General features: G+C 43.5%; 2 protein-coding genes across 2 annotated transcripts; one reads left to right on the forward strand and one right to left on the reverse strand.

Annotated features, from left to right (window-relative positions):
• The first annotated feature begins 12,978 nt into the window (after positions 1-12,978).
• Positions 12,979-23,076, forward strand: LOC148095918 (sterile alpha motif domain-containing protein 3-like). The gene is made up of 10 exons (XM_087837037.1): positions 12,979-13,050; positions 13,337-13,346; positions 14,573-14,687; positions 15,025-15,213; positions 15,298-15,385; positions 16,305-16,469; positions 16,577-16,786; positions 17,258-17,423; positions 22,452-22,531; positions 22,679-23,076. The coding sequence occupies exons 1-10, from the start codon at positions 12,979-12,981 to the stop codon at positions 22,979-22,981; spliced, it is 1,398 nt and encodes a 465-aa protein (XP_087693163.1). The 3' UTR covers positions 22,982-23,076.
• Positions 23,077-28,634: 5,558 nt separating this feature from the next.
• LOC148095919 (uncharacterized) lies at positions 28,635-49,676 on the reverse strand. The gene is made up of 10 exons (XM_087837036.1): positions 47,780-49,676; positions 47,521-47,683; positions 47,153-47,345; positions 46,976-47,047; positions 46,100-46,171; positions 40,802-41,300; positions 33,791-33,871; positions 32,146-32,193; positions 32,015-32,047; positions 28,635-28,981 (listed from the first exon to the last, which is right to left on the reverse strand). Exons 1-10 carry the CDS (start codon positions 47,886-47,888, stop codon positions 28,731-28,733), a joined length of 1,521 nt encoding a protein of 506 aa, XP_087693162.1. The 5' UTR covers positions 47,889-49,676; the 3' UTR covers positions 28,635-28,730.
• Positions 49,677-72,089: the final 22,413 nt, after the last annotated feature.

The raw sequence follows: 72,089 nt of genomic DNA on the forward strand, positions 1-72,089 counted from the left end.
CAAAAGCACCAAGTTAATACTTGAAAAAACTGCAGCAATACACCAAAATAGAATCAATATTCTGTTTACTTGGTGACAACGCTGCTTTTAGCCTTCAATCAGAAAGCTTGAGTTGGCTAGTTAAGCATCGGGCTAACGTTTAAAGCTTTCACTTTGGGGAAGTAACTCGCATTACTGCTACTGCTGTGTAATCTTGGTTAAATTCACAGCATATTCCAGAAATTACCCTGCAATAACTAACTGTTAGAATAGCGGCACCGTATTGCATCACACTGAGTGCATTTCAATCATTTATCCCGCGAGTTTGCTAGCTAGCAAAATAATAAAAACGATTTTAAAAATTAGCATGTGTAACGTCCACACTGGAGAAAATGATTTACTAGGACTTACGCAAACTCCTCCACAGTGAAAACGTACAAATCCTTCTTGCAGACTCCTTCTTGTATTTTTCGTTTTCCAGCAAACACTCATTAAAACGGCCTCCAGGCACGTTAGTGCGCTCACCCCCGACTGTTCGGGGAGTGGGTGGGTGGTCACCCATTGAAACAGACTGACGTGCAGAGGTACAAGGCAGCCCAGGCAGAGAAATGTTGCTTTTAGACTTTGCCATTTTATTTCTCTATCTGATAAGAAAACTATTCAATCAGATAGTTATTTGTGGTGAATGAAATACAGTTTCAAGACGTTTTAAGCACCAAATCCGAAATAGAAGCACTACAATATATCCAAGATTTTTCAAGGATTTCAAGCACCCGTACGAAACCTGCATATGCAGTTGATGATTGTTAAAATAAAATAGAACATTTTCATCAATTTCTTGTTTGCTTCGGAATCTACGACATGGCTATATACAGAAAAGCTCGACGTGTTATGCAAAAGAAAAAAAAATACACGAACAAAAATTCTCGTAATTGTCATTTTCGTAATTTCAAAATTCTCCAAAACTAACATTTTCTTTGATTGACTCATATTAAATTGCCTACGGTCAAATTTAGTGTGAACAATATTACACAAACAAACATGTGTGTGCGCGCCTGCGCATACATTAGAATCACTTTGATCCCTTGTGACGCGGTAGCTTTGCTTCGATCCTTCATGACGTGGTAGCTTTGCTTTGATCCCAAAACCCATAATACGAGCGCTCACCCATTATACTTTATGGCATAACGGACGTTGACCTGACACCAACCCAAACCCTTTCCAGATGTTTTCAGAGCATTTTACAAAAGAAACCAAAACAAGTTCAGTTTTGTTTCTAACCAATTCACAGAGCAAACAGACAGATCGTGGCTATTAAAGTCAACAAGAGCGACCCTGAAATTCTGCAACAGGCAAAACTGACCAAAGAACAATTTCAATACGAGACAGATTATCAATCCAAGGAAACTGGATATATAAAACCTAAGCGTTTCAATGACCTCGAACAACTACTGAAGGTTAGGCGAGCACCTGAAAATGGTCAACCATTATTTGTTAGTCTAATCAAACAGATGTTGGCCATGTTTCTGAGGTCGGTTTTCTCCTTTTTTATGTTGTTCTTTCAGTTTTTCTCCTGAGATGAGGTATGAAGTGTCTGTGGTGCAGCTGATCTGGTCTGTCTCGAGACAGTCCAGGCTGCACTCACCTGCAACAGGTGGAGACTCACCAGAACATTCAGACCTCACAAATTGTGTCTTTCTCAACTCTTCTATAAAGGGTTTCTCTCAGGAGGGGAAGGCAGTGAGGCCTGGAGGAGGTCCACCCCATCACGAGGGCTGGCTAGACTTTCTCAGCCTGTGTGAGTGTATGTGTCTGCACGACCGTGTTTATTGTTTTATATATTTCAAAAAGACGCATGTCCTCACATCTGCAGTTTCTTTGGTGGATCTGGTCTCGTCTGTCTTGAGACAGTCCAGGTTGCATCCACCTGTAACAGGTGGAGACTCACCAGTGCGTTATGAACTCTGAATGTGTGTGCAGTGTGCGCAAAAGTTTCCATGTTCGGATTTCTTTGGGGGAGTTTATCTCTGGATGTGTGTAAATGTATGTGCATTCATATGTGCCTGCATGGAGATCTGAGGTTGGCTGGTAGGATGGACCTCTGCGCATAATCACATGTGTGTGCAAGCATTTCCGTGTTTGGATTTCTTTGGGGCGGTCCATTAATGTAAAGAGCGGTGAGGCGGCCCGCTCCCGGTTTTTCCTGCTTTCTTTCCCGCACCTGGAGGGCGTCACAACCTCCTCATGAGGGCTGGCTAGTTTTTGGGAGTGTGTGTGTGTCTGTACAACTGTGCTTATTGTTTTGTGTATTCCAAACTAACAGGATTATGACATCACATATATTTAGAATCTTACCACCAATTTGATCCTTTGATCCTTGAATCCATAAATAGGGGTGAGAAGCGATGAGTTTTAGTCCATTAATCACAGCATTTATGTTCGCAGAATTGAAACGTTCGCCAGAGAAGTATTTTGAAACATCTGGATCCTTTTCGGAGTAACTGTTTACAGATTCCAACATGTCTCAGAGAAAACAACCCTACAGATTTTTAAGGTAAGTTTTCTTTCTTTTTTCTTTTTTTCTGTTGTTCACTAAAAGAAAACGGACTCACACAGGCTCACCTCTACATGGCTGCCGTCTCCTCTAACCCTGCATGTTTCTAAGGCAAGTTTTCTCCTTGTTTATGTTGTTCTTTTAGTTTTTGTCCTGAGATGAGGTTTGAAGTGTTTGTGGTGCACCTGGTCTGGTCTGTCTTGAGACAGTCCAGGCAGCACCCACCTGTAACAGGTGGAGACTCACCAGGACATTCAGATCTCACAAGTTTTGTGTTTCTCAACTCTTCTGTTGAGGGTTTCTCTGAGAAGAGCAGTGCAGTGAGGCCTGGTGGAGGTCCACCGATATAAAGGGTGGCCATGTGTGTGTATCTGTTAATGTCTGGATGTGTGCAGACTTATGTGCCTTAGTTTGTGTATGCGTGGAGATCTGAGGTTGGCTGGTAGGGTGGACCTCTGCACATAATGACAACTGTGTGCAAACATTTCCGTTATTGGATTTCTAGGAATTTGGTTTCTTTGGGGGACAACTGCTTAGTGCGTGTCAGAGTATGTCAACTGCTCAGTGCGTTTGAGAGTATGTCAACTGCTCAATGCATGTCAGAGTATGTCAACTGCTCAATGCGTGTCAGAGTATGTCAAATGCTCAGCGCGTGTGAGAGTATGACAACTTCTCAGTGCATGTGAGAGTATGACAACTGCTCAGTGCATGTGAGAGTATGACAACTGCTTAATGCGTGTCAGAGTTTGTCAACTGCTCAGTGCGTTTGAGAGTATGTCAACTGCTCAGTGCGTGTGAGAGTATGACAACTGCTTAGTGCGTGTCAGAGTATGTCAACTGCTCAGTGCGTTTGAGAGTATGACAACTGCTCAGTGCGTTTGAGAGTATGACAACTGCTCAGTGCGTGTCAGAGTATGACAACTGCTCAGTGCGTTTGAGAGTATGACAACTGCTCAGTGCGTTTGAGAGTATGACAACTGCTCAGTGCGTGTCAGAGTATGACAACTGCTCAGTGCGTTTGAGAGTATGACAACTGCTCAGTGCGTGTCAGAGTATGTCAACTGCTCAGTGCGTTTGAGAGTATGTCAACTGCTCAGTGCGTGTCAGAGTATGACAACTGCTCAGTGCGTGTCAGAGTATGACAACTGCTCAGTGCGTTTGAGAGTATGACAACTGCTCAGTGCGTGTCAGAGTATGACAACTGCTCAGTGCGTTTGAGAGTATGACAACTGCTCAGTGCGTTTGAGAGTATGACAACTGCTCAGTGCGTTTGAGAGTATGTCAACTGCTCAGTGCGTATCAGAGTATGACAACTACTCAGTGCGTTTGAGAGTATGACAACTGCTCAGTGCGTTTGAGAGTATGACAACTGCTCAGTGCGTGTCAGAGTATGACAACTGCTCAGTGCGTTTGAGAGTATGACAACTGCTCAGTGCGTGTCAGAGTATGACAACTGCTCAGTGCGTTTGAGAGTATGACAACTGCTCAGTGCGTTTGAGAGTATGTCAACTGCTCAGTGCGTGTCAGAGTATGACAACTACTCAGTGCGTTTGAGAGTATGACAACTGCTCAGTGCGTTTGAGAGTATGACAACTGCTCAGTGCGTGTCAGAGTATGACAACTGCTCAGTGCGTTTGAGAGTATGACAACTGCTCAGTGCGTTTGAGAGTATGACAACTGCTCAGTGCGTGTCAGAGTATGACAACTGCTCAGTGCGTTTGAGAGTATGACAACTGCTTAATGCGTGTCAGAGTATGTCAACTGCTCAGCGCATGTGAGAGTATGACAACTGCTCAGTGCGTGTCAGAGTATGACAACTGCTCAGTGCGTTTGAGAGTATGACAACTGCTCAGTGCGTTTGAGAGTATGTCAACTGCTCAGTGCGTGTCAGAGTATGACAACTACTCAGTGCGTTTGAGAGTATGACAACTGCTCAGTGCGTTTGAGAGTATGACAACTGCTCAGTGCGTGTCAGAGTATGACAACTGCTCAGTGCGTTTGAGAGTATGACAACTGCTCAGTGCGTTTGAGAGTATGACAACTTCTCAGTGCATGTGAGAGTATGACAACTGCTCAGTGCGTGTCAGAGTATGACAACTGCTCAGTGCGTTTGAGAGTATGACAACTGCTCAGTGCGTTTGAGAGTATGACAACTGCTCAGTGCATGTCAGAGTATGACAACTGCTCAGTGCGTTTGAGAGTATGACAACTGCTCAGTGCGTTTGAGAGTATGACAACTGCTCAGTGCATGTCAGAGTATGACAACTGCTCAGTGCGTTTGAGAGTATGACAACTGCTCAGTGCGTTTGAGAGTATGACAACTGCTCAGCGCGTGTGAGAGTATGACAACTGCTCAGTGCGTTTGAGAGTATGACAACTGCTCAGTGCGTTTGAGAGTATGACAACTGCTCAGCGCGTGTGAGAGTATGACAACTGCTCAGTGCGTGTCAGAGTATGTCAACTGCTCAGTGCATGTGAGAGTATGACAACTGCTCAGTGCGTGTCAGAGTATGTCAACTGCTCAGTGCGTGTGAGAGTATGACAACTGCTCAGTGCGTGTGAGAGTATGACAACTGCTCAGAGCATGTGAGAGTATGACAACTGCTTAGTGCGTGTCAGAGTATGTCAACTGCTCAGCGCGTGTGAGAGTATGACAATTGCTTAATGCGTGTCAGAGTATGACAACTGCTCAGTGCATGTGAGAGTATGACAACTGCTCAGTGCGTGTCAGAGTATGACAACTGCTCAGTGCCTGTGAGAGTATGACAATTGCTTAATGCGTGTCAGAGTATGTCAACTGCTCAGTGCGTGTGAGAGTATGACAATTGCTTAATGCGTGTCAGAGTATGTCAACTGCTCAGTGCGTGTGAGAGTATGACAACTGCTTAGTGCGTGTCAGAGTATGTCAACTGCTCAGCGCGTGTGAGAGTATGACAACTGCTTAGTGCGTGTCAGAGTATGACAACTGCTCAGTGCATGTGAGAGTATGACAATTGCTTAATGCGTGTCAGAGTATGTCAACTGCTCAGTGCGTGTGAGAGTATGACAATTGCTTAATGCGTGTCAGAGTATGTCAACTGCTCAGTGCATGTGAGAGTATGACAACTGCTCAGTGCGTGTCAGAGTATGTCAACTGCTCAGTGCATGTGAGAGTATGACAACTGCTTAGTGCGTGTCAGAGTATGTCAACTGCTCAGCGCGTGTGAGAGTATGACAACTGCTTAGTGCGTGTCAGAGTATGACAACTGCTCAGTGCATGTGAGAGTATGACAATTGCTTAATGCGTGTCAGAGTATGTCAACTGCTCAGTGCGTGTGAGAGTATGACAATTGCTTAATGCGTGTCAGAGTATGACAACTGTTCAGTGCGTGTCAGAGTATGTCAACTGCTCAGTGCATGTGAGAGTATGACAACTGCTTAATGCGTGTCAGAGTATGACAACTGTTCAGTGCGTGTCCGAGTATGTCAACTGCTCAGTGCATGTGAGAGTATGTCAACTGCTCAGTGCATGTGAGAGTATGACAACTGTTCAGTGCATGTGAGAGTATGTCAACTGCTCAGTGCATGTGAGAGTATGTCAACTGCTCAGTGCATGTGAGAGTATGACAACTGTTCAGTGCGTGTCCGAGTATGTCAACTGCTTAGTGCTTGTGAGAGTATGTAAACTTGTCGCGGGGTCCTCTCCGAAACTTCTCCCGAACAAATGCAGGCGTAGTCAGGAAGCATTCAGTGTGGATAGTTTATTCTGCCGGCCTCCCAGGTGCACAAAAGATTTTTTACAAAAAAAATAGAAAACTGACTTAAGTCAACACAAAACAAACATCTATATAAAAAACACAGTCTGCATGTTACCCTCTCTGTAACATCTCACCGAAAAAACCCAGGTAGGCCCTGACAGCCTTCTTTTATACCCCATGGCCCCTCCCACTAGGCATAATCGTCATCTCTTTATTATTTCTTCTCCTCAGCTTATTTCCAGCTGTATTCCTACAATACATATATAAGTAAAAACAGACATTTATGGCCAATTCCAGGCAGCCTACAGTGTTTCACAATAACCAAAAAAACAAACAAAAATAATGCAGTTCACGTGACCTTTCAAGCGCGCCCGAACCCACTATTTGAACCCCGGAACACCATACCATCGGCTTGCATAACCACTCGTACAATCGGCGATCACAGCGAGTCTACGCGACCGACTTTATTAAAGGTAAGTGGGAAAAATATGTTGGCCACCCTCTGCGCCGCTCAAAATATACCTCTCACCCCTTTTTGTTTATCTGCCCGGTCGATGAAAAGACACGCAGCCACCGTAATTGTAGAAACTAATGGTGGTGGTGCGTGTATGCGCCCAGATCAGCTGTCTGTGGCCCGGGACGGTGTAACTCCGTTACATCATCCCCTTCCACCTGAAGGTTGGCGTTGTGCGGCAACCTGGAGAGATAATCTGCCACTACAGTGAGCTTGCCTGGTCTTTGACGGATGGTGAATCTGAACGGCTGCAGTGAAAGGTACCAGCGTGTCAGTCGGCTGTTATGGTCCTTCATGGAATGGATCCAGGTGAGCGCTCGGTGATCAGTTTCCAACTCAAACTCCCTTCCAAGTAAATAATTCCTGAGTTTCTCCAGTGCCCACTTAATGGCCAAGGCCTCCTTCTCCACAGTTGAGTAGTTGGTCTCTCGTGGCAGCAGCTTTTGGCTTAGGTATAGGACCGGAAGCTTTTCTCCAGGGTCCCCTTGGGCCAGCACTGCTCCCAGGCCGCTTTTGGAGGCATCCACCTGGACCAGAAATTTCTTCCTGAAGTCTGGGCTCCTGAGAACTGGGGTCGTACACAGGCAGGTTTTCAGCCTTTTGAAAGCTTGTTCACATTCCGCTGTCCATGTGACAGGATTCCGTTGGTCCTTGCTGGTCATAGCAGTAAGAGGGGCCGCAATAGTTGCAAACTGGGGCACAAATCTTTGGTACCAGCCAACCAGCCCCAGGAAGGGGCTGGTGCGAGGCCGAGGGCAGTTCTGGATAAAATCCACTTTATCCATCTGCGGGCGCACCACACCTCTGCCCACTTGGTAGCCAAGGTAGCGGGTCTCCTGCCGTGCCCACTCACATTTAGAGGGGTTGAGGGTCAACCCTGCCTTATGGATTCTTCCCAGGACTTCGGACAGGTGCTGCTGATGCTCTTCCCAGGTGTTGCTGAAGATCACTACATCATCCAGGTAGGCGGCACTATAGGGGTCACACCCCTGTAGTAATTTGTCCATCAGCCTTTGGAAGGTGGCCGGAGCCCCATGTAGCCCAAATGGCATCACCGTGAACTGGAACAGGCCGGCAGGTGTCCTGAAGGCGTTGTACGGTCGAGAAGACTCCTCCAGTGGCACTTGCCAGTAACCTTTGCACAGATCCAGGGTGGTGATGTACCTGGCCGCTCCAATCTTCTCCAGCAAACCCTCGATTCGAGGCATGGGGTAGGCATCAAACTCTGAAATGGAATTAAGCTTCCGGAAATCAATGCAGATGCGTAGGGAGCCATCTTTCTTGAAGATGATGACCACCGGGCTACACCACTCTGAGCAGGACGGCTCTATCACCCCAAGACCAGCATCTTCTCCTGTCACAATTTATCCACTAAGTGTTGTGGAACCTGGTATGGACGTTGGGATGTCCATCCTTTAGGCATATCACATGTTCGACAAGGGTGGTCCTGCCGGGGTTAACTGAACACAGAGATGGAGTCTACCGAAGGATTTGGAGTAGCTCAGCAGCCTGCTGTGGGGTAAGATGAGTCAGCACCGGAGACATTGGATCGGCTCCCTGCTCGGGTTCTGTCTTCCCTTCTCTTGGCACTTCTCTTGCCATCAGAGCTTTCGCAGTGGCCTGGTGGGCACGCTCTTCCCATTCTTTCAGGAGATTCACATGGTAAGTCTGCTTCGGTTTCCTCTTTTCAGGAAGATGAATCTCATAGGTCACTGGCCCCATTCTGCGAAGAACCTTGTATGGCCCTTGCCATTTCGCCAGAAGTTTACTGTTGGCTGAGGGGAGAAGTAACAACACCTTTTGACCAGATTGAAATTCACGTTGCCGGGCCTATTGGTCATACCAGGTCTTCTGGCTTCGTTGAGCGTCTCGCAGGTTGACCTCGGCCTCTTCATGGTATCTCCCCAACCGATCTCTCATTTCCAGCACAAATTGCACCACTCCTTTATCATTTGGAGCAGAAGCAGGAGACTCCCGACCCTTCCGGAGGAGATCCAACGGCCCCTGCACATCCCAACCATAGAGTAGCTCGAATGGTGAGAAACCAGTGGAAGCCTGGGGAACTTCTCTGTACGCAAACAGCAGGAAGGGTAGCCACTGGTCCCAGTCTTTCCCAGTGTCTGACACAAACTTCTGCAGCATCCTCTTCAGAGTTTGGTTGAACCTCTCCACCAACCCATCTGTCTGTGGATGGTAGGGTGACGTCCTGATGGCAGAGATGCCTAGCTGGTTGTGGAAGAGCTGCATCAACCTAGAGGTAAAGTTAGTCCCTTGGTCGGTCAAAATCTCATCTGGTATCCCCACCCGGGAGAACAGCTGTACCAGTGCACGCAGAACATTGGGTGCCGTGAGCGCACGCAGAGGGAAAGCTTCTGGGAAACGAGTCGCATAATCACACACCACCAAAATGTACTGATGACCCCGACTATTTTTTACCAGACGACCCACAATGTCCATAGCTATCTTACGGAAGGGGGTGGAGATGACCGGAAGTGGCTGTAGCAGGGCCCTGTCAGACTTGCGAGCTGGACAGGTTTTCTGGCAGGTAGGGCATGTACGGCAATATTTTTGTATGTCTGTGTACATTGACGGCCAAAAGAAACGTGAGCTAACTCGCATATAGGTTTTTTGGCGACCCAGATGACTTGCCCAGGGGAGGGTATGTGCTAGGTGCATAATGAGGGGTCTACAACTAGAAGGTATCACAAGCTGTTGGTGGTCACCGTCAACAGCATACAACACATTTTTGTCAACAATGAACTTCTCTTTCCCTCCCCATTTTCCAGTTTCCCCTTCAGTCACATTAGCAAACAAAACTTTCAACGTTTCATCCTCCCTTTGCAACAAAGGGATATTTTCTGGTACATCGCATTTCATGCTCTTTGTGTCCGGCCCCTTTGACCATAGCTGCTTCTCAAAGCGGCGTTGGCAGCGGGATTTTCTTGGCCCATTAGTGCCACCCTCACACAGACTACTGTCAAAGTCTGGCAAGGGTTGGCATCCAGCCTTCGCCTGGGCTCTAGTGACCACTGGGCCAGACACATTTAATTTAGCATTCCCCTTATCCCCCACATCAGTCTCTGTCCACTGTTCTTCTTTTTCTTGCAGCAAGTCTATGAGTACAGGCAAGTCCATCCCCAGAATAACCTCTACAGGCAAGTTCTTTACCACCCCAACTGACAACAGGTAGGGCTGTTCATTAATAGTCACTGTTACCTCCACTTTTGGGTATGGATGTTTATCACCATGCGCACATAAAACTTCTTCCTGTCTGCTATAGTCCACACTGTTCACTGGTACCAAACTATGCTTAATTAAAGACATAAAACTACCAGTGTCCAGCAAAGCAGTAGCCTGCTGACCATTGACCTTTACTTTTTTATAGCGTTGCACATCCACTGGCTGGACCCTTGTGGGCTCCATCTCCAGCCGGGGTGCATAGCAGGCACCAGTGACTTTAGCCTTCCGGATAGGGCATACCGAGGCTTTATGACCTGGCTGCTGGCAATAATAACAAAGACAGTCCTTACCCGCTGCTCGTAAGTTTGATGCCTTGGGGTTTTCTGGTGGCTTTGGGTTGCTCTCCCTCTTCAGAAGACCCGATGATGGGAGTGGTGGTCGCTGTGGCGTCCCAGATGAGCATGCAGGTGGTGCTCCTTTACGCGCATTGAAGTACTGTGACACCAGCTTAGCAGCAGTCAGTCCATCTGCTGGCTCATGCTCCCTCACCCTGGTCCTCACCTCCCCTGGAAGTACCCGGATTAACTGCTCCAAGATGATAGCTTCTCCCATCTCTTCTTTAATATGCTGCTCTGGTCGGATCCAGCGCCGATAGAGGCCCTTCAGGCGATAATAGGTCTCAGTGGGGCTCTCACCAGGTGGAACTGTATTGGACCTTAACTTCTGCCGATACGTCTCAGAGGAAATGTCAAATTTGGTTAGCAACGCAGCTTTTAAATCTTCATAACGATTGGCTCTTTCTTCATCCATTGCAGTGTAGGCCTCCAACGCCTTCCCCGATAGCAGTGGAACCAGATGACCGGCTCATTCACTCTCTGGCCATTTCCAGGTTTTGGCAACTCGCTCAAAACTCCACAAATAGTTCTCAATGTCTTCCCCCATCTGAAAGGGTGGAATTTTCGGCCCAGCAGATCGCATCCACTTTGAGACTGACTGGATGAGGTTGTTGGTCACTGCTTTTGACTGAAGAGAGGGAACCTCCTCTGGGGGATCCCGGTATCCTCTTTGGTGTGCAGGTGTAGGCAGTACCATTCTGGGGCTGCTTGCTGTTGCGGTGCTTGGCGTGGCCGTTGCTGCTGTGGTGCTTGCTCCGGCTGGTGCTTGGGCTGGGCTTTCCTGACCAGCAAAATCTGAATGCAGCTGAGCGTTGGGAGGGGAAACAGTCCTCAGCCCCCTGAGTTCTGCCAACAAAACCTCCTCTCTCCTTTGCTGTCCCGCCAGGAAGTCCCTCATCATCGCATTTCAGCTCTCCGTTTGGGTCACGTGCTGAGGTTGAAGCTGTAGGCAATGCTGGACCAATCCTGCCAGAAACCTCCTCCTCCTCCTCTGCTGAAGAAGACGACGCCGGTACTGTGTCCCATGCCAGGTCCTCTGCTGTCTTCTCCACTGGAAGCTCATGCTGCTGGGACCGCAGCCCTGTGCGCTTAACTGGGAGGCGCGTTTTCCTCTTCCGACTAGCCATCCCACTCCTGACACCATATGTCGCGGGGTCCTCTCTGAAACTTCTCCCGAACAAATGCAGGCGTAGTCAGGAAGCATTCAGTGTGGATAGTTTATTCTGCCGGCCTCCCAGGTGCACAAAAGATTATTTACAAAGAAAATAGAAAACTAACTTAAGTCAACACAAAACAAACATCTATATACAAAACACAGTCTGCATGTTACCCTCTCTGTAACATCTCACCGAAAAACAGCCTTCTTTTTTACCCCATGGCCCCTCCCACTAGGCATAATCGTCATCTCTTTATTATTTCTTTTACCAAACACTCTTTTCTCCTCAGCTTATTTCCAGCTGTATTCCTACAATACATATATATGTAAATACAGACATTTATGGCCAATTCCAGGCAGCCTACAGTGTTTCACAATAACAAAAAAAAACAAACAAAAATAATGCAGTTCTCGTGACCTTTCAAGCGTGCCCGAACCCACTATTTGAACCCCGGAACACCATACCATCGGCTTGCATAACCACTCGTACAATCGGTGATCACAGCGAGTCTACGCGACCGACTTTATTAAAGGTAAGTGGGAAAAATATGTTGGCCACCCTCTGCGCCGCTCAAAATATACCTCTCACCCCTTTTTGTTTATCTGCCTGGTCGACGAAAAGACACGCAGCCACCGTAATTGTAGAAACTAATGGTGGTGGTGTGTGTATGCGCCCAGATCAGCTGTCTGTGGCCCGGGACGGTGTAACTCCGTCACTTACGCTTAGTGTGTGTGAGAGTATGACAACTGCTTAGTGCGTGTCAGAGTATGACAACTGCTTACTGCGTTTGAGAGTTTGACAACTGCTTAGTGCGTGTGAGAGGCAAAGAAGCCCCCCAGCCAGGCTGAGAGGACCCCCAGAGCCCCAGCAGCCACGGTCGATTACAGCGCCGGTGCAGAGAGCGCCCGCCGAGGAAACACTGGAGATATGACACAATAGGATATATACAGGGTAAAAAGATAAAATAAATAAGAAGGGATACAATATAAATGTAAATAGAGTAAGAAGATAAAAAATGAATAAGAATAAAATCGATAAATATTAGGTAAAACCTAAATTAATAAATAGAATAACAGGATAGAATAAATAAGCATAAAATAAATAAACGTCAAGTAAAAGCTAAATTAAAAAGTTGGATCTTGAGCCTGTTCTTAAAAACATGTACGTTCTCTGCGGCCCTGAGCTCCTCCGGCAGGCTGTTCCACAGATGAGGACCATACCACTGAAACGCTGCCTCTCCGTGAGTATGTGTCCTGACTTTGGGAACAGTCAAAAGGCCATGGACTGGCAGCCTGTCCAGGGTCTACCCCGCCTAAAAAAACAGCTGGGATAGGCTCCTGCACCCCTCCGATCCTTATGATGATAAAGTGGCTTGGAAAATGATTGAACAAAAAATAAATAAATAAGTTTTTGATGTCACAGAATAACAATGTAATGGCATTTTGTTTTGTTTTAACAGATCATGGCTCAGCAGTGGACTGTTGGAGAAGTATCTCTTTGGCTTGGGGAAAATGAATTGGCAGATTATCAACAGGTAAATGGACTGGTTCTTATATAGCGCTTTTCTACTCTGTCCGAGCACTCAAAGCGCTTTATACAGCTAATTCATTCACCCAATCACACAAGCACTTCTAAGCTTTAGTGCTAAGTATCTAACATTCATACACATTCACACTCCGATGGATGCATCGGAGAGCAACATGGGGTTAGTATCTTGCCCAAGGATATTTGGCATGCAGACTTGAGCAGCCTGGGATTGAGCCACCGACCTTCTGGTTAGTGGCTGATCCGCTCTGCCACCTGAGCTACAGCCACCCCAGGTCTTTGTAGGTGAGCATTTCTATGGATGTGCCATATCAGTGTCCACGGTGCTCCACAAGAAAACCAACATATGAAAAACTGCTGAAACATCAACAGATATACCATGAAAGTAAATGAGGATTCTTCATTGTCTGCAGACTAGAAGACTGTCCCAGAAAGTTTTTGTCTGTGAAATCTTTGAAAAATCACATAAGGAAGAAACATAAATATCAGAAACAAGGATTAGAGTCTGCCCCAGACTGTGACCCTGTCATCCAGGAAACTGTTGAATTTCCCCAATCATCTGAACGAGCTCTGAGTGAACTTATAGAGAACTTTACATGGGCCAGTTACACCATACACTGGTGTGTTTATACCCAAGCTGCATTTTCTGCTACATTATCCTCGGCTCATCCTTGATTATGGGTCACTCCGCTCTCATTGGTGCATGAGGTTTGAAGCCAGACATCAATTTTTCAAGACAGTAGCAAGAATCACCAATAACTATATTAATATTTGTCAGACTTTGGCAAAGAGGAATCAGCTTCGTCAATGCTGGGAGTGGCAGCCTGAATGGATCATCAGGAGCGATCATACACAAGCAGCAGTTAATAACTTATCACTTCAAGAACTTCCAGTGAACTTGCAGATTTGTTTGCAGAACTTGGAGACAGCCGTTACTGTGGATGAGAAACTCTGGACGAGTAAATGCATCATTTTAAACTCTGTAAAATATGCAGTTGGAGATTTCTTCATTTTGGAACTTGTGCATGCAGAGCAAATTCCACTGTTTGTAAAAAAAATAGTCCTGATTGTGTATATCAGGGCAAAATGGTTTCTTGTTGGAAGACTTTTTACAACACTGGAGTTTATAAGACACCTTCAATCATACCACATCAGAGAGACTGATGATCTGTTGATATTCAAGCCTGGGGATGAGGTAGACTTTCATGCTTTGGACGCATACAGATGTGATGGTCAAGACTTCATTACACTGATCCACCGACCTTTTAAGGCAGTTCATACCAAAGTTAGGTAAGATACATCCTAAACCATGACTTTTTAGTTAGGAATTGTCAACCACTGTTAAAATGATTTTAACCACTTTTTGGCTATTCCACATGTCTGTCATCATCTACAGTCACTAATGAACGCATAGCTGTCTTTTTAGTAATGTTTTATGATATTTTTATTCTTTATCTTCGAACATGCTCATTTCTGTTTTGATCGTGTCTTATTGTTTTTCTGTGACACAGACAATGAAATCGATGGATCGACTCTTCTGCAGATGACTGAAAGAATGAGTGAGCGTCTTTTTCCAAAAGTGAAAGACCAAGTGAAATTTTTGTCTGCTGTAGAGAAGCTGAAAGAGTGAGTCTTAAGTTGACTGGACATGATTCACTGAATTGTACATTCATACAATTCAGTGTTTCCCCTCCCCTAGGTTTACGGTGTTGGAGGGTGGGGGGCAAGGGGTTGACGCAAGCCCTGTACTGTTTCTCCAGCGTTGATGTGCATCACACACCCATTTACTTTCAAAATTGAAATGTCACAGCCACTCTTACTCTCTGTTATGATTCTGTTTCTGTAGTTCAGCAGCTGTTATTGTACGTTTTAAATATGCGGATATTCCTGATGCAGGATACAAGGACACGCATATTCATGTCTTGTAACAAACTCTAAACATACTTCTTACTTCTTCTTGCAGTGGAAGGCAACACAAAGAAAAGCATACTGTGTCAGCACTCCAACCTATGTTTAACTGCAAAGTGCAGTTTCCTCCAGCTGTGCTCACTGCGTTGACCAATAAAGATGCAGCACTAAAGTCACCCACCAAGAACAGACTCAAAAACATGCTTGTTCAAGCTCTGTTTGACCACTTGAGTAATGAGACAATGTAAGTCTATATATAATTAAGATTTGATTCATTTAAAATACAGTATGTACATCAGAATTTAAGTTCATCATTCAAAATTTGCAGGTATCCCTCTCATGTGCAGTATGTAGAGCTTCTGAGGACTGTCCTTCTGAGTTTTCCTTTCTTGAAGGAGAGTTATGGCTCTGGATATGTAAGTATTCCTGAAAAGCAAACATTGATAAAATTGTCCAACAAATTGTCTTTGAATTGCCTAATTATTGGCTAACGAGTGTAACATGCTAACATTTTCATTGTTACATATTCAGAGGTTATCTGTTCCCTTGTGGCCACTACAATACAAGTATTAGTATTGTGATTTTTGAGGCAGATCTCGTCCAGTATGGTCAAACAATAAATAAAATATCAATTGCTCTTTTAAATTAATTAATGTTTCATTTCTCTGTGAATTCTCAAGTGAATGGTGTGAAATTCAGCATTATATTAGCTCTGTTTGCCTTTGTATCAGGATAGTGTAGTTTTTGTATTTAAAAAATTAAATTTGAAAATAGGGCAGGGATAGCTCAGTAGGTAGTGTGGTTGCCCCATGATCGGAAGGTCAGGGGTTTGAATCAACTGAACGGCTACCCTGAGGTACCCTTGAGCAAGGTACTGTCCCTACACACTGCTCCCCGGGCGCCTGATTAGTGGCTGCCCACTGCTTCACTGAGTGAATGGGTTAAATGCAAAGAGAGAAATTTCCCTGTGGGGATCAATAAAGTATACATTATTATTTTTATTATTAAAAGGTAGAGGTATTAACATATAGACTGAAAGATCATGATGAGTATGCTTGTAGGACATAATGCCATTGATACTTTATCTAATCTTTATCTACCTTTTATAGTGTATGTAGCCAATCTAAGGTGCTCCAAACCTTTATATCATGTGTTCGATCAACTCCTAAGAGTTAAAGAAGAGATCTGTAAATAGGAACTAATTAGGTTATGACATGATTACAGCAAACCTACCAGCTTTATGTCACTCAAAGTTTTCTGGTAAATGTCTTGTATAAAGGGAGGACCTAGTTGCACCTATTTATGAATAATTAGTTACATTTTTATCGTTTGTAGGATGTTCTGCATGAGTCTCTCAGGAACAAGTTTAAAAAGGAAAGAAGACCACTAGTAGACGTAGAGGAAATTGAAAAAATGAGACAGAAATACTCAGTTCCAAATTCAGGAAGAAAAAGATCATCAGATATCCAGCCCTGTATCCTTTTGAAAAAACCAAGGCAAGTTAAATATGCTCAATGTTTGTTTGCCATTTTAAATTGTACATAAAAGTTAAAAGTATTGTTTTGGGTTTTTTTCTCTCAATATTTGCTAAACTTTTTAATAACCAGGATATCAATCCTCTTGACGATGGGGAGGATGAAAGTAGCACCGACCAACATGTATCAGTGATTAAGCAAGAGTGCCAAAAAACTAGGCCAAATGTGGATGTCATTCGAACGCACCTCAGGAAAATACAGAAGTACAGAACACACTACGTTCTTCAGCATACTACTGAAGAGGTTCTACGAGAATTCCCATGTCTCACTATCCCTGTTGTGGTGAGTGTTTTATCAAAAACTGCAGCAAAAAACAACAATAACAATAGTGCACGGCAAAAACACGAATATGTACTGATGTGCTGCACATTTATATAGACTTCTAATAATCACGTACCTACAGGACAGGCAAAGTGACTGAATCAGCAGATTTATTTCATGAGTAATAAAAGTACACTAACAGAACACTAACAGAAATTGCAACATTGACTATGTCTTTCTCTTTGGTTTTATTTTCATGCTACAGGATAATTTTGGACCAATCTGATGCCAATGATAGTTTTTTGGGAAGAATAGTCTAAACATCCCTTTTGCACAGCAATGTGTACTTGAGAATTAAAGTAAACAAATGCAAAATTATAATTTGTTCTCTAATGATAATTGATGTGTGAAATAATGATTGTTCTGGTTTGCTATATAATGGTATATATTATGGTACAAAGCTAATATGTATATGTTTATCCTTTATTTTAGCTTCTTGAAGAGGCTTCCATGTTACTTAAAACTGATGTGGACAAAAAAGTAATCCGAGGATTCAGTAAGTTGGCAGCGAAGCTTGTGTCAATAGCCCCAAACAGCAACCTTAAAAGCCTCTGCTTAAAATCTGTTGATGAGAGCCAGACAGACACTGAAAGAAAAGGTGAGGGCACTTGGCAATAATGGGCAAAAACATTTTTAACTCCTATCTCAGATACCACTTTTTAAGGTTTCACATACAGCACATTAGTAAACACAGTGTCCCTTACAATATCCACGGACGGACGGAAGGACGGACGGACTGAGTGGCTGGCTGGCTGGCTGGCTGGCGGAAACGACAACATAACATCAATGACACGACAAAGAACTGGTGAAACCGAGGAACTTAAATACACAGGTTGAATGATGACAATGATTGGAAACAGGTGAGTACAGGGCTGAACATAATCTGACTAATGACACAAGCTGACACGGTGAACAAACAGGAAGTGAAACAGGCAGTGGCAAAATAAACTGAACATGAACAAAACTGAAAGCACTGGGTCGATGACCCAGGAACCCTGACAGTACCCCCCCCCCCCAAAGGCCGGCACCCGACGGCCAAAAGAAAGAAAAACCAGAACAGGGCGGGTGGAGGGGGCCCAGGACGGAGGGACGGAGTCCAAAACAGAAACAGTTCAGGTGGGCGGCCACGTGGCCGGCGGCCGAGACGAGACGGTTCAGGAAGACGGCGGCGGCCGCTGAGCTGGTCCGGTGGGCGGCCGCGAGGAAGGCGGCGGCGGCCGCGAGGAAGGCGGCGGCGGCCGCTGAGCAGGTCCGGTGGGCGGCCGCGAGGAAGGCGGCGGCGGCCGCTGAGCAGGTCCGGTGGGCGGCCGCGCCGGCGATGACGTCCAGAACGTGGCTGGGGCGACGGCGCGGCAGCCGCAGGACCAGGCAAAGCAGAGGCTGACGCCGAGGCTGAGGCTGGCCCAGGCGAAGTGGAAGCTGAGGCTGGACCAGGGGAAGCAGAAGCTGAAGCTGAGGCTGAGTCTGGACCAGGCGAAGCAGAAGCTAAAGCTGAGGCTGGCCCAGGCGAAGCAGAAGCTGAGGCTGAGTCTGAGGCTGGCCCAGGCGAAGCAGAAGCTGAGGCTGAGTCTGAGTCTGGACCAGGCGACGGCACGGGAGCCGGGGGTGACAGAGCCACAGCTTTAGGGCCAGCGGGCGCGGAAGCCCCTGGCTGGAGACAGGCAGGGCCAGCGGGCGCGGAAGCCCCTGGCTGGAGAGCGGCCGGGCCAGCGGGCGCGGAGGCCCCTGGCTGGAGAGCAGGAGGGCTCACAGCTGGCTCTGGGTGCTGTGGCTGCAGGTCCGGGAACTGAACAGGGTGGTGGATGAGTGACTGAACTGATTGGACTGACTGGACGGGAGGCGACTGGACTGACTGGACGGGAGGCGACTGGAGAACAGGACACTGAGCTACAGGGGACGACTGGACTGACTGGACTACAGACTGGACAGACTGGAGGACGGGAGGAGACTGGAGGACAGGGAACTGGAGGACAGGAGGAGACTGGACTACAGGGGACAGGAGGACAGGAGGAGACTGGACGACAGGGGACAGGAGGGAAGGCTGAACAGCAGGTGAGGGAACTGACTGGAGTGAAAGCTGAACAGCAGGTGAGGGAACTGACTGGAGTGGGGAAGCTAAGGGATGAACAGAGGTTGGCGATGCTAATGGCTGAGCTAACGACAGAGTTACCGAGGGGGATAAAACTGCAGCCTGGGCTAATAAGGCTGGTGCCTGAGCAGGGGACACCTCAGCTAGCCTAACCAGTGATAGTGCCAGGGCGTGGAAAGCTGAGTGAGGAGGTGGAGGAAGTGGTGAAGTAGCAGGTGGACTGGTTAGCTCTTTCAAGCCTCTAGGGAGGTCAGGCTGGGTTGAGGCTGCCCTCAGCCTGGGCGCTGGGACAGGCACGGGAGGTGGCTGGACACCAGTTACCCCCCACCCGGGAAACAAGAGCGGATGTGGAGGTAGACTGCGTCGCAGCTGCCTTCTTCCTAGGAGCTGGCACAGGTGTGGGTGTAGGCTGGGCCCTAGCCATCTGAGGTGGTGAAACGGCTGAAGGGGAAGGCCGAATCTGGGCCGCCGTGCTGGTGGGAAATGGCTGAGTAATGGGTGTGAAAATAGTGACTGGGTGTGTGATACAGGCAGGTTTATCTGGGATTGTTCTGGTCCTTCTGCCACCACCATTTATAGTCTTTGGAGGAGCAGAGCAGAAAAACTCTTCCCAGTCTACAGAATCCTCCAGGAGGGAAACATCCCATGAATCAGAGATGAGTCTATTAGTTAATCTGGGTGAAGAGTCAAATGAGGAGGGTGGAAAACAGTTACCGGAACTCACCACCGGGAGTTGCTGAAAATAGTCCGTGTTATGGCGGCGTGTGCCCCGCTTTCTCCGGGAAGAGGAAGCGGGCGGGGTACACAGCCGAGCCTCTGGCGCGGGAGCCTCTGTTGAGCCGAGGTGGGAGGCATAGCCGCTGTGCCGTGGCGAAGTGGAGGATCCGGCAAATGAGGCAGGTGACGTGTGAGCGAGGAGCGGATCCGCGAGAGGGGGAGCCGCCGAAGCGCGGCGCGAAACGCCCACTCTCCGCGGCAGATGCTCCGGTGCATGGGAGGTAGCAGGTGGGTGAACGCGGCGTCTCCGAGGCCCGCCCAGAGCCAAGCGAGTGCCCTCGAAGACGTGCTCTCGCTCCGCGAAGAGCCGCTGTCTCTCCTTGAGCTTTTCCGCCCACAAGGAGAGCGCTGCCTCCTGCCGCTCAAAAAGGTCCGAGTCCGCTGGGTTCCAGTCGTGTCTTCGTGGCACGGGTCGTGTCATTCTGTCAGGCGTGGTGTGGAGGCGAGGAAGAAGGAACCCAAAAGCAGGACTCACAGGTAGGTGAAGACTGGTGTTTATTGTGATGGCGTGAGCAAACAGAACAGAGGTAGGAAATGGCTGGCTGGCTGGACGACTGACTGAATGAATGAATGAATGAAGGAAGGACGGACGGACGAACGGACGGACTGAGTGGCTGGCTGGCTGGCTGGCGGAAACGACAACATAACATCAATGACACGACAAAGAACTGGTGAAACCGAGGAACTTAAATACACAGGTTGAATGATGACAATGATTGGAAACAGGTGAGTACAGGGCTGAACATAATCTGACTAATGACACAAGCTGACACGGGGAACAAACAGGAAGTGAAACAGGCAGTGGCAAAATAAACTGAACATGAACAAAACTGAAAGCACTGGGTCGATGACCCAGGAACCCTGACAGACATTTCTCCTTTCTCGTCTCTGCACTGATGTACTTTAAGATTTAACTGATACACCCTCGATGCTACACAGCAAATCCAGCATGTCCAAATTAACACTGTCAGATTTGATTTCAACACTTTTAAAGTGTCTATATGGGTCCACACCAGAGAGTGTTAATTTAACTCTTTTTGGAGAGTTGGTATGTTAACTCTGATTTAGTGTTAAACACCAAATCTCTCTGGAGTTGATAATTTAACACTTGGTGTTAAGAGTTTATATATTAACTCTCAAAGAGTATTTTAGTTTAACTACGTAAGAGTTATCTTCTAATTAATTCTAAAAAGCGGGAATTTTACTGTTCTGAACTTCTAGAAATTTCTTTTGGAAATAAACATTTACTAAAAAGACGCAATGGTTTTTGAAAAACATTTATTCTGAACTGTGCACCACAATTTCAAAACATTTTCTGAAAGATGTAACAGTGTACATGTTCTCACTTTCATTAGAATTTCGTTTATCAAAAGGTCTGACATAGGTGAGCTGGTAAATGCAAATAACAGCATTCTCATCACTTATTTCAATAAATACAAAATACAATATGCATGTCCTTCATTCATCACTTTGTGGAACTTCAACGCACTTCTGCTCTCCCCCATATTCCATCTTCACAAGCATATCCTATGTGGAGATTGAATAAAAATTAGTTGACACTAATTAATGGCACAAATCAATTGCAGCACAGTAAAAAAAAAGGAATCCTCTTTGAGCCATTACTTGTGTAAAGTATTTTCCCAAAAGACAAGGACACAGGCAACAGGTAATACTGAACTAAATGTAAAACAACAACCTTTTTTATTTTTACCTAAACCGTGTGCAGAAAACTCTGGAGGAATCTAAGTGCTAACGTAGAACTCAGTCGGGACATCTGCTACTGCTGTTTGCTCGTTTTTTATGAGAGATCGTTTTCAGGCTTCAAGTAGCACCATTATATCAACATTTCACATTCTAGACATTGTTTTAAGTGTATTTGACCAAGAAATTTGACTGAAAATTCACATGCAAGCTTTTTTTCAAGGCTGTGGTATTTGCCCGCAAACAATACCTTTCAGCTAGCTAAAACAGAATATTATGCTATCAGCGAGCAACATGGCTAATGCCTTTCACACAGCTTTGTCTCAACTCCAAAGAGCCACAGAAGTAAAAGCTAATAACAATAATTGAAACAATCTTTGAAAACATGACTTACCAAGCATGGCAAACAACTCAAATATGTAGAGCAAAATGTTCTGAAACGGCTTCACTTCAGCTTCGATTGGAGCCGTGCTGGGGGCGGAGTCTGTGAATTTACTCTATTGGTGTCATAGCCCCTGTAGGAGTTCAGAGTTAAGAGGTCAAGAGTTAATGTTTCCATTGTAACACCTCCAGATTTGAAATAGAAACACTCATTTCTAACACTCGATTTTAACTACTATCATTTTACACCTCAGAGTTACATTAAAAGAATGTGACTCTACTTAGAGTAAAATTAACTCTAAGACTACTAACACCAAAACATTTAACACTTTTGAATTTGCTGTGTATATATATCTCTATGAGGATTTTCAGTCATTCACACAATGTTTATCCCAAAAAATGTTCAGTGGCAGCTAGACTTGCTCTGCAAGTTCTTTAGGACTCAAATTATTTAAAGCTAGCAACTTACAGAACTGAACAACATTTTGGGGGTTTTGTATAAATGCTTAACATTTACACTGAATTACACTGAAAAGTTAATTAGGTATACATTTACTGCACTAATGCTTATGTTCTGCAAGACATTCAACTCCTGATGAAGGTACTCATATGGCCTTTACTGCTTTGTATTAACAAAATTGGCCAGAAAATATTTACATATTTCTCTTTATTTTCCAGGTCAGATAGTAAACACAGCTGTTCTTCTCCTGCCATCTATTTTCAAAGAAAATGCCGCTCATCTCTCCGTCATAAATAAGGTAAATTTAGATTTTTTTTGGTATGGTGAGGGGGGGTCTAAAACTAATCCAGTATTTTACAGGAGTTTCATACTTTCATTGGGACACCTGTTGTTTATGCTTATTTAAACTATACTCCTCATTTCAAGAATTTAATTTCTGTTTCAGGATCCACACAGCCCAATACCTACAATCGTACTCAGCAGCAGTGACGGCAAGCCCTTGAGTGATTCAACTGAGGGCAATGTCCAGATGGATGGACAAAAAATGATTCTGGACAGTGGGGAAATTGACATTTCATTGGCGATGGGTATTGTCTTCTCCCTGTACCATAACTACAATGTTGCCTATCCAAGTGAACTAAAAAAGACATTTTGCTTTTTGGAGGCATTTGTTCTCAACTTGGGAACTCTGACTACACCTGTACCAGTAGCTGTGCAAAGAGTGGCAAATGCATTAAATATCTCCTAGATTGCCAGCATAGTGCAGGTGAGAGACTGAAATTGTCCCAATGTGGACTAACAAAGGACCATGAGTCCCACATTAAACTTAACTTACATAACTTAAGGCTGCAGTTCATTGATAATTTAAATAAAAAGATTGTTCTTGAAATAGTTTTACTGAAAATGCAAACATGCTGATGAAAATGTGTTGTTTAATTGTCTGTTATGAAAGTATTGCTATTTCTAATGTAATGATTGTTGTTTTATCTATAGTATAATATTTATATGTATTTATTTATAGTATAGTAAAGATATTCAATTATTACTGTTTAAATGACTTATATGCTATTATTAGTAGTGGTGTTGTGCTTAGCGTTAAAATGCCTTTTTGTCTTTTTCTGTAATACAAAGTGCCAATAAACCATTAATATATGTCTATGTGCTTGTATTTATTTTACCCTACTCTAGTTAATTCAATTTAAGATGCATTTTATTTTGAAAGATTTAAAATGGTTCTTTAAAGAACCACTCAGAAAATAGTTCTTCAAAGAACCATTAAAAAAAAAGGTTTTTTGAAAAACCTTTAAAGGTTCTTTAAAGGGGATTTTTTCAAGTTTTTGTAATGCGACAGGTTAAAGAATTAACATTCAGCTTACCCTCTGAAATGTCAGTGTGCATCTCAGATGTGTTGTTGTCATCAAGGATGATGTGACGTACCAGCCAATCCATCACCGCACCCAGCTGCAAAACTGTGACTCAATCTGCTGTGGTGGCATTAAAGTCCTGCCAGTTTACAGCGGCTGATTTGGTCCCTAAAATCCAGAGAGTAATTATTCATGGTAAGGAATTCATGTGGACACTAAGCGTGTGGGCAGGCAAGGACATTTAAACAGTGAGGCTGATGACCTACCATTTCTTCGTGTGACTGCTTCTGGTCTAAAAGGGACTCCAATACCAAAATCGATGAATTTGACACATAGAAATGCTGGATGATCAGGCGATGTGTCAAACACAATGTTTTCTGGCTTAATGTCTCGATGGTAGACACCCTTGGATTGCATTTCAGTGGCTGCATGTACCAGCTGTCTCATTATGACCAGACAGACAAATGAAAAATACGTTCAAATAATCAGATTTACATTGTCCATTAAAGTTTGCCATATATGTTATCTTGCCACTCGCTGACCTTAACCTCCCTCTCGTGCACAAAGGTTCTTCTGTTTGCCAGGTAGACTTCCAAGTCTATGTTTTTTTGGCCTTTCAAAGACCATGATGAGTTCGTCTTCCAAGTCATACCAGTCGTTTTAAGCGGGCGTCACATTGCTGCTCGTAGCCTCTGGTCCTGCCCCCACTATTATTAGCAATGCCACCTCCTTGGGAATCTCGGTCATTTTACCATTAAGAAGCTTGAGAAACAGAACATCGAGGTCAGTGTTCAAACATTAGGCTGTTTGAGGAACACGTTGGGGGAAAACAACAGAAAAAGACAAACATTTCTTACCACTGGTAAGTAGCTGACTAAAAACTGAGCAACATGCTTAATCACCACCTGCATTACAGAGAAAATGTGTTTTAGAAAAAGAGAACAGGAGGAACTAGAAGAATTGTAAAGTGCACACATAAGAAGCCATACTGGGAAATTGTCTTCTCTGCGTTTTCCAAAGAAGACAGTCCCAAAGCCTCCTTCACCCAGCTTATCCTTCTCTTCGTATTTTTCTTCAAAGTCCTCTACAGAGAGACAAAACAAATTGAATTTAACAGGTAAAGGAGACTTTACTCACCTAGATATTTACGCACACCCACAGCACGTGGTGTGGTAAAGGTCGGCCAAGATTTTGACCACATGTCAGAAACTGGATCAAAATTGGACTAAACTCACTTGAACTCTGACTTTGTCTGCACTTAGAACTATCACAAGACATTAAAACAAAACATCGGGCATTGATGACATCACAGGAATCTAACATTCTAATCTATGCAAACTGTCTCCATGGCTACATAATATCAAATTAAATCATAGCAAAGGAGTAAAAAGCAGGATCAGTCTTAGGGTGTATGTTACATGTTTGCCAGTTTGGATGAGTGAGTGCAATACTTCATCGGCCTGTGTTGTAGCAACCTGTTGAACCTGCTGAGAAACTTTTCTTTGTCCACTCTGCCCCAAACTTCACATGCTCCATAAAAGTCGAGGCCCAGAGACCTCTGCATAGTTATTAGCATTAGGTTATCAGTATCATCTGATATATATGACATTTACAGTACAGTACTCACACATGACATAGGAGGAATAAATATGAACTTTTTGACATAAATTTGATCATATGAAATTGGATTTTTTTTAAATATGAAACTTTTTCCTTCCGTCATACTTCAGAAATATAATATATTAAGTTTTGAACATTTTAAAACATTTAGGTTTGCTCGTTGCATTTATAAGATCCTACATGGACGTGCTCCACAATCATTGGTCAGTCATGTTATCAGTGGAAAACAAACCTGATCCTCTACTAGAGGCGATTGTGCAATACCTTTTAGACATAACACTCAGCAAACAGTTATTATCAGTTAAAGTCAGTGAGATTTGGAGTGATACATGACACATGACGGAATAAGACACGCAGACTTAGCATGACGAACCGACGAGGAACACGTACACTGTGAATACATACAGAGGGAAAAAAGGACTAGAGATGAGACATGGACGTAACTAAACACAAACAGAACATGATGGCTGGAGGGGAAAACACACGTGACAGAAGGAATGGGTCACAAGGGCAAAACATGTAAACGAGAGGAGGAGACGGGAGAAAAAGACATTACTGAAATACATGAAGGGCCAGGGCTGGGGCAGCCAACCAGTCACAGACAAACAGCCACATTTTTTACTGTGTCACCGCAAAGAGCCACATCATACACCTGGGCACACATGAACATCACCCATCCCTTCCTCTGTCCTGCGTTCAGTTTAGGGTATCAAGCTCAGGACCCTAACCCCATCAGGCCGGGGTCTTTGTGTGGAGTCTGCATGTTCTCTCCAGCTTCCTCCCACAGTCTAAAGACATGCAGTCAGTGGGGATTGGTGTGAATGGTTGTCTGTGTGTTAGCCCTGCCACGGGCTGGCGACCTGTCCAGGGTTGACCCCGCCTCTCGCACTATGACAGCTGTGATAGGCTCCAGCCCCCCACGACCCTGATAAGTGGAAGAAGGTGGACGGACTTTGATGACCTCACTGGACGCCAGGCAACTTCTGAATGGATTGTTAACACTGGGCCACTCTACATGCCTGTTTCCAGTTATCGTGTTTACAGACACAGTGACACCAACGCTACCAAACACAGAAGCTGCTTGGCAGAAGTTATGTCACATTATTGTAACTGAGAAACGTCACAGCATTGCTCACAATGTGAGGGCGGGGCTGCAATAACCCTGCTGTGCTTTCTAATGTTTCATATTAAGACTAATCTGTGTTGACCTTTCTCTGATTATTGTTTCATAATGAAGAAAGGTCAGATATTACCAAACACATATGAAAAACTCATCTAAACAACATGTAGTGTAAAAATAAATGTCTTGGAGACAGCAGCTAATCAGATATTTCAATTGTCGGGTTTGGATTCAGCACATTAAAATAATAAGAAACAGCACTTTATATGTGAAACAGTCGACTTCTGAAAAGTCCAGCAGAGTAAGACAAGCAGGTGAACAGCAGCAGTATATCATGAAGCCTTTTATGGGCATGTTGGATGACAACAGCCATTTTTATGTTTCCTGTTCTTGTATAATTTACCAAGAAACAGTTGCACAAATGAACCAGAGAAACCCACACAGTGTTTTGAAATTGAGCTGCAAACATGTTTTCTTTTATTAGCACGTCAAGCTTCACCCTGAAGACGAGCACGAGCTGCGTCTGCTCACAGAGACTCGGAGATGTGATTGAAAGCAGCTGAAGGATGGTTTTGGTTTATTTTTTTACAAATGAGATGTTTTTCTAATTCCCCATGTAACTTTGCACTGTCCACCGCTGTAACAAAACAAATTTCCCACGTGTGGGACTAATAAAGGTTTTCTTATCTTATGTAATTTGACATATTTTGTTGTTTTGTGTGTGTGTTTGTCTGTGTGAAGTTTTGATGTGTATCTGAAAAACACAATTTTGAAAACACTGGAAAACCTCAAGACATTTTTTCCTTGACTTTCTATGCAAACAAAAATTCCCACCAAGGCTTTTCAGTGTGAAATTTAGTGTGTATAGAAAATACCTGTGCCAGGTTGTCACCATCTAGTGGTGAACATGGCCTTACCACTACATCAGGTGAGTTTTTCACTGTGCACAGTGACACAAAACTCATTTAACAACACAAACTATTTAAAAATGCATTTTAAAATGACGTAGGCAGATCAAGGCAATGTTACAGTTTCAGTAAGAACTGAAGTTTATTGTAATCCTTCAATTATGCAGGGCGTCACACTAACACAGTTGTTTATGTTCAGTATAGCTCTGTTATTATCAATTGGATTCAAAACGCGACCAGTTTGATGTCTTAAACTAAACTGGCATTAAAGTTTCAATGAACTAAAGTGGTCCCCCTGAGTCAGCACCAGTGGCGGTCCTAGCCTGTTTGGCACCCCGGGCGAACACTCCCTCTGGCGCCCTCCACACACACACACACACACACCTATACGGGTTTCTATGTATTGCAAGGACACTTTTTCCAAACCAGCCCAGGTGGTGGACTATGGGGACACCACTTTCCGCTTGCCCCTGAGAGATGCTGAATACGTCAAAAAATCTGTTTTGAGCCACAGAGCACAGATCTCACTTCAAAGTTCCTATACACGCAACACAACTAGAGATATAAGAACCTGTTTTTTTGCAACCTTATCAGGACATAGATAATTAGGTGAGAAGCCCCGCCTATGAAAATATTAGACATTTTAACACCCAGCAGGATTTGTAAGGACACTGGCTATACAACACACATACCTGTCACCAAAGTATATTATAGGGCCAAAAATGAATAAGTGGGACATGGCTAAACTCAAACACTACTACTGCATATTAAAATTAATAGTTAACAAAACGTGGTCTTATGACAAAAATCGAACATCACAAAACACAAAGACCTGAATTTGAGAACTAGCTCAATGCAATTTGCAAAGACAAACCTTATTCTTAGATTTGTATTGGAGCCATCACATATTTATAATGTGAATTCCCTATAGTCTTTATGAAATGTCTAATGCTCAAGTCAAAGCAATACAGGGATAAGAGTTCCAAAGGTAACTTTTCAACCATGAATTTACAGGTCTTCTCTGTTAAAGGCTAGCAATTAAAGGTTAGATTTCCTAGTTGGTATATTATGCATTTACATTAAGCACATATCTTCCTTAATTTGAGTTATACAACTGCTGATGAGAATTTGCTTTTAGGAACTTTTCCCCTCAGTATAAGAAAGCCTCACTGAAAGACAAATATTCAGTTCCAAAAGAAAAGGTTCCAGGGTTGTGTATCTTCAGAGTTCTTGAATTGGTAATAAGATACATGCTCAAGCACAGAAAAGGTGCTTTTCACATATCATGTTCCCTTTAAGTACGGTCTTTAGAGACAAAAAAAAATTATATATATATATATATATATATATATATATATATATATATAATAATAGCCAATCTGATGGTGAATACTCAAGTTTATTTCAACAAGAACACGTGCTTTTTGCAAACATGACATATATGTCAAACATCTGTGTATATATTTTTGTAACTTGATTAATCGTTTAGCGGCTGTTCCTTTTTTTTAGAGTTATGCCGCGGTTCCTGACGAAGTCTCTCACATTTTGAACAGAGCGACTGTCTAATACAGGACGTTCAGCATTTTTACACTGTTTGATTTCTGTCACAGTGGCTAGTTTCCCATTTGCAATGTGCCCACGGAAATGTCTCATGACTGCTGCAATCTCTTTGGGAGACCATGGACATTTTTGTCTCCTTCGAGGATTTTCCCCTTCTGCGCCATTTCCAGGGAATGCTACAAGGGGGAGAGAAAATAAGATCAGCTTACTTTTGATTTGTTAATTATTAAGTTATTATAAAGTTACTCTTCAAGAACAATATGGATGTAAACATCAAATCCATTTCATGGTACACATATCAAAAAGAAGTCCAGGCATTAACCACAGCATTTTTTCACTTGGTTTAAATAGCTGTGGGGCTTTAGATTTACACGGGGGTTTGGCTTTTTGCCATGTTAGATAAATACAGTGTCTTAAAAGCTATATTCTGATTAGAAGATCTAGCTCGTTCTTTCCCGCAAAAACATTAACTCAAAGAAAACTATTAAAGATAGAACTTCTAACTATGTGAATGCCACGGGACACCCAATTACAAAGTGACATTAGTTCCCATCCAGTTTCATCATGTCCTCCTTTATTGTCCTCTACTTCCAATCATGCAGAATCCAGGTTCAACCCATTACTTCAGCTTTGTCCTCTGATCTTTTCACTTAGTTTGTCAAGCAAATTATTCCTCATTTCCACCACTCTTATTCTCATGTGATTTTGTACTGTAACAGTAGCCCAGTTCAGACCTGGCATTATGACAAGTTCTGGGTGATCAGATACAACCAGCATTAATGAAAACTCTAAAGATATCCAGGATACTTTGAGGACTCATTCAAGATCCAGTGATGTAAGGCACACATTTGTTTCCATTCCTCTGAAAGTCAAAACAATCTGTTCCGAAGACAATGTAGGACAGTCTACTCTGATGTCATACTCAGCAAAACAAGATGACTCACATGAAACCTCTTTCTCATTTGATAAAAACCGTGAAACATGGGAGATTAAAAAACATTTGAGTCAGAAATAACTCGTGCAAAAAAATATTAGTTTAAAGATGTACACATTTACAGAATCACCAACACTGACAATAAACTCTCATATTGTCTCTTAAAATAAAAATAAAAAGATTTCAATCAAAAGGTGATCTAACATGCCAATGTAGTTTTCATATATGGTTTAAAAAGCAAGATAAGCAGTTTCCCATCTTTGTTTTCGAATAGTTATGAACATTTGAACTGTTAATCAGGCTTTTGAAGATGATTAATGGTAAGTATTAATATGCAATATTAGTATTTAAGCTGAGTTTACTGGAGCTTTAAGTGAGCCAACTTTCAAGTCGATGTGTACTGTAAACCTATGCAGACAGATCAGTATTTAAGGCTTTACTCTCACCATCCACTGGAGCACAACTTGGGCGTCATCAAGATATTACAAAATAGAGCAAAGACACAGCGGCCAGGGAAGCACAAGAACATGACATCAAGAAGGCCCCGAGTAAATGAGGTTATCCCAGCTGGACTTTTGTCAAACCTGGGAAGGCACCTAAAGAACGCTCCAGCCAATCCAGGAGCGAAGAAGGACAAGAACAGCTGATACGGATTTTCTTAAAAGATAACGTCTCTGTGGCTTTCAAATCCCAAAACTGAAATAAGAACCAAAATAAGAAAAGTATTCTAATGTTGAACCTGAGAAGAAAATTCCTCATGCCAACTTTAAGGTCATACTGGATATTAGTCATGAACTATGCAATGTTTGTAAAATTCTGGCATGTCATATTGACCAAACTTTCATATCAGATCTTGTCAAACACTGTTACAGAGATAACCATTTGCTAGTCTGTTGTTCAAAGAATCTGTTCAAAGGTGTCTTGATATTTTAAAATATTTTATTCTTGTGGTACCTCGTGATGTGCCTTCTCCAGCCGAGTCCACATCTGTAAATAGAAAAGTAAAACAAAAATATCACAAACAACATGAGTGGCTTGGTAATCATGGAAGAGCCATCAATATGCAGGGTGGTGGATAGTTATACCGTTTGAGGTGTTTGGAGGTTCCTCTACAGGTGGCATAGTACTCCTCCCTATAGTACAAGGAGTATTTTAGCTCAATATAGCAGTCACATTTTCTGTTCCTGTTTAGACTTTCCTTTAACACGAAAATAATTTTCACTAACAAGGAGAGAGGCACCCATAAATACAAGTAATCCTCAGGTCCATAGCTCAGTCCTAAAATGACTGAAGAAGTTTAAAGTTACATTGACCATTTCTTCAGCTGGCATATCAGTGAATTGTCATGATATATCTGCAGTACCAGTTAAAACTTTGGACACACCTGTTTATTCATTCTGAATTTGAATAAGCATTGTGTCTTTTCAAAGTAATCTTAACTGCATTTCCCAAAACTAGAAAGCATTTTACTAGAAATAAAACATAAAAGCCATCCACACAGATGAAAGACATCAAAAAGCTTGTCAAACACTGTTACAGAGATAACCATTTGCTAGTCTGTTGTTCAAATAATCTGTTCAAAGGTGTCTTGATATTTTAAAATATTTTATTCTTGTGGTACCTCGTGATGTGCCTTCTCCAGCCGAGTCCACATCTGTAAATAGAAAAGTAAAACAAAAATATCACAAACAACATGAGTGGCTTGGTAATCATGGAAGAGCCATCAATATGCAGGGTGGTGGATAGTTATACCGTTTGAGGTGTTTGGAGGTTCCTCTACAGGTGGCATAGTACTCCTCCCTATAGTACAAGGAGTATTTTAGCTCAATATAGCAGTCACATTTTCTGTTCCTGTTTAGACTTTCCTTTAACACGAAAATAATTTTCACTAACAAGGAGAGAGGCACCCATAAATACAAGTAATCCTCAGGTCCATAGCTCAGTCCTAAAATGACTGAAGAAGTTTAAAGTTACATTGACCATTTCTTCAGCTGGCATATCAGTGAATTGTCATGATATATCTGCAGTACCAGTTAAAACTTTGGACACACCTGTTTATTCATTCTGAATTTGAATAAGCATTGTGTCTTTTCAAAGTAATCTTAACTGCATTTCCCAAAACTAGAAAGCATTTTACTAGAAATAAAACATAAAAGCCATCTACAAAGATGAAAGACATCAAAAATCCCGTCAAACACTGTTACAGAGATAACCATTTGCTAGTCTGTTGTTCAAAGATGTCTTGATATTTTAAAATATTTTATTCTTGTGGTACCTTGTGATGTGCCTTCTCCAGCCGAGTCCACATCTATAAATAGATAAGTAAAACAAAAATATCACAAACAACACGAGTGGCTTGGTAATTATGGAAGAGCCATCAATATGTAGGGTGATGGATAGTTATACCGTTTGAGGTGTTTGGAGGTTCCTCTACAGGTGGCATAGTACTCCTCCCTGTAGTACAATGAGTATTTTAGCTTAATATAGCAGTCACATTTTCTGTTCCTGTTTAGACTTTCCTTTAACACGACAATGATTTTCACTAACAAGGAGAGAGGCACCCATAAATACAAGTAATCCTCAGGTCCATAGCTCAGTCCTAAAATGACTGAGGAAGTTTAAAGTTACATTGACCATTTGTTCAGCTGGCATATCAGTGAATTGTCATGATATATCTGCAGTACCAGTTAAAACTTTGGACACACCTATTTTACTAGAAATAAAACATAAAAGCCATCCACACAGATGAAAGACATCAAAAAGCTTGTCAAACACTGTTACAGAGATAACCATTTGCTAGTCTGTTGTTCAAATAATCTGTTCAAAGGTGTCTTGATATTTTAAAATATTTTATTCTTGTGGTACCTCGTGATGTGCCTTCTCCAGCCGAGTCCACATCTGTAAATAGAAAAGTAAAACAAAAATATCACAAACAATATGAGTGGCTTGGTAATCATGGAAGAGCCATCAATATGTAGGGTGATGGATAGTTATACCGTTTGAGGTGTTTGAAGGTTCCTCTACAGGTGGCATAGTACTCCTCCCTATAGTACAAGGAGTATTTTAGCTCAATATAGCAGTCACATTTTCTGTTCCTGTTTAGACTTTCCTTTAACAAGACAATGATTTTCACTAACAAGGAGAGAGGCATCCATAAATACAAGTAATCCTCAGGTCCATAGCTCAGTCCTAAAATGACTGAGGTCGCCAGTCTCCCACAGGACTAACACAGAGAAAAACAACTATATGCAATCACATTCACATCAATGGGCAATTTAGAGTGACCAATTAACCTAACCCCAGTTTCTTTGGACTGTGCGAGGAAGCTGAAGTATGCCGAGAGAACCCACGCAAACATGGAGAAAACAACTCCATGTTTGCGGACCCTGGACCAATGAACTCAGGACCGTCTTGCTGTGAGGCAACAGTGCTAACCACTATGCTAACGTCCCGCCTTATCGACTGGGCAGCCAAGTCCAATAAGTGCACTTGCTGGGGTTAGGATAAGCGGAAGAGATGTTCTCGGCATACCTTGTAAAAATGTAAACACAATACTCCAACAGTCCAGTTATAAGACAATCATCATCAGTGGGCACACTGTAGGAAGTGGGTAATACTGTCAGAGGTCCCTGGAGGTACCTCAACAAATTGCCTAGTTCCCTTTTCTGTAGTTGAATAGTGTAGCTCAATATTAATGCTCTGTTGCGTTGTGGTTGATTCATTTACACACATCTCTGGCTAGATATCTGTAGCATCACAACACAAAACTATCAATGTAAGTACTATTACATTTTTTGTACTGATCTGGTTAGACCTTTCTTTAGTGACATTATTTGACAGACATCAATCTTTATGACTATGTCAAGAATAGCTTAAGCAGTGTATTAACCTCAGCCCAAAACAAATTAAGACATTTTCAATACTTAAGACTTACAGTGCACATATAATCCTTACTACTACCTTTTAAATAACTGTGTATACCTGAAACATCTCACAATATTGCATTCAACTGAATACTACATAAATATGAGTTGTTTGTTGGTGCATTTACCCATTTTTGTTTGTGCTGGTGGGTATTCTTTGTCAGCCTCGCCGTCTTCACTCTCACCAGAGTCTGTCAAGTCTAGGTTATCTGACAAAAAAATATGTTAAGCAGCATCTTGATGCATTCTCAATCATCCAGGTAAGTAAATCTCCAAGAGTTGATTCTGTTCATCTGGACATAGCGTTTTGTGGGAAAAACGTTTCGTCACTCATCCAAGTGACTTCTTCAGTCTCAGCTTACTGCAGGTTTCCCCAATCTTATAAACAGTACATTTGCATAATGACTGAAACCAGCCCACTGAAGGAACAATGGGCTGGGAGGTCAGTTCCTTAATCTTAATTATGCAAATTCTCATGACCATTGATCAACAACCACTGACCAAAACCCACTGATCAAAGACCACTGATCAATAGCCATGAGTACCATACACAGAGAGTTGGGGAATGGCTGCAATCACAGCACTGTAAGATGGCCTTAGGCCCCCTCCTTGATTATGAATCGAGGCATTCTGAATGCATCAAGACGTTTTAACCCACTTTGGCAAGGACGGCCTGAAGCTTGTACGTCAGTATGAGCAAACAGCACGTAAGATGGTGGATTACAGGAACCACCTGAGATTCAGCCTCAGATGCAGACAAAACCGGATTACTCCTAAAAGTCTGCAAATGAGCTCTTCGTTAAAGGCTTCCGGGCAACAAAAATCCTCCAGAAGGCACAGCATCAGTTGCTTAATGAACGGGTGAGGCAAACAAATTTTACCATGGACATGCTAAAATCTCAAGAGGAGCGGATCCAACAGAGACTGACAATGCTTCTAGATGAGAATACTCTTAAAAAGGTGTTTGACTTTACTGAGAAGGCTCGTCTAGCACAGCACAAGAAGTCTAAGACCAGGCAACAAAGGAAGTTTGACTTACTTGTTGTACGTCGGAAACCACGGCAAAATACGGAGAGTGTCCTCAGTGACCAGAAGAGACAAGGATGCGACACAGAGGATGTGGACAAGTGGGTGAAGAATTTGTCTGACAGACAGCTCACCGAAACAGAGAAAAACATCCTTGCTCAAGGGCTGAATTTTGCTGTCACACCGGGACAAATCCCGCTAGTGGAGCTGATCACAGCCACAGAAACAGCAATTCGTAACAACAATATTGCAGAAATGGAAGCATAGCAACTACAGACGAAAGTTTTGGCCTGTCTCAGCAATGCAAAGCCCCCAGCATCCAAAATCACCATGGAGAGGAAGGTGCTCCACCTGGAGACTCTGTTGTCCTGCTGGGAGACTTCAATGCTCACGTGGGTAACGACAGCAAGACTTGGAGGGGCGTGATTGGGAGGAACGGCCTCCCTGATCTGAACCCGAGCGGTGTTTTGTTATTGGACTTCTGTGCAAATCACAGTTTGGCCATAACAAACACCTTGTTCGAACATAAGAGTGTCCACAAGTGCACGTGGCACCAGGACGCTCTAGGCCGCAGATCGATGATTGATTTTGTAATCGTATCACCAGACCTGCGAACATATGTTCTGGACACTCAGGTAAAGAGAGGGGCTGAGCTGTCAACTGATCACCACCTGGTGGTGAGTTGGATCAGGTGGCAGGAGAGGACGCTGGACAGAACCGGTGCACCTAAACGCTAGGGGTGCAACGATACTCGTATCGATATTGAACCGTTTGATACAGTGCTTTCGGTTCGGTACGCATATGTATCGAACAATACAACATTTTTAATTTATTTTATCAACTTCCCTTCTGACGATGCTGTCTGTGTTGAGCGCTCAGTGGATCTGCGCTCGACAGTGCAGCCTAGGCGGAGTAGTCGAACGCAGATTCACTGAGCGCAGGGCAAGCTAGCGAGACAGAAGCTAAGCTCGTTGCAACATGGCAAATTGAACCTCCCCCACCCTCATTCAGATCTGGCGTTTGGAACTATTTTGGTTTTCATGTGAAGTATGACCCTGAAGGTAAGCGCGTCATGGATTAAAGTAAAACAGTATGTTGGATGTGCCAGCAATGCTCAATTACATGGGTGGGAACTAGTGTGTTAGCGCAGTTAGCTCGTTGTGTTGGCCGTCCAGCCCCACGCACAAGGCAATCCGCAGTAGCTCGTTAACGGAGGTGTTGTGTCGTTAACCTCATTTCAGATTAACGCTGACAGCACTAGTGGGAACACAACGAATATGACTGCACATTTACTCCGACATCATCCTAGTGCAAAGACAAGTGGAAGCAGACAAAAACAACAAGCACGCATGCTACAAACTTTACCCGAGTCATTTAGACAGCCGTTAGCACATGATTCTCCTTATGGGGACCTGATATATTTAATATGGTGCTGAGAATATAGCCCAGAAGAAGCGTATAGTATAGCTTTTATTTTGGAAAGAGCCATTTCTCTGTAATAAACTCTCTTTTCCAAAGATGAGTGATTCCTCAATCAGATACAGGGCTCGCAAAATATATGTCAATGCTTTTGCATTCTTTCGGAAATGTAGCTGGGTAATTATGTCATTGGCATCGGTGAGCCACTGTCAATATGTGACATATTGAAATTGCGTTTGAATTTGCGCTTGTTTTTTGCTTTCACTTTGCAATCGTGCGAACTGCGTATAGAGAGCGACAGCACTGATTGGTGAGTGATGATAATTTGCGCACCAATTCCTCTGACATCTTATCAATCGTTAGCTTACTATGCAAACATGACAAGTGAAATCTCCCGCAGCAAGCTTAAACATGTGAGAGGTTGATCGCGCAGAGAATCGCTGAGCGTTATGTGAGTGCATGTGTAAAAGCAGCAGGATATATATTTTAGTTCTGCTGAGCCAAATAAGACAGGTCAGCGTGAAGAAGTGACAGCCAAACAAAGCTTACCACAAAACGGAAAAGTTATGACAAATCAGACTATAAGGCAAAAAGAAAGTGCAGCTTTATGGTTTCATGGACAAAAGAATTTCTGTGGCTGCAATATGACGAGCTAAATAACCAGGGCTGCACATAAGTGGTCCGCAGGTGCGCATTCGCTGTCAAAATAAAAAACGCGCACAAGATAAGAAGTTGCAACGCGTGTTTGCGTACATAGGATTTTCTGGAGGAGGACAGACATTTGTTTAGAACTCTTAAAGATGTTGAAGAAGCAAAATCCTTTAAGCAATTACTTTGGTGTTCCTTCACCTCCAAAGAAATGGAGTCTAAACCACAAAAGAAGCGCGTATTCTCAGAAAAGTGGTTGCAGGAGGTGAGCTGGCTTCAAACAAATGATGAACGCACAGAGATGTGGTGCAGAATGTGCCGTGAAAATTTAATAAATGACAAATTAATAAAAAGGCATGAACATTTTTTTTGTATCGAAAAAATATCGAACCGTGACACCAAAGTATCGAACTGAACCGAACCGTGAATTTTGTGTATCGTTGCACCCCTACTAAACGCGTAGTGAGGGTGTGCTGGGAACGTCTAGCAGAGGCCCCAGTCCGCAAGATCTTCAACGCACACCTCCGGCAGAGCTTCAACAGCATTCCGAGGGAGACTGGGGACATTGAGTCCGAATGGACCATGATCAGCGTCTCCATTGCCGAAGCTGCTGCATTGAGCTGCGGCCGCAAGGTGGTTGGTGCCTGCCGTGGTGGTAATCACCTAACCAAATGGTGCACACCAGAGGTGAAAGGAGCCACCAGGCTGAAGAAGGAGTCCTATCAGGCTTGGTTAGCCTGTGGGACTCCGGAGGCAGTCGACAGGTATCGACAGGCCAAGCGGAATGCGGCTCGGGCAGTGGCTGAAGCAAAAACTCGGGTGTGGGAGGAGTTCGGGGAGGCCATGGAAAAAGACTTTCGGACTGCCTCGAAGAGATTCTGGCAAATCGTCAGGCGTCTCAGGAGGGGAATGCGGTGCTCTACCTGCGCTGTGTATAGTGCTGGCAGAGCGCTGCTGACGTCGACTGAGAAAATTGTCAGGCAGTGGAAGGAATACTTCGAGGACATCCTTAATCCCACTGACACGTCTTCCGAGGAGGAAGCAGAGTCTGGGGATGAGGGGAATGACCTACCAATTTCCGGCGGCGAGGTCACTGAGGCAGTTAAACAACTCCTTGGTGGCAGAGCCCCTGGTGTTGATGTGGTCCGCCCCGAGTTCCTGAAGGCTCTGGACGTTGTAGGGCTGTCCTGGTTGACACGCCTCTACAATGTTGCGTGGAGATCAGGGGCAGTACCCCTGGACTGGCAGACCGGGGTGGTGGTCCCCATCTTTAAGAAGGGAGACCGGAGGGTGTGTTCCAACTACAGGGGGCTCACACTCCTCAGCCTCCCTAGGAAAGTCTATGCCAGGGTGCTGGAAAGGAGAGTTCGTCTGCTAGTCGAACCTCGGACACAGGAGGAACAATGCGGTTTTCGTCCTGGTCGCAGAACACTGGACCAGCTCTTTATCCTCTCAAGGATACTTGAGGGTGCATGGGAGTTTGCCCAACCAGTCTACATGTGTTTTGTGGACTTGGAGAAGGCATTCGACCGTGTCCCTCAGGGTGTCCTGTGGGAGGTGTTGCGGGAGTATGGTGTATCAGGCCGATTATTACGGGCCATTCGATCCCTATACAACCGTTGCCAGAGCTTGGTTCGCGTTGCCGGCAGTAAGTCGGACTCGTTCCCGGTGGGTGATGGGCTCCGCCAGGGCTGCCCTTTGTCACCGGTTTTGTTCATAATTCTTATGGACAGGATTTCTAGGCGCAGCCAAGAAGTGGAGGGCTTTCACTTTGGTGGCCTCAGAATCTCAAGTCTGCTTTTTGCGGATGATGTGGTTCTGTTGGCTTCATCGGGTGAGGGCCTCCAGCTCGCAATGGAACGGTTCGCAGCCGAGGGTGAAGCAGCGGGAATGAGGATCAGCACCTCCAAATCTGAGGCCATGGTTCTCAGCCGGAAAAGGGTGGAGTGCCCACTCCGGGTCGGGGATGAGTTCCTGCCCCAAGTGGAGGAGTTCAAGTATCTCGGGGTCTTGTTCACGAGTGATGGGAGAAGGGAGCCGGAGATTGACAGACGGATTGGGGCTGCGGCTGCAGTGATGCGGACGCTTCACCGGTCCGTCGTGGTGAAGAGGGTGACCGAAAGAACGAGATTGCGGACACAAGCAGCAGAAATGAGCTTCCTCCGAAGGGTGGCTGGCCTCTCCCTCAGATATAGGGTGAGAAGTTCGGCCATCCGGGAGGGGCTCAGAGTAGAGCCGCTGCTGCTCCACATTGAAAGGAGCCAGCTGAGGTGGTACGGGCATCTGACAAGGATGCCTCCTGGGCGCCTCCTGGGCGCCTCCTGGGCGAGGTGTTCCGGGCATGTCCCACCGGGAGGAGGCCCCGGGGCAGGCCAGGACACGCTGGAGAGATTATATCTCTCGGCTGGCCTGGGGACGCCTTGGTGTTCCCCCGGATAAGCTGGAGGAGGTGGCTGGGGAGAGGGAGGTCTGGGCCTCTGCTTAGGCTGCTGCCCCTGCGACCCGGCCTCGGATAAAGCGGATGAAGATGGATGGATGGACGGGTGAGAGATGTCATTACGGAGGCAGATGAAACCATGGTCTTGTACGACGTTACATCTCTCTTCACTTGCATCCCAGTCACGGAAGCATTGAAGGTAGTCCGTAAGAGATTATGACACCAACCTCAGCAACAGGACCACTCTCAGCATCGACCAAGTGTGTTTGCTTTTGGAACTGTGTCTTCATTCCACCTACTTCACATACAAGGGTCAGTTCTACAGGCAGAAACATGGGTGTGCCATGGGCTCCCCAGTTTCACCCATCGTGGCCAATTTGTACATGGAAGAAGTGGAAAAGAGGGCTTTGCTATCCTACCCTGGAACACAACCAATCCATTGGTTCAGGTATGTGGATGACACCTGGGTGAAAATCAAATCTCAGGACGTACCACAATTCACGGATCACATTAACTCTGTGGACCGACACATGAAATTCACCAGGGAGGCTATGAAAAGTGGCAGGTTAGCTTTCTTAGACTGAGATTTCCATCAGTAATGGGGGACATCTAAAAGCTGACGTGTACCGTAAACCTACACATACGGATCAGTATTTAAGGTTTGACTCTCATCATCCACTGGAGCACAAACTGGGTGTCATTAGGAGCGAACACCATCCCCACTGACACAGCGGCCAAGGAGGCAGAAGAACATCACATCAGGAAGGCCCTGAGTAAATGTGGTTATCCCAGCTGGACTTTTGTCAAAGCTGGGACGGCTCCTAAAGAAAGCTCCAGCCAATCCAGGAGAGAAGGACAACTGCTGCCCAAACGAAAACCTGTAGTGATCCCATATGTGTCAGGAGTATCGGAGCAGTTGAGACGCATTTTATCTAAACACTGGGTCTCTGTGGCTTTCAAACCCCAAAACACTGTGCCAAAAACTAGTCCACCCCAAGGATCGGGTCCCCCGACACAAACAGAGTAAAATAGTGTACGCTGTTAAGTGCCAGGAGGATTGCCAGGATTTATACATCGGGGAAACCAAACAACCTCTGGCGAAGCGCATGGCACAACACAGAAGAGCTCTCTGTGAATGGTATTCATGGCCATTGATCAGTGGTCTTTGATCAGTGGGTTTTGGTCAGTGGTTGCTGATCAATGGTCGTGAGAATTTGCATAATTAAGATTAAGGACTGACCTCCAAGCCCATTGTTCCTTCAGTGGGCTGGTTTCAGTCATTATGCAAATGTACTGTTTATAAGATTGAAACCTGCAGTCAGCTGAGACTGAAGAAGTCACTTGGATGAGTGACGAAACATTTCTCCCACAAAACACTATGTCCAGATGAACAGAATCAACTTCAGCTATGTCCAGATGAACAGAATCAACTTCAGCTATGTCCAGATGAACAGAATCAACTTTTTGGAGATGTTAAACAGCAGGTACAAACATTCCTTGTTTCTCTTAACAGCTTTAATGTAAAAGTAAGGTTATTAAATATATTGTGTTAAGAACACTCAAAAGCTTAAAAACTAGACACCTTAAAATACTATCTACTTAGAAATACCTTCAATTTCAATCTCTTCCAATGTTTTGCCTTGGAGATTTCCAAGGGTCCCTTTCTCCATGGCAAGTAGTAGTTTTGATATTTTTGCCAGCTGGGTTGTAGCCTCTGGAAGTCTGTAAAATTCTCTGTGGACACGGATATCATGGCCTAGAAAGTCAGCAACTTGGTCAAGCTCGTGATTTTTTAGGTTCAAGACGTGTGACAAAGTTGCAACATGCTTGCGTAGCTGTGTTGACCTAAGGAGTTCAGGACTTTGTGCACGACAGTCATTTGCATAAATCCTGAGACAGTCCTGTCCTCTGTAAGGAGTCAAACAGTTGGGTCTTGCAAAGAGGAAGGGGTTTTCTTCCGGGACTCCACACTCTAGTCTTCTGCTTATGAGCTGCGTTAGGGCTTCAACCATGTCTGGTGATAACAGTACAGCAACCTGCTCATCAACTTCAAAGGAGGACGATGCCATGGGCACAGCAGCTTGAGAACGGTCAGGGTGCTCTGAAACCTTGTGCAAGCAAACACAAAAGTACATTAACATCCATTCAACACAGATATGTTGAGACTATACAATACAGTTATGAAGGTACACTGGTTATTGACATAAATGAGGTAAATGTAATGAAGTAATATTGAGTGAAAATTAATTCTCCAGTGTGAACCAACATGACTCTCGGCAGTATCCACACACAGTCCTCATAATAATGTACCTGAAAGCTTCATACACTGCAGGGTCTCTGTTACACACAGACTTGAGAGCCCATCTTTCAATAGACTTACGCATCCAAAACACACACAGTCCTCATAATGTAGGTATCTTACATTAACCAACACTATAGGACTTGTGTCTAACACCCTCACTATCAACATCCAAACAACTCGGCTGTGTTCTTGTTGCAATAATAACAACACCAGAAAATTAGTCACCTGCTTATCAACTTCAAAGGAGGACGATGCCATGGGCACAGCAGCTTGAGGACGGCCAGGGTGCTCTGAAACCTTGTGCAAGCAAACACAAAAGTACATTAACATCCATTCAACACAGATACGTTGAGACTATACAATACAATTATGAAGGTACACTGGTTATTGACATAAATGAGGTAAATGTAATGAATTAATATTGAGTGAAAATTAATTCTCCAGTGTGAACCAACATGACACTCGGCAGTATCCACACACAGTCCTCATAATAATGTACCTGAAAGCTTCATACACTGCAGGGTCTCTGTTACACACAGACTTGAGAGCCCATCGTTCAATAGACTTATGCATCCAAAACACACACAGTCCTCATAATGTAGGTATCTTACATTAACCAACACTATAGGACTTGTGTCTAACACCCTCACTATCAACATCCACACAACTCGGCTGTGTTCTTGTTGCAATAATAACACCACCAGAAAATTAGTCACCTGCTCATCAACTTCAAAGGAGGACGATGCCATGGGCACAGCTGCTTGAAGACGGCCAGGGTGCTCTGAAACCTTGTTCAAGCAAACACAAAAGTACATTAACATCCATTCAACACAGATACGTTGAGACTATACAATACAGTTATGAAGGTACACTGGTTATTGACATAAATGAGGTAAATGTAATGAATTAATATTGAGTGAAAATTAATTCTCCAGTGTGAACCAACATGACACTCGGCAGTATCCACACACAGTCCTCATAATGTAGGTATCTTACATTAACCAACACTATAGGACTTGTGTCTAACACCCTCACTATCAACATCCAAACAACTCGGCTGTGTTCTTGTTGCAATAATAACACCACCAGAAAATTAGTCACCTGCTCATCAACTTCAAAGGAGGACGATGCCATGGGCACAGCTGCTTGAGAACGGTCAGGGTGCTCTGAAACCTTGTGCAAGCAAACACAAAAGTACATTAACATCCATTCAACACAGATACGTTGAGACTATACAATACAATTATGAAGGTACACTGGTTATTGACATAAATGAGGTAAATGTAATGAAGTAATATTGAGTGAAAATTAATTCTCCAGTGTGAACCAACATGACTCTCGGCAGTATCCACACACAGTCCTCATAATAATGTACCTGAAAGCTTCATACACTGCAGGGTCTCTGTTACACACAGACTTGAGAGCCCATCTTTCAATAGACTTACGCATCCAAAACACACACAGTCCTCATAATGTAGGTATCTTACATTAACCAACACTATAGGACTTGTGTCTAACACCCTCACTATCAACATCCACACAACTCGGCTGTGTTCTTGTTGCAATAATAACAACACCAGAAAATTAGTCACCTGCTCATCAACTTCAAAGGAGGACGATGCCATGGGCACAGCAGCTTGAGAACGGTCAGGGTGCTCCGAAACCTTGTGCAAGCAAACACAAAAGTACATTAACATCCATTCAACACAGATACGTTGAGACTATACAATACAGTTATGAAGGTACACTGGTTATTGACATAAATGAGGTAAATGTAATGAATTAATATTGAGTGAAAATTAATTCTCCAGTGTGAACCAACATGACACTCGGCAGTATCCACACACAGTCCTCATAATAATGTACCTGAAAGCTTCATACACTGCAGGGTCTCTGTTACACACAGACTTGAGAGCCCATCTTTCAATAGACTTACGCATCCAAAACACACACAGTCCTCATAATGTAGGTATCTTACATTAACCAACACTATAGGACTTGTGTCTAACACCCTCACTATCAACATCCACACAACTCGGCTGTGTTCTTGTTGCAATAATAACAACACCAGAAAATTAGTCACCTGCTCATCAACTTCAAAGGAGGACGATGCCATGGGCACAGCTGCTTCAGGACGGCCAGGGTGCTCTGAAACCTTGTGCAAGCAAACACAAAAGTACATTAACATCCATTCAACACAGATACGTTGAGACTATACAATACAGTTATGAAGGTACACTGGTTATTGACATAAATGAGGTAAATGTAATGAATTAATATTGAGTGAAAATTAATTCTCCAGTGTGAACCAACATGACACTCGGCAGTATCCACACACAGTCCTCATAATGTAGGTATCTTACATTAACCAACACTATAGGACTTGTGTCTAACACCCTCACTATCAACATCCAAACAACTCGGCTGTGTTCTTGTTGCAATAATAACACCACCAGAAAATTAGTCACCTGCTCATCAACTTCAAAGGAGGACGATGCCATGGGCACAGCTGCTTGAGGACGGTCAGGGTGCTCTGAAACCTTGTGCAAGCAAACACAAAAGTACATTAACATCCATTCAACACAGATACGTTGAGACTATACAATACAATTATGAAGGTACACTGGTTATTGACATAAATGAGGTAAATGTAATGAAGTAATATTGAGTGAAAATTAATTCTCCAGTGTGAACCAACATGACTCTCGGCAGTATCCACACACAGTCCTCATAATAATGTACCTGAAAGCTTCATACACTGCAGGGTCTCTGTTACACACAGACTTGAGAGCCCATATTTCAATAGACTTACGCATCCAAAACACACACAGTCCTCATAATGTAGGTATCTTACATTAACCAACACTATAGGACTTGTGTCTAAAACCCTCACTATCAACATCCAAACAACTCGGCTGTGTTCTTGTCGCAATAATAACAACACCAGAAAATTAGTCACCTGCTCATCAACTTCAAAGGAGGACGATGCCATGGGCACAGCAGCTTGAGGACGGCCAGGGTGCTCTGAAACCTTGTGCAAGCAAACACAAAAGTACATTAACATCCATTCAACACAGATACGTTGAGACTATACAATACAGTTATGAAGGTACACTGGTTATTGACATAAATGAGGTAAATGTAATGAATTAATATTGAGTGAAAATTAATTCTCCAGTGTGAACCAACATGACACTCGGCAGTATCCACACACAGTCCTCATAATGTAGGTATCTTACATTAACCAACAATATAGGACTTGTGTCTAACACCCTCACTATCAACATCCAAACAACTCGGCTGTGTTCTTGTTGCAATAATAACACCACCAGAAAATTAGTCACCTGCTCATCAACTTCAAAGGAGGACGATGCCATGGGCACAGCAGCTTGAGAACGGTCAGGGTGCTCTGAAACCTTGTGCAAGCAAACACAAAAGTACATTAACATCCATTCAACACAGATACGTTGAGACTATACAATACAATTATGAAGGTACACTGGTTATTGACATAAATGAGGTAAATGTAATGAATTAATATTGAGTGAAAATTAATTCTCCAGTGTGAACCAACATGACACTCGGCAGTATCCACACACAGTCCTCATAATAATGTACCTGAAAGCTTCATACACTGCAGGGTCTCTGTTACACACAGACTTGAGAGCCCATCTTTCAATAGACTTACGCATCCAAAACACACACAGTCCTCATAATGTAGGTATCTTACATTAACCAACACTATAGGACTTGTGTCTAACACCCTCACTATCAACATCCACACAACTCGGCTGTGTTCTTGTTGCAATAATAACAACACCAGAAAATTAGTCACCTGCTCATCAACTTCAAAGGAGGACGATGCCATGGGCACAGCAGCTTGAGGACGGCCAGGGTGCTCTGAAACCTTGTGCAAGCAAACACAAAAGTACATTAACATCCATTCAACACAGATACGTTGAGACTATACAATACAGTTATGAAGGTACACTGGTTATTGACATAAATGAGGTAAATGTAATGAATTAATATTGAGTGAAAATTAATTCTCCAGTGTGAACCAACATGACACTCGGCAGTATCCACACACAGTCCTCATAATGTAGGTATCTTACATTAACCAACACTATAGGACTTGTGTCTAACACCCTCACTATCAACATCCAAACAACTCGGCTGTGTTCTTGTTGCAATAATAACAACACCAGAAAATTAGTCACCTGCTCATCAACTTCAAAGGAGGACGATGCCATGGGCACAGCAGCTTGAGGACGGCCAGGGTGCTCTGAAACCTTGTGCAAGCAAACACAAAAGTACATTAACATCCATTCAACACAGATACGTTGAGACTATACAATACAGTTATGAAGGTACACTGGTTATTGACATAAATGAGGTAAATGTAATGAATTAATATTGAGTGAAAATTAATTCTCCAGTGTGAACCAACATGACACTCGGCAGTATCCACACACAGTCCTCATAATGTAGGTATCTTACATTAACCAACACTATAGGACTTGTGTCTAACACCCTCACTATCAACATCCAAACAACTCGGCTGTGTTCTTGTTGCAATAATAACACCACCAGAAAATTAGTCACCTGCTCATCAACTTCAAAGGAGGACGATGCCATGGGCACAGCTGCTTGAGAACGGTCAGGGTGCTCTGAAACCTTGTGCAAGCAAACACAAAAGTACATTAACATCCATTCAACACAGATACGTTGAGACTATACAATGCAATTATGAAGGTACACTGGTTATTGACATAAATGAGGTAAATGTAATGAAGTAATATTGAGTGAAAATTAATTCTCCAGTGTGAACCAACATGACTCTCGGCAGTATCCACACACAGTCCTCATAATAATGTACCTGAAAGCTTCATACACTGCAGGGTCTCTGTTACACACAGACTTGAGAGCCCATCTTTCAATAGACTTACGCATCCAAAACACACACAGTCCTCATAATGTAGGTATCTTACATTAACCAACACTATAGGACTTGTGTCTAACACCCTCACTATCAACATCCACACAACTCGGCTGTGTTCTTGTTGCAATAATAACAACACCAGAAAATTAGTCACCTGCTCATCAACTTCAAAGGAGGACGATGCCATGGGCACAGCAGCTTGAGGACGGCCAGGGTGCTCTGAAACCTTGTGCAAGCAAACACAAAAGTACATTAACATCCATTCAACACAGATACGTTGAGACTATACAATACAGTTATGAAGGTACACTGGTTATTGACATAAATGAGGTAAATGTAATGAATTAATATTGAGTGAAAATTAATTCTCCAGTGTGAACCAACATGACACTCGGCAGTATCCACACACAGTCCTCATAATGTAGGTATCTTACATTAACCAACACTATAGGACTTGTGTCTAACACCCTCACTATCAACATCCAAACAACTCGGCTGTGTTCTTGTTGCAATAATAACACCACCAGAAAATTAGTCACCTGCTCATCAACTTCAAAGGAGGACGATGCCATGGGCACAGCAGCTTGAGAACGGTCAGGGTGCTCCGAAACCTTGTGCAAGCAAACACAAAAGTACATTAACATCCATTCAACACAGATAAGTTGAGACTATACAATACTACACTACACTACGGTAAATGTAAATATAATATGTACCTTTACTCTCCATGGCCAGTCAGAGTCACCGTAGTTGTATGTTATTGCTTCCCCCGGCTTGATGTCTTTTATGGCAAATAAACAGAGATGAGGCTTTCCATTTACTGTGATTGTCCTCATTTTGCTGTTTGGGCTCACGTGATCGTCATTCACCAGTCTGCCCAAGGAGCCATCCTCTCTGGCTGCATCAATGCTGAGATAACAAAAAATGTAAGACACAAAATTACACAAGGTTTATAAAAAGGCTGAACAATTTGATTACATTTTTAATTATATGGATTTGTAACAAGCTAGCAGTTTGTCTTAATGTGGTCGTCACAACTTTTGCAAAAAGTAGGCTGAAAAATGAATTATTTTAATTTACATACCACAATTGTTGTCCATTGTACCTGAATTCAAAAAGAAAAACCTTTAAGGCGTCATGGTACAATCTTGTTCTGTTTTCATATTCCTTCTTGGTTACAACGTCTCCGCGATATTCCAGAAGGAAGTCTCCTTTGTTATAGTTGCACCTACTAAACACTCCTCGACCTTACAAAGAAAATAGAAAATGTCAACATGGGTCTACTACAATGGTTAAACTTATGACTGTGCCAAAAATCCTCAACAAGTATCCTAGTACCTCACCTTTTACTGAATTTATGAATTTCACTTCAAATCCATCTTTGTCCTGCCCCAAAGATGAAAATTTTACTGCTTCATCTTTTGGTTTAATTTTTGCTCTCGGGGGCCTCATTGCAATACACTGTCTCAGAAAAAGAAAAAAAAATAGTACAATTTATTTAATATTTCAGGAAAATAGTTGATAATGAAAACTGATCTTTCACAGGAGGTGTCTTTAACCCTCTGGAGTCAATGGTATAATCGGCTGTTTTTGACTACTTTTGATTTAATTGTTTTATCGGCTCATGTTCATTTATCCACCACAATAGGAAATGAGATTGTTGGGTTTTTCTCTGTATCTATGAAGCGCCTTGAGGCGACTTTTGTTGTGATTTGGCGCTATATAAATAAAATTGAATTGAGAGGCAATAATGTATCTATGTTTTGTTTTTTAAGAAAATACCGTTTTTATATTTTCCTGCACTAAACTTGACGACAGTTTTCAGGAAAAAGCGTAAATTGTGTATCATAACTCTGGTTTTACTTGGCCTATCAACACATTTTTAAAAACTGTTATATACGCATGTTGCTGATACACCGTAAATTGGTCATATAATCTGCACTCCAGAGAGTTAAATGTTAGCTACCTCGGTTATCTGAAATGTCTCATTAATAGCGTGTCACCTATATTTCAGCGTTGCTTAAAATCTGGAGACAGTGGGATGGATGAATAAATAATAACATCTCAGTAATTTCAAATGTTACAGTTTAACTAAAAAGGTGTGTGTTAGACTAGGTATTTAACCTTGACTAATTAAATACACAACCGCGTGTCATCAAAAAAGCTAGCTTTAGCATGAGAATTACATTGAAATACAAAACTCAATCAAGGAATATACACCAAAGAAAAATCTCAACAAAACTAAATCTGACCAGTTGCTGGGCTACAAAGCTGGCAAAATTCGAAAGTTTAAAGTTTAAAGTTACCTGTTGGCTTCTCCACACCAGCGTCGGTGTCGGTACTCCTCAACTCGAAGTCACGAAGTGAGGGGGAGGGGTGAAAAACAGCTCATTGGCTAAAAAGTGGTCAGGTGATGAGAGTTCTGACTTTTTTATGGAATTTCAGTGAAACATTTACAGTGACGAAGGACTGAGTTTTATTGCATTTGTTTGTTTATAGGAAATTCCTCTTTTAAAAAGTATTTAGTTATTTATTTGAGGCAAAGGTACACTACAAGGGAATACATGTTTCATCACACACCACCAGCCGAGGTCCACCACTGAAGCAATGGTTTTACACTTGCATCTGCATATGTTAAACAAATCTGAGATTCAACCAACAACATAGTGTGACATATTTTAGATCCTTATGTTAAACCAGCATGTATCAAGATGTGGCTTTCTTCGGAAAAATGTATTTAATTATTATATTTTTGTTCTGATCTTTTGTTTGAAGATACAGAAGGTGCATCCTGAAACCAATGAATTTATCACTAGCAATTATGGACAGTTTGAGAAACCAAACATTGTTTTGTTTAGCAGTACAGAATAAATGAGATCATATGATATGACTAAAAAAATCTGAAACTAATAAATCCTATGGAAATTATACAGTGTAAAATTGGCTCTGTTTACAATATAGAACAAGCAGAACAAAACCTTAAAGAAACATGCCATTTTCCTGCATTAGTTATTAGTTATAACAACAAACTTGACAGATTAAATGCAAAACATGTATGTTAGGTTGAATAGATATGATAATTTGATAGTAGTTATTGAGTGAGTAGTTGTTTGGCTGTGTGTTATAGACAGGGGTGCACATAACTGGTACGCAGGTACGAATGCGTGACAAAAATTAGGAATGCGTAGTGACACTTTGCGTACTTGACTGTCTCATTTAATCTTACATGTGTTGCTTGTCACCAGCTAAATGTCCAAAAATACAACAGACATTAAGCAGCTTCTTTGGTGTGCCACCACTAGCTAAGAAACACCAACCAGAGCCAGAGAAAAGACTTTTTTCAGAAAAGTGGCTCCAAGATGTGCCGTGGCTTGAAGCTAACAATCACATCCACATCTAGCAGACAAATCAGGTGTGTTTTTTAAAGGCTCAAAGAATTTTAACCATCCTTTATTTGACAAACATGAAAAAAAGTAAGGTGTCACGGTTCTGGGTCATTTTGACCCAGCATTTTGAGTTCTTGTGTTTTGGTTTAATTTTGGATTGTATTCTGATTCTTGTGCTTTGTTGATTATTAGTAGAATTCTATGTTTTTGTTTATTCTTGTTAAGGGATTAGTTCTTAGGTTTTGTGTCTCATGTTTAGTGTAGATTTGTTCTGGTGCCCTCCTGTAGGTTTAGTTTAGTGTCTAGTCTGCATCTTTGTGTAGTTGTTTCTTGTTTCCTGTTTTATTGTGAAGGTCCGTGTCTAATGTGAGTGTATTCAGTTTAGCTTCCCTTGTCTCGTCTCGTCAATTACTTCCAGTTGTGTTCCCCACCTGTGTGTATTTAAGTCGTGTCTTCTCGTGTGCTGGTCGCTGGTCTGTCTGTGTTTCAACCGTGTTCACCCTGCTGTCCAACTTCAGGTTCAACTGCTCACCTTCCTTCATGTTCGTGTTCATGTTTGCTGTTCAGTAGTTTAGTTTGTCCCAGTATAGATTAGTTTTGTTTCCGTTTTGCCATTTCCACCTTGTGCTTTATTTTTTCAATAAATCTCCTTCGCATCTACGAGTACCTGCGCTTGGATCCTCATTTAATTCCTCCACATGTCTCATCCCGTTCGCTGTGACATTACTGACCAGCCACATTATGGATCCATCGGCATTTGCCCCACCCAAGGAACTTCAGGAGGTCATAATCGACTCTGCTTCCAGGTTGGTCAACCTATGGCTAGAGCATGAGGGAGAGTGAGCTGCTCTGCGCTGTGGAAGCCAGGCTACAGCAGCTCATTTCCGGCCACCCCTGGCTATTGGACTAACTGCACCCGCTCATTCAGGATTTCATTCTCCACAAACTTCATCTTCACCCTCCCCCACTCAGTCTGCAGCCCCGCCTGCAGCTCAAGTCTGCAGCCCCGCTGCCTGCAGCTCGGTCTGCAGCCCTGCTGCCTTTAGCTCAGTTGCCAACTCCACCACCATTATCATCTCAACCATTACTTCAGTCGCCCTCAGTTCAGTCTGCTGCCCAGCTGCCCTGAGTTCAGTCTGCCATTCAGTCTCCTGTGTTGCCGCTAGCTCAGCCAGTAGCACGGCTGGGGGTTCTGGAGAGCCCCGCCAGTGTCACGTCTCGTCAGCTGGGGGTTCAGGAGAGCCTAGTCAGCGTCACGCCTCGTCAGCTGCACGGTCCGAGGAGCCCGTCCGGCATCACGTCTCGTTAGCTGGGGGTCCCGGAGGACCCAGCCAGCATATCCTCGTGTCCGCTGACGGCTCTAGGGAGTCCGTTCAGCCACCACCTGCAACTTACACACCATCGCCTGCAGCGTCACCACCTGCAGCTGCCACGCTGCCGTCTGGTTCCGTGGCTGCCACGCTGCCGTCTGGTCCCTCCTCGTCTGGTCCCTCCTCGTCTGGTCCCTCCTCGTCTGGTGCTGCGGTTGCTACACTGCCATTGGCCTCCGGACCTGCTCTGTTGCCGCCACTGCCTTCCTCCTGACTTGTTTCGCCTGCGTTGCCGCCGCCGCTGCTGTCCACACGGCCGCCCCCCTGAACTGTTCTGGATTTGGCTCATGTGCTGTCGACCCCCCTGAACTTTTTTGTGGACTCATGTTTGATCTGGTTTAGCTTTGTTTTGAATCGTTTTCATGTGTTTCTGGACTTATGCTCCTTGTCTTTTTTTTTTTTTTTTTGTTTCTGTCCCTTGTCACGTCTCGTCAATTACTTCTAGCTATGTTCCCCACCTGTGTGTAATCTCCCGATGTTCTTCTGTGTATATTTAAGTCGTGTCTTCTCGTGTGCTGGTCGCTGGTCTGTCTGCGTTTCAACCATGTTCACCCTGCTGTGTAAGGCCGGGTGGACAATAGATGATAACAAGTAAGACTGGTTTCTGAGTTTCACAGCTGGGGTGGACAATGTTAAGCATCAGGCTTTCAAATGAATTAAAAGTCTGTCTTGGTCTTTCATTAATTAATAGACTGGTGTGAAAAATTGCTGCCACACCGCCCCCTCAACCTGTGCTTCGAGGTTTCTGGTAGTTAGAATGACTCGGGGGTGTTGATTCATTTAAATTAACATAATCATCCTGCTGCAATCAGGTTTCTGTAAGGCAGAGTAAATCAATTTGTTGATCAATTATTAAGTCATGTACTAACAGAGACTTGGAGGAGAGAGACCTAATATTTAATAATCCACATTTCACTGTTTTACTCTTTGGTTCAGATGTGGATACTGTATTGTTCTTTCTTTGTAATTGTTTATGTTTAAGTTGTTTGTTGCTGGTTTTTAGTTTGTTTTTTTTCTTTTTGGAAGCAGACACAGTCTTTATGAAGATGGGTTTTTGGGGGGGTAGCAGGAGGAGAGAAGCTGCAGAGAGGCGTGTAAGACTGCAACTCTGCTTCCTGGTCCCAACTCTGGATAGTCATATTTTGAGGGGTTTAATAAATTTGTCCATATTTCTAGAAATGAGAGCTGCTCCATCCAAAGTGGGATGGATGCCGTCTCTCCTAACAAGACCAGGTTTCCTCCAGAAGGTTTGCCAATTATCTATGAAGCCCACATCGTTTCTGGGACACCACTCAGACAGCCAGCAATTTAAGGAGAACATGCGGCTAAATATGTCACTCCTGGTCTGATTGGGGAGGGGACCAGAGAAAACTACAGAGTCCGACATTGTTTTGGCAAAGTTGCACACCGATTCAATATTGATTTTAGTGACCTCCGATTGGCGTAACCGGGTGTCATTACTGCCGACGTGAATTATGATTTTACTGAATTTACGTTTACCCTTAGCCAGCAGTTTTAAATTTCCTTCAATGTCGCCTGCTCTGGCCCCTGGAAGACAATTGACTATGGTTGCCAGTGTCTCTAGCTTCACATGTCTGAGAACAGAATCACCAATTACCAGAGTTTGACCCCCAGCGGGTGTGTCGCAGAGTGGGGAAAAACGGTTAGACACATGAACGGGTTGGTGGTGTACCTGGGGCTTCTGTTTAGGACTATGCTTCCTCCTCACCGTCACCCAGCCGCCCTCTTTCCCCAGCTGCTTGGGATCTGCCGGGGAACAGCTAGCGGGGCCTACGCTATCTTCGGCTGCACCAGCTACAGGGGCCTGGCTAGCTAAGGGTGAATGAAGGGTGCGATGCCGAGTCTCCAATTCAGTAATCCTGGCCTCCAGAGCTGCAAATATGCTACATTTGTTACAGATATCATTACTGCTAAAGGAGGCCGAGGAGTAACTAAACATCTGACACAATGAGCAAGAAAGTGCAGGAGGGACAGGTGAAGTAGCCATGGTGCTAACGAGTCGGCTACGAGCTAAGCTAAGCTAGCAAAACAGTACAGAGACAGTGAGTGAAAACTTTGGCTATAAATTAGGTAGTGAGTACACAGAAAGTGTGCTTCGGATGAAGCACGTGAAGATTATACTCTGAAAAAAGAATGTATTTAAAAGTTGTTAATTAAACTGCTAAGCAAATAAGCTACTCAGAAACACCACTGTGTTTGAGCAGGAACAGGAAGTGATACTCTACTACAGAGCGAGCGAACACCAAGTGACAGGGTAGGTAGCAGTAGGTTGTTTTCCTGACACCATGTCAGGGCTCTCACCTCTGCTCTGTAAGCAGACTCGTCTCCATCTGAAATGCAACGAATGATGGTAGTGTCACCTGCCCATCCAAAACCTTTATTTTGGTTTCCTTTTGAGGGTTTTTAACCAGTCAAAGGTGGACTTACTGATGTGTTTCAGATCATTGTCCTTTTGTATAACCCAAGTACCCAACTTCATGAGTTCATGTTCAGTTCATGTCCACTTCAGGACATGAACTGATTGCCGGCCATTCTCCTTCAGGATTTTCTGGTAGAGAGCAGAAGTCATGGTTCCATCAATTACAGCAAGGTGTCATGAAGCAAAGCAGTTCCAGACCATCACATAACACCACCATGTGTGACTGTTGCTATATGTTCTTTTTATGAAATGTTGTGTTAGTTTGATAAAAGATGTAACGGGATTCAAAGCTTCCAAAATGTTCATCTTTTGTCTTGTCAGTCAACAGAATATTTTCCCAAAAGTCTTCAGGATCATTAAGATTTTTTTTGGCACATATGAGAGGAGCCCTTGTGTTCTTTTTGGTCAATGGTAGTTTTTTCCTTGGACCTCTCCCATGGATGCCATTTTTGCCCAGACTTTTTCTTATTGTTGAATAATGAACTCTGATCTTAACTGAGACAAGTGAGGTCTGCAGTTCTTTAGATGCTGTTCTGGCTGTTCTCTTGTGACCTCCTTGATGAGTCGGCAGTGCGCTCTTAGAGTAATTTTGGTAGGCAGGCTGCTCCTGGGAAGGTTCAGCACTGTTTTAAGTCTTCTCCATTTGTGGATAATGACTCTCTGCAGTGCCAAAGCGATGGAAATGTCTTTGTAACCCTTCCCAGATGGATAGATGTCAATGACTTTGTTTCTCATATTGTTTTTGTAGATTGTGAAGCTCTTTGGCTTTTTGAGATCTTTTAGCCTTCTTCACTTTGTCAGACAGGTTCTCTTTAAGTGATTTCTTCATTCAGCAGGTCTGTAATAATCAGGTATGGGTGTGGCCAGTGAAACTGAACTCAGCTTTACAAAAACTGTTAATTGATGATTTAACAAGAGGGGGCAGTTACTATTTCACACTGGACCGGGTAGGTATGGATAGCTTATTTCCCTTAGTAAATTTTGTATTTACTCATATTATCTTTGTGTAATATGAAAACGTGTTTGATGATCTGAAACATGTGAGTGTGATAAATATGCAAAAAAATAAAATAAAAAAAACTAAGAAATTAGGAAGGGGGCAAATACTTTTTCACACCACTGCATGTGTTTTATGATCCAGGTGGGAGAGGGCAATATGCTGAGCTAATGCTATTGCATCATCTGTGGATCTTTCTGGCCTGTAGGTAAACTGAAACTGGTCGAGCAGGCATTGAAGATGTGATGTGAACTTTGACTATATGCTCAAAGCACTTCATAACAATGGGCGTAAGTGCTCTTGGGTGACAGTCACTGAGTCAGCTCACATTAGGTTTCTTCAGGACGGTGGTCCTCTTGAAGCATGAGGGGACTATAAACAAGAGAAAAGTCATCACTTTACCCAGCTGACTTATCTAATTATAGGCTAATCTCAAACCTTACTTTTACATTCTTTAAAGAGTACCAGAATGCTGAATCTGTTCATCTGGACATACTATTTTTAGTGATTTTTAGAAATGTTTCATCCCCAACTGGTGAATTCTTCAGTCTCAGCCTACTGCAGGTTTCCCCAACCTTATAAACAGTACATTTACATAATGACAGAAACTAGCATCAACAATGGGCTGTGAGGTCAGTTCCATGATCATTAGTATCCAATTTGTCATGACCATTGATCAGTGGCCATGAGAACTGATGAGGCCAGGGTGTATGTTTAAGAACAATTGTTTGGATGATCAATTTGGTCACCTATAACATCTCAACATTTCTGTCTTCTGTCCACAACCCATTTATATGCAGCTCCAAACACCACATCCAGAACCCTTTGGATTTTGTTGAGAAGGTGAGAGATCATATATGGCAGGCATCTTTGCACAGACTGGATCTAGGGTCCTGCCTGGTGTGGTAAACACCAGCCTCTACTGGTCTTGCACTTGGAGCCCTGATTAGTGCTTCATCCTACAAGGGTTTGTCCTTCCATGATGCTTCCTGCTCCACCTCCTCCTCCTGAGGTTTCAGCTGCTTGAACTATTTACTAAGCACCTAATCACTTGTGTTTATCTTCCTGATGCACTGATGATTAGGGATGGGTATCGTTTAGGTTTTATCCGATACCAGTACCAAACCGGTACTTTTGAAACGGTGCCGGTGCTTAAACGGTGCTTGAACCGGTGCTTAAAGAATGGAGAACACACACTTTGTCCAAAAACCTCTCATGTTTAGCTGTTTTTTTGTAAAAAGATAAGAATGTTAGCCGTTTCTGCAGCTATAGGGGATTTATGGCATTACTCTTGGCTGGAAGCAGTGCTTAAACAATGGAAAAAAACACAAACTTTATCCAAAAACCTCTCATGTTTAGCTGTTTCCCTCTTTTTCTTTGGTCATTTTAGCCTTTGGCCAGGGTGAAGGGAGTATCTGCCATCAAACAAGAAGACAGCCGCATGTAAATATGATGGTGTTTGCTAGTTCACCTTACGTGCATTAATTTTATAACGTGGTTAGCGTACTCAACGTAAATTACACACGAACAACAACAAGGCAACGAGTGTTGCCCAGCCATGACAGATGGTGTCATAAAGCAGCTGATTTCATGCAGGATAGGACCCAAACGCAAACTCACTAGGGTGAAATGTGAACTTAAAATACAGCTTTATTACTGAGCACAAAAAAGTCATACAAAACCGAAACTGGGAAAAATAACATGAACTATAATGGGAGCCCTAAATACATGAGGAAGGACACAGGGACACGCACATAGTAAGGAGGGAGGAAGCAACACAGGACTGAGGGAGACACTGACCTAAATACACAGAAGGATAAGAAGGAAGTGAGAACACACAAGGAACACAGTAACACGAATAACCATAACGAGACAGGGGGAGCAAAACTGAACAGAATGAACATGGAAACACAGGACCTTCACAATAAAATAGGAAAACTGCTCTTGACGAAGGCGGTCGCACTTTTCTCCTCTCCTCTATTATAATATATAATAATACATATAATATATATAATATAAAGGATTCCTAGAGCAAAATATGAAAAAAGAAATGCTTAAAAAATTAACCATCACACAGTCAAGAGTTAATAAAGCATAACTACAGTATATATTAAGTGCTAGATTAAGTAGTTTAGTCATCTCAGTATCACTGAAAGTGGAGTTTTAAATTTAACAGAGTTTTAAGGATTTATCTATGGTCATGTTTTGAAACACTATTTTTAATAAAAACTACAACAATGGGTACCTTCCAACTGTCAGCCAGTCAGGATACAGAACTTTGTTATGTAACACACAATCTTTTTAAAAAAAAAACCGTAATTATAAGGACCTTCTGCCTGCCAGCCAATCAGAACACAGAATTGTTTTATGTAACACACACTATCTGACAAAAACCGTAATTATAGGGACCTTCCGGCTGTTAGCCAATCAGAAGCCTTAAAAAATACACGTTGTGTGAATATTCATGACCAGGTGCAGTACCCAAACCGGTCTACAGGGGAGCTGTGTTGATACACAGATTATACACAAAAGTTGGGTAATTGTGAATAGTAAGGACTTTTTTTCGATTTCGCTGAAATTTTGAATTTAGGCTTTTGACACCTATTTAAGCACCCTCACATCGAGTTTTCATTCCATGAATTGTGAGGACATCGGCCCTGTCCTCATAATTCCAAATGTCCGGACAGTGTGGCGTGTATTCTTGTGAAATGTCCTCATAAACCACCTTTGCGCACACACACACACGCACACACAAACACACACACACACACACACACACACACAAAACATATTAAGGATTGTACATTAACATAAAGCTGTTGTACACACACACACACACACACACAAACTTGACCAACACTGGTGGGTCCTGTGTCACATACCCCGAGTCCTAAAGTGTAAATTTATTTTCTTACTCTTCTTATATTTATTGTCTGTTTACTTGCACTGCTGTAACTGGAGCCTCGTCGTCTCGTCTCTCTATATACTGGACTGTATGTAGTGGAGATGACAATAAAGTTTACTTTGACTTCAGCAGCGAGCAGGCGCACCGAGGGCTCTCGCGCTCACTTTTCGCATACAGAATTTCGAAAAAACATCGGTGCAAATTATAAGTCTGTATCATGATGTCTGGTGTTTTCGTGTTTGTTTGTTTTGTTTTTATTTTGTTTTATTTTGCGAGTTGGTTATTAGATGCTGCTCCAGCCACATGAGAATCCCCCGCCGCCCCGCCCTCTCCTCCCTGTGCTGCAAGCAGCAGGCGCACCTCGCAAGCGGAGGGCGCCCTTACTCCCAGCAAATGGGCGATAGAAAACCGATCGGTGCCTGTGACATTCCCACTATGTCACAGGCTGGCCGTGATGCCGCCCCCCACCACGATGCCGCCCGTTGCATTAATTAACATCCATTTAACGCTGCGACCCAGGGGTAGACAGGGGTAGAGTTTCCAGGAACAGAGTTCGTACTATATGCGGTAAGCTGCGCAGCAAAACAGGGTTCCTGCTGCGATGAGGCATTGCTTTCCATGCTTTTAGGTGGGAGCTTGGGTGGTAAACACAGTGGGTTGTGGGGATTAATCCAGCTCCGACAAGTCTCAGGCGGATCTTACCACTAGCAGCCCAGGAATAAAGCCCCCGAAGACGACGGAGCAGGACAAGAAAGCCGGCTCTCTTCCCCCGCTTCCTCCGACGAGGCCTCTGAAGCAAAATTGAGCTGACCGGCAAGAGTGCAGGTGAACCGGGTGCTGCGTCACGCTCAAGCGGCGGTGGGAAAACAACGTCGTATTGTTGACTCTGAAAGTTATCCATAGCAGATTTGATCGCCAGTAACGCATGGCGATCATAAATCCGAAGGGAGATGACACCGGACAAAACTAGCAAGAACACTTGCATAACATATAAAGTAAACAAACACATGGACGGAGGCAGCGGCACAGCCAAACACAGGCGCCATCTTGCTTCTCCAATACGTGGCACTGTCAATGTCAATGTGTTGAGTTTTGCCTCCCCTTGTCTTGTCATGTCTGATGAGTCCCAGCTGTGCTCTCCTCCTGTTTCACATTCCCTAATCACCTCAGTATGTATTTAAGCCCTGTGTTTTTCCCTGCTAGTTGTTGCGTCCTCCACGTTTGCTGTGTGCATATTCTTCGTCGTCTACCTTCAGGTCAATGGCAAAGTCATATGCATCTCCAGTCTAGTTAGTTTAAGTTGTTGTTTATGTATTGCCAAGTGAGTCTCACCACCAAATTAAGCTGCCGTTTAAGTTAATGTTTTGTCTCCGAGTCCTGCACTTGGGTCCAGCCACTGACAGCCACACAGCTCATCGTGACAGAAGGACGCAACCATAACATGGACCCAGCGGACTCACCTCACCGAGAAAGAGAGGTGGACCTTGCTCGCATCCTCGGACTGATGACTCGCATTAGCCACGCCTCAGATTTGCAGACATTCTCAGTCGGGCTGAATGCAATACAAGCCATATTCGACGGAAATCCTCACCTGCGCCAGCTCTCTATAGCTTCGGAGTTCAGCCGTTCGCTGACCCAGGCTAAGGAGGCAGCCAAAACCCGGGAGCTGGCCCAATTCACCCTCATCTCCTCGTCCACTCCGCCTCAGTCACAGCGAGCAAGCCCTCTCACACCGCCGCAGCGGACGGAGATTTCTTCAGCTCCGCTGCAGCAGCTGCAGTCGCAGCATCAGACTCTTTCCTCCCTCACGTCTGGTCCCGACCACCCCTCACCTGCCTCATGCCTGGCAGGAATGTGGTCGGAGGATGAGGGCCTGGTCACCGTTGCTCCAACACCTTCCGTTTCCTCTGCTGCTCCCGTTTCCAAAAGAAAGCAGCGTTCTCGTCGTCACCGTCCCTCACCGAGTCCAGTTCATGCTTTGAACAGCTGGACGTGGTGAGTGAACAGATCAATTTTCAAACGGCTTCTTCCACGCGGGGAACTTTAAGCTCAGAGGCAGTGAATCCAGAGTCAGTTAACTTTTTGACTGTTAACTCTGAGTCTGTAAGGATAGAAACTGATGATCCCAAGATGGCTGACTCTGAGGTTGCTTTTTGGGACTCTGAGCATTCTAATGATCCATTTTTTGTTTCCTCCAATTTTGAGAAAATTCAGGAGTCAAATGACCTTATTTCACCAGAGTTGAATGAAGTTTTGTGTTCTGTAAATAAGAGTGTAGTTTCTGGATGTAACTCTGAAAAAACTGGAGTTTCTGTTTTCACTTCTGTGCCAAGTTATGTTGATCCTGAGCCACGTGTTTTTGGATCAGTTAATAGTACAAGGAAGGCTTCGGTAGTGCTAATTAATAGTGAGCTTTCAGATGTAGATTACATGTGTGAATATGTAATGGAATTTTCTGACTTGGACAATCATAATCTCACTCAGGACATTAAAAATGCTGTTTAAAAGACTATTTGCTGCTCTGCTCAAAAGACAATGTCTCCTACTGCTAAACTAAACAGGGACAGTTCAATTTCCCAGCCAAATTCCATCTATGCTGTTCAGGCAACACCTCATGAGACTGTTGTTGTTGTTGCTTCACCCATGTGTTACGCGGCTCACCAGCCAGTTCATTCTGAGGCTGCCTGTGATAAACCTCATGTTTCCATAACCTCTCCTGACTTAAATTTCACAAGCCCAGAGTATGCTCATTCAAAGACTGTTTGTGTTGCTCATTGAGAACTCTTCAAGACTGTGCGTTCTGTGATTGTCCAGGTTAAGAGCAACAAGGTGTCACCTGCTGTTAACAAGCTGGCAAAAATACTTGGCTTGAACACTGCAGAGTTGGTTGCTCAAGTTAGAGTTTCGGTTCCACGATCATGTCTGTATAACTCTGTGCGCCATGCTTTTCAGCCAGTAGCCCTGGAAACTTTGTGTGCAACTTCCCAGGCTGCGTTTTGTAAGACTGTGTTTAATGTTGCTTCGCACCCAGTTTATTCAGACACGGCTTGTATGATTTCTCCAGCACCTGTGACTGCCCCTGAACTCACCTTTCCTAAGACTGCTAATGTCAACCTGGATGACTTAAGAGTAGCAGTTTTACCAAGGTCAGCCTGCACTAAGTCTCGGTTTTCTAGAACCATGTCTGGTACCATAAACCTGGTTTTCCCCGTGACTGTTACAGCTCCTCTGCTCTGCTCTCCGCCTCCAGTTCCAGTTCCCAGGGCAGCTCGGGCCCAGCTTTCCCTTGCATCCATACCAGCTCATTGGGTGGGGGTGGCTGAGGTCCAGCTGATCTGTCCTTCATTTCCCAGGCAAACCATGGCTCTGTTCATCCCTGCACCCGTACCTGTTCCTTGGGTGGGGATGGCGCCGGTCGCCGGTCGTTGCCTGTGCCTGTTCTGGTTCCCCGTGTGAGGGCAACTGAGACCCTGCTCACTCCTGCACCCGTTTCAGTTCCTCGGGTGGGAGCAGCGGCGGTCCAGTTAGCTCCTGCACCCACACCGGCCCCCAGGGTAAAGGCAGCCAGAACACAGCTCTTCCCTGGACCTGTATCTGTTGTTCAGGTGGGGATGGCTGGTTTTCGGCCAGACCCAGTACCCATCCCTGTTCCCCGGAGAAGAGATGCTGAGAGTCGGTTACCAGCTCTGTTGCAAGCTCCAACCATCACTACCACCAGCACAACCATCATCACAACCACCACTACAACTTCTGTTTCAGTCAACTGCCCAGCCGGTAACTCAGCAATTAGTGCAAGCACCAATTCAGCTACCTATGCAGCCAGGGGTCCCACTTGCCTCTGGCCCTGCATCTGCTCCAGCTGGAGGGCCCGAGGAGCCTGTCCAGCCTCAAGTCACATTGGCTGGGGGTTCAGGAGAACCCAGCCAGCTTCCTGCTATGTCGGCTGGAGGGCCCGAGGAGCCCGTCCAGCACCACGCCTCGTCAGCTGGGGGTTCGGGAGAACCTAGCCAGCATCAAGTCTTGTCTGCTGACGGTCCAGGGAGGTCCGTTCAGCCACCGCCTGCAGCATCACCGCCTGCAGCATCACCGCCTGCAGCATCACCGCCTGCAGCATCACCGCCTGCAGCATCCGCATCACTCAGTAACAGCACCTTTTTAATATTATTGACTATATTTTATAGTCACATTTACATGAAATGTCAAACAATCACAGAGTAACACTGAACTAAACAATCAATGGAATTTGAGTTGTTCTTCTTTGTTCTTTATATTTGATTTATTGCAAGCAGCGGGAGTAAAAGCTAAAGAAAAAATACGAAAGATATGAACGAATCTCTGCTCTTACAGTTTTTATTGTGCCATAATGTCTCCTTTGAAACTGTCCTCTTGCTCGTCTTTTGGATGCTCACCTCTTCTTCACCTTTCCTGTTCCTTTCACCAAACTGCTGCACTCTTGTTCTCTGCTCTCGCCTCCTGTTCTGGTTATAATTAGAATGCAGTCAGCATGTGCCAAACAAACTCCCCCCAAATCTATCATGTTTGATATGATGACATGATGATGATTTTAACATCTTATTTATGCACTTATTTAATGCACTGAGCAAGTTCATGCCATAAGAGCTAAATAGCCATCAAAGAAAATCCTGAATGCCTAATACAGGACAGGCCAACATTATCACGTGTTGACAATATGTGATTAGAAAATGAATTAAGAATAATTGAAAGTGCTGTCACATTGGGGAATCGATCCGGGCCCTCCAGCTCCCGAACTGGAAATACTAAACACTAAACTCTTAAACATCCCAGGGAGGTGAGGCAATGTCCATGGCAGGCACACACACCGTCCTCTTCTACTCAGTCTGCGACTCACTCAGTCCAATCCAGAATGGTTCTGCGTGATCTCTGTCAAACAACCCCTGCATAAAATCCATAAAGTGTCTCTCCATCTCAGGGCGTTTGTTTAATGTGCGGCGCAGCGACTCTAAGCGACTTAGTGCTTGGTGTCTGTTGTTTGGGAGGCGGGTCGTCGGTGTACGGAAAGGAAGTGGAGCTGTCCAGCTATTTGCATCGTCTTGGTAAAAGTCTCTTTCCATTATTTCCAGAAAGACTTGGTCCTCAAGGGAAGGGGCTAGCTCTTCGTCCTTTTCACTTTGCTGGAATATGTGTGTCCCTATTTGACATGAACTGCGAGTGTCCCAGGATTTGTTGTGTGACTGCTCTTTGACATGAAAGCTGTTCTGACAGGGTGTTAGGAGACTTGGACGCCCGTTCTCTAGAACACTCGTTCTGTATGTGCCTATGATGGCTGGCTTATGGGCTCCTCCTAAGAATACATCACCTACAATAACCCACCCAAGTGCAAGTCTCTGGGCAAATGGAGCTTTGACTGGTCCATTCACTCGTTCATACACTTTGTGCACTTGTATTATGTCTCGGCCTAACAGCAACATAATCTTGGCCTCAGGGTCTAGGGGCTGCATATGATCTGCTAGGTGTTTGAGGTGCGGATGGGCTAGAGCAATCTCTTGCATTGGGATTTCATTCTTGTTGTCTGGGAGTGAGTCACACTCGAGCAAAGAAGGCGGAGGAGAGCTGAACTGGCCATCAACGGACTGAGGTTCTCAGCTAAGCGGCCATTTGTGACTTCGCTAATGACCTATTGCTCTGGTCATCTATGATAGCGTAAACCTTGACTTTTTTGTCTGGATGCCCCTTTGGATAAATGTAGGCTTGACATATTTTTGAGCAGGAACGCCCCCCACATAAGTCCCCACAAACTTGAGTGCATGCTGAGCTAGTCTCCAAGTCTAGGCTACTCTCACCACCATGCTCCTCCCTGTCCTGGTCTGGGGCAATGTTTTGAGCTTTTGTGTTTTGTGTCCATTGAGCTGGACCTGCATGCAGCGCTGCAACGTGTTTGTTGCTGTTGCACTCTTGGCAAGTAATCTCTTCCTTACAGTCTTTAGCTTGGTGAGCTGAGGAATCGCAGCACCTAAAACAGATGCTGTGTTCTCTGAGGTATGCCTTACGCTCATCTAGTGTCTTTTCACTGAAACCTCTACACTTACTTAACGGGTGCGATTTCTTGTGGATGGGACACAGTTTGTTTGTGAACTCACTTGTGCTGCCTAAGCTTGGTTTGTGAGTTTTGTTTACCTCTGTTTTGTGGATGGCAACAGGCGGTCTTGACTTGACAAATCTGGTATAGTGGTTGTCGTGAGTTATTGGATAGGATGTGGGACCTGATACAGTAGACTTAAAACCAGGGTCATTTCTCATTTTCGCTTCATCTTGTATAAAGCGACAGAAGAATGAGAATGGAGGGAAATATACATAATGTCTCTGCTTGTATTTAGTCCCCTCTGACATCCACCTGTGTTGAAGATTTGTTGGCAACTTATCAACTATTGGGGCAATGCCATGTGATGTGTCCAAATACACTAGCCCAGGTAAAGAGCCGTCTGGTTTGGCTGAATCAATTTCAGAAAGTAGGTTGCCAAGTTCTCTGAGATTCTGTGGGTCTTTGTTTGACACTCTAGGAAAGCGTTCAAGTCTGTCAAGGAGCGACTTCTCAATAGCCTCTAGAGTGCCATAACATTCTTGTAGCCGTGTCCAAACTCGACGTAGGCCCTCTGCTGGATTGTTGAGATGGACAGAGCGTATACGTTTGGCATGCTTAGACGACTCTTCTCCCAGCCACCGGGTGAGCAAATCTAACTGTTCGCTATATATGTGATGCAATAATACAGATTACTATTAGGAGAAGAATGAAACATTTCATAGTGCAGTTGTTGGGTGTTAATAGGTATTAACAGGTATTGCACACTGATATATGTAAAGACCCCAGTTTGTGCATATGTGGTGTACATTCACTGCTGTTGTGCAGTGTACAGGCTGACAGCAGCTGGAGGGAAAGGCCTCCAAAATCTCCCCTTTGCACACTGTGGGTGCAGCAGCCTATCACTGGAGGGAAAACAGTGTGTTAGTGTTGTCAGGGTGGCCTGTATGGGGTGGGAGCTGTTAACTCAGAAACTAGTCTTACTTGTTATCATCTATCGTCCACCTGGGCCTTACACAGAGTTTCTGTCTGATTTCTCAGACTTTATATCTAATTTAGTTGTGAGCTCAGATAAAATAATTATTGTGGGTGATTTTAACATCCATGTAGATGCTAAAAATGACAGCCTCAACATGGCATTTAACCTGTTATTAGACTCAATTGGTTTCTCTTAAACTGTAAAAAAATCCACCCACCACTTTAATCACACTCTAGATCTTGTTTTAACATATGGCATAGAAACTGAACATTTAACAGTGTTTCCTGAAAACCCTCTCCTGTCTGATCATTTCCTGATAACATTTACATTTACAATAATTGATTACACAGCAGTGGAGAGTAGACTTTATCAAAGTAGATGTCTTTCTGAAAGCGCTGTAACTAAGTTTAAGAATATAATCCACCCACTGTTATCATCGTCAATGCCCTGTACCAACACAGAGCAGAGTAGCTATCTGAACGCTACCCCAACAGAGGTCGATTATCTGGTTAATAATTTCACCTCCTCACTACGTACGACTCTGGATACTGTAGCTCCAGTGAAAACTAAGGTCTCTAATCAGAAGTACCTGACTCCGTGGTATAATTCTCAAACACGTACCCTAAAGCAGATGACTCGTAATCTGGAGAGGAAATGGCGTGTCACAAATTTAGAGGATCATCATTTAGCCTGGAGAAATAGTTTGTTGCTTTATAAGAAAGCCCTCCGCAAAGCCAGAACATCTTACTATTCGTCACTGATTGAAGAAAATAAGAACAACCCCAGGTTTCTCTTCAGCACTGTAGCCAGGCTGACAAAAAGTCAGAGCTCTTTTGAGCCAACCATCCCTTTAACGTTAACTAGTAATGACTTCATGAACTTCTTCACAAATAAAATTTTTATCATTAGAGAAAAAATGACCAATAATCATCCCACAGATGTAATATTATCTACAGCTACTCTTAGTACCATTGATGTTAAGTTAGACTCTTTTTCTCCAATTGATCTTTCTGAGTTAACTTCAATAATTACTTCCTCCGAACCATCAACGTGTCTTTTAGACCCCATTCCTACAAAACTGCTCAAAGAAGTCCTGCCATTGATTAATTCTTCGATCTTATATATGATCAACCTATCTCTAATAATCGGCTATGTACCACAGGCCTTCAAGGTGGCTGCAGTTAAACCTTTACTCAAAAAGCCATCTCTAGACCCAGCAGTCTTAGCTAATTATAGGCCAATCTCCAACCTTCCTTTCATATCAAAAATCCTTGAAAGAGTAGTTGTCAAACAGCTAACAGACCATCTGCAGAGGAATGGCTTATTTGAAGAGTTTCAGTCAGGTTTCAGAGCTCATCACAGCACAGAAACAGCTTTAGTAAAGGTTACAAATGATCTTCTTATGGCCTCTGACAGTGGACTCATCTCTGTGCTTGTCCTAGTAGACCTTAGTGCAGCATTCGATACTGTTGACCATAATATCCTTTTAGAGCGATTAGAACATGCTGTGGGTATTACAGGTACTGCACTGCAGTGGTTTGTATCATATCTATCTAATAGACTCCAATTTGTGCATGTAAATGGAGAGTCCTCTTCACACACTGAGGTTAATTATGGAGTTCCACAGGGTTCAGTGCTAGGACCAATTCTGTTTACATTATACATGCTTCCCTTAGGCAGCATCATTGGAAGACATAGCATACATTTTCACTGCTATGCAGATGACACCCAGCTCTATCTGTCCATGAAGCCAGATAACACACACCAATTAGTTAAACTGCAGGAATGTCTTAAAGACATAAAGACCTGGATGGCCGCTAACTTTCTGCTTATCAATTCAGATAAAACTGAGGTTATTGTACTCGGCGCTGAAAAGCTTAGAAATATGGTATCTAACCAGATTCTTACTCTGGATGGCATTACCTTGGCCTCCAGTAACACTGTGAGGAACCTTGGAGTCATTTTTGACCAGGATATGTCCTTCAACGCAGATATATAACAAATATGTAAGACTGCGTTCTTCCATTTGCGCAACATCTCTAAAATTAGAAATATCCTGTCTCAGAGTGACGCTGAAAAACTAGTTCATGCATTTATTACTTCCAGGCTGGACTACTGCAATTCATTATTATCAGGATGTCCAAAAAACTCACTGAAAAGCCTTCAGCTAATCCAAAATGCTGCAGCAAGAGTACTGACAGGGACTAGAAAGAGAGAGCATATTTCTCCTGTTTTGGCTTCCCTTCATTGGCTTCCTGTTAAATCCAGAATTGAATTCAAAATCCTGCTCCTCACATACAAGGTCTTAAATAATCAGGCCCCATCTTATCTTAATGACCTTGTAGTACCATATCACCCTATTAGAGCACTTCGCTCTCGCTCTGCAGGCCTACTTGTTGTTCCTAGAGTATTTAAAAGTAGAATGGGAGGGAGAGCCTTCAGTTTTCAGGCCCCTCTTCTGTGGAACCAGCTTCCAGTTTGGATTCGGGAGACAGACACTATCTCTACTTTTAAGATTAGGCTTAAAACTTTCCTTTTTGCTAAAGCATATAGTTAGGGCTGGACCAGGTGACCCTGAATCCTCCCTTAGTTATGCTGCAATAGATGTAGGCTGCCGGGGGATTCCCATGATGCATTGAGTTTTTCCTTTTTCCTTTCCAGTCACCTTTCTCGCTCACTATGTATTAATAGACTTCTCTGCATTGAATCATATATGTTATTAACCTCTGTCTCTCTTCCACAGCATGTCTTTTATCCTGTCTTCCTTCTCTCACCCCAACCGGTCGCAGCAGATGGCCCCGCCCCTCCCTGAGCCTGGTTCTGCCGGAGGTTTCTTCCTGTTAAAAGGGAGTTTTTCCTTCCCACTGTCGCCAAAGTGCTTGCTCATAGGGGGTCATATGATTGTTGGGTTTTTCTCTGTATCTATGAAGCGCCTTGAGGCAACTTTTGTTGTGATTTGGCGCTATATAAATAAAATTGAAATTGATAAATAAATTGAAACACAAGCACTTATTTGAATTCTGAATATAGTAAGTGCTCATTATTGCTGTATTGTTGATGTCTTCTACAGCCAACAATCACTGTAAAATTTCAGTGATACATTAAATTATGCATTATGCACTGAGCAGTTGACATACTCTGACACGCATTAAGCAGTTATAATACTCTGAATCGCAGAAAAACAGAAAAAAGAAAGAAAACTTATCTTAAAAATCTGTAGGGTTGTTTTCTCTGAGACATGTTGGAATCTGTAAGCAGTTACTCCGAAAAGGATCCAGATGTTTCAAAATACTTCTCTGGCGAACGTTTCAATTCTGTGAACATAAATGCTGTGATTAATGGACTAAAAGTCATCGCTTCTCACCCCTATTTATGGATTCAAGGATCAAAGGATCAAATTGGTGGTAAAATTCTAAATATATGTGATGTCATAATCCTGTTAAATAGCCCCAATTTCAGACCTCATGTGAGTGCAAAAACCACAAGAACAACATAAAAAAGGAGAAAACGTACCTTAGAAACATGCCGGGATGCAGGAGACGGCAGCACTGCAGAGATGAGGACACGAATCAGTTTGGAATACACAAAACAATAAGCACAGTTGTACAGACACATACACACACTCCCAAAAACTAGCCAGCCCTCATGAGGAGGTGGCGACGCCCTCCAGGTGCGGGAAAGAAAGCAGGATAAATCAGGAGCGGGCTGCCTCACCGCTCTTTACAGTAGTGGACCGCCCCAAAGAAATCCAAACACATTAAAGTACATTTAGTTGTTTTGAGAGGTGTACTCAACACAGGACAGTGGCTGCAGGTGCTAATTGTTTTGAGTTCAAAGTAATTAAGGTTGCTGTTGCAAAGTTTGATAATAGAATCTGAAGCTGGTAATGTTCAGGGCTGCAGTACACGTGTAAAGATGAGTCTGCTTGTATGACATCATATGTGCCTTTGTGTAACTCAGTGGCAAATAAATTGGGTACCATAGCTCCATATGCCATTAGTTACTTTACAAGTGTAAGGAAAAGCAGAAGGACTTGTTTTTGGTTAAGACCAGTTAAAATGATGAATGTCTTTCATTCAGTTTCCTTGCTTGGTTTAGACACTAACTGGGCGAGCGAGGAGGACGACCACGTGGTGGCCAGAGGAGAATATGACTTTACAGCTGCTTCTCAGGAGGAGCTTTCTATGCAAGCTGGAGAGATGCTCAACCTCGCTCCTAAAGGTGATGAGCTTTTTACTGGCTGCGGGACATTTGATTCTGAGTGCTTTGACCCAAAACCTTCTATTTTTGTTTTCCTTATCTTAGAAATAACAGATGAGGGCTCTTCTTTTATGTGAGCGTGCCCCATGTTTACAACTATCTCCCTCGTGTTTAGAGCTACAGCCCCGTGTGCGTGGCTGGCTCCTGGCCAGCGTGGACGGTGAGACCACCGGCTCGTCCCAGCAAACTACGTTAAGATCCTCAGCAAGAGAAGAGACCGCCGGGCCACAGATGTGGAGAGGCTCGCTCAGGCCCAGCAGGCGAACACGCAGGCACCCCAAACAACCTCAGCTGCACAAATCTGTGTCTCTCCTGCAGCCCATAAACGTACAGCATCTACCCGCATCATGTACAGTACATGAATGACCCGTCTCGTCAGATTCATTAGGCTCAGCTGTGTCCCCCTCCTGTGTTTCCTCGTTTCCCTCTGTGTGTATTTATAGTAGTGATGGCCAAACAAAGCTTTCTGAAGCTTGTGTTGAAAAACGATTCATTACTGGAAGCTTTTTAACACAGTCCTCTGTGGTGACATCTGCTGGTCAAAAATATGAAGAGCAGCTTGAATCTACAGAAAAACTGAACTGCTTCATTATGATTGCCCACTCTGCAGAGTGGAATTCACAATTCACAATTCACAATTGGACGTCACTGATCACGTGACTGTGGCCAAACGAATCGAGCATCGACAGAGTGCTTCTGAAGCGGTGTGTTGGTGTTTTTGACACGCGCCGGAGCGTCAGCTTCAAGCGGGCCATCACTAATTTATAGCATTCGTCCTCTTGTGTGCGTTACTGGTCCGTCTGTGTTCCTCCATGCTGTTTTTCCTGCTTGTCATCCTTCGTGTTTTAACTCCATTCCCTCGTGTCCAGGTTTCTTATCTGGTTCTCAGCTTTCCCAGTTTAGGTTTTCCTAGTTTTGTTTCTCGCCTCCCTCGCCTTTGTTTGTATGTCACTCTCCATAAATAAAGCTCACTCACATCAGCAGTGCCTGCATCTTGGGTCCTCCATTCATAACTCAACACGCAAACCCTGACATTTATTGTGTAGTTACTAGAGATGGACCGATCCGATATTACGTATCGGTATCGGTCCGATACTGACCCAAATTACTGGATCGGATATCGGCGAGAAATAAAAAATGTAATCCGATCCATTAAATATCAAAGAGAAGCGAGTCTGGCATTGATATTTGACATCACAACAGAGAGACTGGATGTGATGTCAGACCCCTCTAAATCGTGTAATTTACAGATATTTAATTCCAATGATTTGACTGCATCATTGTGTCTTTGAGTTATGACCCAAACTCTCTTTCAACTTTGTGAATAAATTCACGTCCCCCTGTGACCTCATAATTACACCACAGTTCAGATGGGATGAATGAGTCATGAGGTCACACCAACAGTGACAACATCAGCAGTGACATCACTAAAGTTGCCAGGTGAGTCCATAAATAGAACCCGTGACGTGGAGCAGGTATCGCCGTTTTGGACAATGCCACGACACAGGTATAGACGCAAACGCTCTTCTCGCCCCGTTCGCAGACGCAGGAGAGCCCACAAGGCCTCGGGTGTCCGCAGACGTGGGAGAAGATACCGTCGCAGACATTAGACAATCTCAATAAACATGTAGGATGAACATCAAAATGTGGTCCAATCAAGTTTTTTTTAGATAATATATGTTGTTGTTGTTTTCTGTTTGTTATCAATGTTGTGAAAAAAGTTAAGCTTAGTAAGCCATCAAGCACTGATTACTCGTAGAAGAGCACCAATAGGAGACAGAACTAATTGATCCTTCAAAACCGTTCAACTTAGAAAAACCATTCAAACACCGTTAGATTCCTCTTCTTTTGGACATGACTGCTTCTATTTTTCTCATTTTTAGCATTTATATTTTTAATTTTATTCAACTTTATTCAACAAAAATTTCCCATGTATTTGAATGGGAGAATCTTCAAATTTTCATTAAACTTACTCATTTTTCAAATCTAACTACTTCCACATACATTGACGTAGAGTCACCATTCAAACTTTAAAACGAAGACAAGCCATTCAACTATTAAACTTGTATTTATCTTTTCAATATCTATTATACTTTTTCTTCAGTTCCAGTTTAAGTTTCATCCTTTTTTTCAGCAATTTCAGAGTTTATAATGGGTGTGTATGGGACGGAATGTTGGCGCTAGAGTGAGACAGCTCAACTGCTAGAGTGAGAGGAGGGTTGGGATTAATCTTAAAATCTTTTCTTAAAACTGCTGTTGTGTCCACAATGTTCTCTCTACTGCCATCATTTTACCCTCAAAACGTAGCCATCGCTGTCCTCTTTCATCCAATGTGTTTATTATTGTAATAGGTGTTATGGTTCTTTCATAAATGTCACCAATGCACAGCCTCCTCCCTCCAGCTCTTCCATAGACTCTAATGTTAAAAAGGCTCAGAAAGTTCGTTTGAAAATCTGAAGTACAGGCTGTCTTTACACTGTCACCACGTCCATATAATAAACTCCACAGGCATGAAAACTGAGAATTTGGTAGACTAGACATTGCTGCCGCTCACGGTGAAAGGATTTTGTCAATACGACTTGTACTTTTCATTTGTTTCGGGCTGACGTTTCTCTTCATTTTAAGCAGCAAAAGTGAGGCGCATGTCTGTGTCGCGTGTATGGAGCCATTGGGTGCAGTCACTATAGCAACCAGGCTCATACCTGCCTGCTTAACGAGCTCTGTCTCACTCTGCCAAGATTCATCTTAAACACTTCTCTTTCAACTGCTGCTGTGTCTACAGTGTTTGCTCTACAGCCATCATTTTACCCTCAAAATGTCGCCATCGTTGTTCTCTTTCCAACACTGTGTCTTTCAAAGCTCAGACATTTAAAATTTTTAAACTATGTGGATCCAAGTGGAGGGATCACATTTTAGTCATTCAGTGATTCAAAGAATAGGAACTTTTAATATTCATTCAGATGTTTTCTTACTCTAAATTGTGTTTTCTCATTTCTTAGGTTTTTCTGATTTACATTTAAAACATTTTCAGCTATTTTCCAACTTCTTCTGTGTAAATGTCAGCTTTTAGCAGTTCAGCACTTTGGTTTTCAGGTTAAAAACTCTATATTTTCCAGGTCATTCAACATTTTTAGCTTAATATTCAGTAATTAATTCATTTCAGTGCATACATTCAGATTCAAGCATTCACACTGCAGTTTCTTCAGGAAATGCACTTTCTAGTATATGTTGTTGTTGTTTTGTGTGTGTTTGTTGTCA

The sequence above is a fragment of the Neolamprologus brichardi genome, unplaced genomic scaffold (genome assembly GCF_056152115.1).
Source record: "Neolamprologus brichardi isolate AB-2024 unplaced genomic scaffold, ASM5615211v1 NODE_ptg000048l+_length_227364_cov_1, whole genome shotgun sequence".
Lineage (NCBI taxonomy): Eukaryota > Metazoa > Chordata > Actinopteri > Cichliformes > Cichlidae > Neolamprologus > Neolamprologus brichardi.

Coding starts and splice junctions, on each gene's coding strand:
- LOC148095918 (XM_087837037.1), top strand. CDS start 12,979: ATGGCTCAGCAGTGGACTGTTGGAGAAGTATCTCTTTGGCTTGGGGAA. Junction 16,787..17,257: donor GTCTCACTATCCCTGTTGTG/GTGAGTGTTTTA, acceptor CCTTTATTTTAG/CTTCTTGAAGAGGCTTCCAT. Junction 22,532..22,678: donor ATCTCTCCGTCATAAATAAG/GTAAATTTAGAT, acceptor TTTCTGTTTCAG/GATCCACACAGCCCAATACC.
- LOC148095919 (XM_087837036.1), bottom strand. CDS start 47,888: ATGAGGCCCCCGAGAGCAAAAATTAAACCAAAAGATGAAGCAGTAAAA. Junction 46,172..46,975: donor CCTTTGAAGTTGATGAGCAG/GTGACTAATTTT, acceptor TGCTTGCACAAG/GTTTCAGAGCACCCTGACCG. Junction 33,872..40,801: donor GGAAGAGATTGAAATTGAAG/GTATTTCTAAGT, acceptor TTTTTTTGTCAG/ATAACCTAGACTTGACAGAC.